Raw genomic sequence first — 72,089 nt, forward strand, 5'->3', positions numbered from 1 at the left:
TCTGGCATCAAACATGTCCTCAAAAAAGCACTGGCAGTGGCAGCCCCTGCAGCATAAAAAATGCTTGGCTGGTGAGAAGCCATATTCCAGTTCCGAAGCAATTCAGAGAAATGATCATTTCTCTATAGCGGTCACCCTGCTATGGAGGGGTTTTGTCACCCTTCCATAGCAGTCACTGTCAGTTAACCCTACACTACATTACGGTCACCCTGACACTTCATACTTTCCCTACAGAAACTAAATTTTTGAAGCTAACTTAAGTGTAAAGGAGCACTCTAACTACACTAGATATCCCTTTCCTCACACTAATAAATGCTAAATGACACTTTTAAAGTAAAATTAACAGAACTGCTTCCACTCTCTTCCATGTCCAGTATAACAATGCTAGGAATATGGCGGGGGCGATCTTATATACTGGGGGGCGTATTCACTAATGATTGGTCTAGGGACCCCCTAGTCACTCCAATCACATTCCTAGCATTCTCCTACCCCCTCAATTGGCTTTTGCTAATGGTTCTGGTCCAATCACGGGCTTTTAAAGCCCATTTCCTGAAGCATTGCATTTTGGGCGGTTCTGGTTGCCGAATTCCGAACTTTTTGGGCAAAAAGTTCTAAATTCGGCCGAACCTCGAACACCCAATGTTCGGGCCGAACCGATGGTGGACCCGAACAGTTCGATCATCCCTACTAGCAAACTGGGTTTATTAGAAGGAGACATCAACAATTGTGGCCTACATATTTCTCACAGCAAACACTTCTTAAGTTTTCGCTTCCTAATATACTGCATTTGTAGTGGTATACGGTATAATCCTGCTAAACCTTAAATACTAATTTCCAGATGCAAAATTACAAACCTCTGCTTTGCTAACCAGATTCTGCATGCATGAAGATAATAGCAGTTTAAAAATACTGTGCATTAATTTGCTATACCTCTTATTTTATTTGACTCATATTGCATAAACAGATATTTCCTATAGTTTACTGCTCAGTGGCCTCTATAATAGCAAAGTGAAATTCTAAAATACTGATTAACAGCAAATATGGAAAAGTAGATTCATTGTCTTAAATTGAATGTATAGGGTGTTTATATATTTTCCTAAAAGAGAAGTATGGGGTCAATAAAAAAAAGTAAAAGCTTATACTCACCTACAGTGAGGAAAAAAGTATTTGATCCCCTGCTGATTTTGTACGTTTACCCACTGACAAAGAAACGATCAGTCTATAATTTTAATCGTAGGTTTATTTTAACAGTGAGAGACAGAATTACAACAAAAATATCCATAAAAAAACATTTCAAAAAAGGTATACATTTATTTGCATTTTATTGAGTGAAATAAGTATTTCATCCCCTATCAATCAGCAAGATTTCTGGCTCACAGGATTCTTTCTGACTCTCTTTCTTTCTGACTCTCTTGAAGGGAGTGCTCCTAATCTCAGCTTGTTACCTGTATAAAAGATACCTGTCCAAAGAAGCAATCAAACAATCAGATTCCAATCTCTCCACCATGGCCAAGACCAAAGAACTGTCCAAGGATGCCAGGAACAAGATTGTAGACCTACACAAGGCTGGAATGGGCTTCAAGACCATCACCAAGCAGCTTGGTGAGAGCGTGACAACAGTTGGTGTGATTATTTGCAAATGGAAGAAACACAAAGTAACTGCCAATCTCCCTCGGTCTGTGGCTCCATGTGAGATCTCACCTCGTGGAGTTTCAATGATTATGAGAACAGTGAGGAAACAGCTCAGAACTACAAGAACTAATCTTGTCAATGACCTCAATGCAGCTGGGACCGTAGTAACCAAGAAAACAATTGGTAACACACTACATCATGAAGGGCTGAAATCCTGCAGTGCCCACAAGGTCCCCATGCTCAAGAAAGCACATGTACAGGCCCATCTAAAGTTTGCTAATGAACATCTAAATAATTCAGAGGAGAACTGGGTGAAAGTGTTGTGGTCAGATAAGACCAAAATTGATCTCTTTGGCATCAACTCATCTTGCCGCATTTAGAGGAGGAGGAATGCTAACTATGACTCCAAGAACACCATCCCCACGCCAAACATGGAGGTGGAAACAATATGCTTGGGGGGGGGGGGGGGTTCTAATAAAGGAACAGGACAACTTCCCTGCATCAAAGGGATGATGGACGGGGCCATGTACCGTTAAATATTGGGCGAGAACCTCCTTCCCTTAGCCAGGGCATTGAAAATGGGTCATGCATGGGTATTCCAGCTTGACAATGACCCAAAACACACGGCCAAAGCAATCATGGAGCTCAAGAAGAAGCACATTAAGGTCCTGGAGTGGCTTAGCCAGTCTCCAGACCTTAATCCCATAGAAAATATGTGGAGAGAGTTGAAGGTTCGGGTTACCAAACGTTAGCCTCAAATCCTTAATGACTTGGAGAAAATCTGTAAAGAAAAGTGGGACAAAATCCCTCCTGTGATGTGTGCAAACCTGGTGGTCAACTACAAGAAATGTTTGACCTCTGTGATTGCCAACAAGGGTTTTGCCACCAAGTACTAAGTCATGTTTTGCGAAGGGGTCAGAAACGTATTTCACTCATTAAAATGCAAACCAATTCATAACTTTTTTGAAATACGTTTTTCTACATATTTTTGTTGTTTTTCTGTGTCTCACTGTTAAAATGAACCTACCATTAAAATTATAGACTGCTCATTTCTTTGTCAGTTGCAAATGTACAAAATCAGCAGGGGATTAAATACTTTTTTCCTCACTGTAGGTGGATGCAGCATTGATTTGATGCTGCATCTGTCCCGGCCGCCTCTGCACTGAGACCTGAGTGATCAAACACTGCTGATCACTCAGTTCTCACCTTTGCTCTGCCCATCCATTGCTCACTGGTGCAATGGGGAACCGAAGGATTGGCTGGCTCAGTCTCCCAGCAGCACAGCTGAGAGGCTGAGCCAGCTGCTGGTCCAAGGAGCTGGGTGGATCCCAACTGTAAAGTCTGGATCTTTCCCCCGCCTGGACTGGCGTGACATCAGCCGATAGTGGGCTCTAGTCAGCTGTCATCTGAAAATGTGTTAAAGGAGTGCAGAATGAACTGCACTCCTGTAACCCATAAGGCAAGTATGGCCAAAAAATAAACTTTTTCTTTCATTTATTTTAGTCAGAACTAAAAAAACAAACAAAAAACAAAAAAAAAATATTTTCTCTCCTTCTTAGTTTTGGGAATTTGGAAACTGTTGTCATATATTTAAAATATTGTTTACATACAGTAAAAAAATAAAAAATGTATATGCTTAAAATGCACCAACAATTGATACAAAACCATTATAGTTTCCCACTACAAGGGTACTACATTTGCATTCTGACCTTAGCATGGTTGAATACTTCTGGGTAGGCATGCACACATCTTTATAAGAAAATTAAAGATGAAAAAAAAAAACAGAGATCTCTATGCTCCACAATAAAACCAAGTGACAAAAACCCAGTTGCATTTCTTACCCATTATCCTTGCTTTGGAAAAACTGACAGTTCCATAAAGGAACCCCTGGAGTCTTGATTTCCAACACATTTTATTTCTCATATTATTTTATTCCTTGGCTTCTTTTAGATTCACTATTTTATTTTTGTTGTTCAAATGGAGACAGTACATTTTGCACTAATTCCCATTGGACCATGGAAGCCCCCCCATTTGTTTTTATTTTTTACACAGCTTAACCAAAAACTGAAATGCAATGTAGTCAAGACGAGAGCGAGATAATATGGACTTTACTGGCACATAATCTCAGATAACCCATTAGAGTAAAACCAAATATTTATTTAAGTATTCATTTTTAAAAATAAATATGTATAGTTCATTTATATAAATCACAAATATGAAAAGATTTTTTACAAAATGTGGACACACAGATGTATATATACATATGTACAACACTAAGCATATGGATCCCAAAAACCACTTGAGATTCCAAAGAAGATAAAGCCGTAACTTCCCTTTACAAATACCACTGGCAATATTCAGTGGTTTTTCAGGAAAAGGAGTTCAAGAGTAGTAGGAGCTGGTGGTAAGGCAGTTCCAATGCTTGACATCTGTTTTTTAGTTCAGGCTCAACATGTTTCACGCTTTCGGGCTTCCTCAGGGGCCTATCAATGAGCACTGAAAAAACAGCATAGAGAAATAAGACAATAATTGACAAACAATTTACAGTAAAAAATATGTGAAACAAATCAGATCAATCAATGTTGATGACATAATTAATCATATTTAAATATATATCCCCATAAAGACATGTACAAATTACCAAACACAATTAGTGTACAAAAAAGTAAGAACACGGCTATATTCACCAAAAGGAAGGCCGTCCCATGGAACGATCCAAGAATATTGAAGGTGGGGACGCATCCATGGACAGTAATCATTAAAGAGGAGATATTCAAGAACAAAATAAGCTGCGGTAGACTATTCTAGCTGCACCATTACTGATGTCATAATTATAGGTAACAGTAAAAGTAGAAGTTATCTTTCAAAACAATACATATATAGTCCTTGTCAACTAAGGAGATACATAGGTATACTTACCTCTCGAGACTAGGAACGGGTTAAAATATAAAATAGAGATAGGTATGAGTTCCAACTGCTGCTTATATACATCATATCAATCTAGCAAATTCTAAACCGCTAGACATCTTTGTGTTAGACAGAAAAAAAAATATATAGATATATATCTATATATTTTTTTTTCTCACAAATCCACTCCATTAACAAAAAATATATATGGATACTAAGGTTGGCTATATACAATAATATAGCAATATACACAGTACCGATGCAACCATGGGAGCAAGACTAGGGAGGTGGGGATTATTTAAAATCCAATCTGAATGGACATAATAATAGTATAATAGTAACTAGTGCGCCTGCATGGCATGGATAGCGGGCACAGCGCAGCGACTATTCGTGATGCAGGGCCGGGCAGGAACTACCCACCCCCTATACCACAAAAGCGCCACCCTCTTATCAAGGCAGTGGCCCAAAAAGGATAACGGTGCTACCAATGAAATACAATGTATACTTCTGGCAAAGAAATCCTTAGATTGGAATTTTATTTATAAATGTAAAGGTTCCATAGACATGATCAGTTTTACATTTTTTTAGTCATTAATTACATTTGAATTCTGGCATATGGACTTCATTTTTCATATTATAAAAATGCAGATAGGAAGTTGTATTATGAATTCAGTGTATAAAAGCAAAATGTAAAAGTATACTTGGAGAGTGCCTGAGATAAATTTTAATTCAGTCTTCTGCACCATAAATCTTAGAAACTCAAGAGGAAACCTACTTGAAGGCTCTGTGAGATGATTTACATCTGCGAGACTTCCATTCATACACAACAAGCTAAAGCAAATGAACTGCATTCTCCTCTTCATGCACCCAGTGGTGTTTTATCAACATTCTGTGATTTTTAAACTACATCCAAAAAAGGACTTTATTCCAGTCAGCTGACTGAGTTATTAGTTAATGATCTGCTATTTCTTCAGCTTGCATACAGTAAACACCTGGGAAACCAGGAAAAAAAGTGTTTGTGCTATATTTGTACAGATATTCTTTCTTAGAAAATTGTTTACTGTATTGAGTCTTAAAACTACTCATTTTTTAAATTTGCTAACTTGTCCCAATGTCAATTGACTATTTATATTAGACTGAAAATATAACCATTAGGAAAATAATCAGATAATTATAACAGAATAATATAAAGTTGACTTTGCAAATCTTGCAATGAATAACTTTTCCATATCATGTCACAGCCTAGGTAATGAAGAAGATGGCTGCTGGCTTCTCAACATTTTATAGGTGTTTGACATTATTATTATAATTATCATTATAAACTGTTTTCAATTAAATAGACCACAAGAGGATTATCAAGAAACAAAGTCTTATAAATATGATTGCCCCCAAGTACATATATTTTTACACAATAAAAATGAATGCAACATTTTTGAATCATCAGCATCTAAAATAATTAAAGGTTGCATGTCTTGTGTAAAGGGATGTTCTAATTTCACGTAAAATTAGAATATCTGTCTAGCTTATTAGCAGAGCCAATTTACTCTGTTGCACAAGTCATTAATGCTTTTAATTTGTAGTTTGTTAGGTAGGTTTAAAAACTAAGTGAATGACATTTAGTTTGCTTAAAAAAAAACTGTTTACCAGAAAAAAAATTAAAATAACATTTATTTTCATTTCTTTTTCATCATTTGTTGTATTGTAGCGCTACAGGTCTCCTGTTGCCTCTTTGCAGCCATTTATTGTCTGCATGCATGTTTTCTAGCTAAGGGTACATGTATAGCCATAGAAGATCATGTAACAGCTATGAGGCCAAGCAGCAGAGAGGAACCAGCCCTGCACAGCTGTATACAATAAAGAAAGAGAGGGGAAAAAAGGGAATAAGGGAAAGAAGGGTTTCCCCCCCCCCCACCCCATAGATCCCCTAAAATAAATGGGCCTTTGAATGGTAACCCCCAAATGGTATATAAGACCAGAAAAAACATAAGAGGGAAAAACATACAGCTGCAAAGTACAGGCTATAAAAAGTAGGCTTTCAATAGATCAGGCAGCGTAAAGTAAAAAAATATTTTAATAAACTTCCATAAAAATACAGAATATAATCTGTGTAAACTTCACACCTTCCAAAAGGACAAAACAAGATACGTAACTCAAAACATAATTAAAAACAGTCCCGGATGGCGGTATCATGTGTTGGAGCCTATTTTATTTACTAACTCTGCCATATTGTGGCTTTAGCCAATATCCAGTGACTTTCAGCATGCAGCACCAAAATGGTGGTGTAAACCTCCAATGGGATAATGCAAAACATTGAATATTAGGCTAACTTCATACCGTGAAACATGTTGGCTTGTTCTACCCGCTAAATTATCTATTTTTTTAAGTCATTATATGTATCAATGTTTAAGGGATCCTCTTACTGGGACTCTGTTTTGGATTAGGTCATGTATATAATGTTATATGTTCATTAAAATATATTTTTGTATTTTTTTATCTATATTGTTGTACTGGTCTTTTATACCATTTGGAGGTTACCATTCAAAGGCCCATTTTTTGAGGGGATTTATGGGGGAAAGCGAGATATAGACAACCCTTATATAGGGGGAAATGGTATATAGGGGACCAGCAGACCGTGAACCCAGTGGCGACCTATAGGGCAACAGAGGTATATACATTTTCGCTGCCCATAACGGCACACCAACATATTATATCCATAGCATACATATTTAATGTTGTACCTTCAGTCAAACACTCTCAAACGCTCATCTATGAGCACTGAAGCCAATGATACATTAAAGTAGATACCACAGTGGAAGTGAGATATGCAGCCATTTGGGTGTATACATCCTCAGTTGAAATGCCCTGTATTAGAAATATGCTTTTGAAATGACAATAACATGTTATGTTATGTTATGTTATGTTATGTTATGTCATGGTATGTTATGTTAAGTCCTGGTATATTATGAGATTTTAGTAACTAGGTTTACATATGGCTAAATGTTCCAAAACCAACCTAAATATCAACATTTCCAACAAGAATACAAGTCTCCCCATCTGGTTAAAATATACAATATTATACGTTAATAAGCCCCATTTGTTGTACATTCATTTTGTGTAGACGTTTTTCAGCATTGTTTTCTTTTGTGCCCCTTGCTCATATCTAGATGGGTATTGTGCTGCCACGCAGCTTTAACTGACTAGCAGTTGTTATTACATGTCATGTTATTGGTATCATCCTTGCACCCCTGCTGTTTCCGGCTAGTTGGTTGCTCCCACCTCCATTTCCTGCTGTAACTCCCATTTTGTTTAGTTGTTATGAGGAGACTGCAGAGTGTGGAAGCTGTGTAACTTCATTGGAAATTTACCTATGGAAAAGTCTCTATGTTTATGCCTTTGCTAACTTGAAGCATAAAGAAGCATTGGAGAACACCTCTGGAGTGTTTATTCATTGAGTAAACTATCTGTTAAAGTCATCATTCAACCTGCTGCACACACTTTCAGACTGGGTCTACAAGAAGGTCACAGGTACAATTGATGCTGAGACAGAACAGTAAATTTCCAATAATCCATCACATGGTTATCTCTGCAGCTTCAGAAAGTAAATTTCCAAGAATCCATCACATGGTTATATCTGCAGCTTCAGAAACGTAAGTAAACACTTGCCTGTGTGTCACCAGAAGCATTACTCTGCATATGAAACCAGCCACCTACTGAATGCTTCATTACTGTTACAGCCTTCTGAGATGAGCTATCCAGTCTGAACCAGTTGCAGCACTAGCTAGCTATTGTAACAACACATACCCAGCTCCTCAGCTCAGCCTGCTTACTAACAGAAGTTACTACTTACAGAACTGAGCTCTGGCAGTTTTCTAACAAGACACCAAAAATACAGTACTTATTATGTCTGACAGAGATCTCACAGAGTTACCTGCATTTAGTCAAGATAAAGCAGACTCCTTACTTCATTCTGCTCGTCCTGTCAGAGCCCCTCATCCATCCTTGAAGGCAAGGGAGGTTTATGAAGCAAGTAAGGAAGAAACATCTAGTAACCTGACTGCATTATGGGAAAAGACTTTAAGTTGTATAACAGCCACTAATTAAACTAGCAACAATTCTGAGCAATTGAACACTGCTCTCTCAAGGGTTAAGAAGGCATTTGAGAATTATAAAAGACTTTCTGAGAAGTACTATTCCCTATTGTCACATTCCAACATAGAGGAAGCTGCATTGGAATTAAAGGACTTTAATTCTACTGACCAGCAGAGGCATAGCACATATCTTGAAGCAAAGGCACAGATAGAAGGTAGATTGGCACAGCTACATGAAACTACATCTTGCAAATCTGCTTCTTCCAGACACTCAGGAAAATCATCAAGGCCTGCCCGCTCATATCATAAATCTTCTTCTAAGTCATTACGGTCCTGCTCTATAAGGTCAATACTGAGCGACCAAATACTCAAAGCTCGCCAAAAGGTTGCAGTAGCCCAGGTTCAAGCCGCCTGCTCTGAAAAAGAAGCAGCCTTCAAGGCAGAAGCTAAATGCAAGGAAGCAGAAGCTAAGCACATTCAAGCAAGAATACAAGCAGAAACAGAGGCTCATCTAGAAATTCTTCAGAAGAATAGAGAAAAGGAAGTAGCTTTAGCAGAGTTATCTGTCTTGGAACAAGCCCTATTGGAAGAAGAAGGAGCAGCTTGTACCAGCTTGGCTGCTTGTCAAGACCCTGTTGAAAGTAAGGATGATCGAACTTTTGAAAAGTTCGGTTCGGCCAGAACATCCGAACTTCCCGAAAGTTCGGCCCGGATTTCAGAACCCCATTGAAATCAATGGGACCCGAACTTTGGTAATAAAAAAACACCATTTTGAAGCCCCAAAACCCAATAAATGCCCCTAAAAAGTGCCTAGGGTTCTGGGTCATGCCCCATTAACTATTAATCACACAAAAAAAAGTTCTTAAAAATTTTCATTTTTGATAAAAAAGCCAATTATTGAAAAAATTTAAAAAAAAAAAGAGAGATTTTTTGATTTTGACTTTGGATTTAGTATCTGGGGGTCTAAAAGGTGTGCATGTGAAGTTTCAGCTCTGTAGCATGTCCAGAACCATGAAAAAAAAAAAAAGATAAGTTTTCAGTAGAACAGGGATGTGGTTCGGGAGCCTCCTTTAACTTTAACACCTATATGATCTTTTTTTCTGGTTCTGGACATGCTACAGAGATGAAACTTCACAGGTACACATTTTAGACCCCCCAGACACAAAATCACACAAAAAAAGTTCTTAAAAATTGTCATTTTTGATAAAAAAAGCCAATTATTGAAAAAATTAAAAAAAAGAGATTTTTTGATTTTTACTTTGGATTTCAGATCTGGGGGGTCTAAAAGGTGTAAATGTGAAGTTTCAGCTCTGTAGCATGTCCAGAACCAGAAAAAAAAAAAAGATTGTTTGTATTAGAAAACTTTAAGCACAGGAATATGGCTTCGCTGCTGTAACACCTTGCCGGTTTAATAGAAGGCATTTTTTTGGGTTCTTTGCAGTCAGGAAAAACATCTGAACTTGTGTATAGTGTTACTGTGCACAAGTTCTGATGTTTTGCCTGCCTCCAAAACCCCCCAAAAAATGCCAGCAAAAACACACCAGGGCATTTTTTTTTTTACGCTAGCGTTTTTTTGGCATTTTTTGGGATTCTTTTGAGGCAGGAAAAACATCTGAACTTGTGTATAGTGGTACTGTGTACAGATATACAGATGTAGAATTAGCCAGTGGAAAGCAAGTTTCAGAGGGCAGAAATGGGGGCATTAGCGGTAGGGTGTTCGGAGCTCCTATACCCAGGGTGGGTACGGGGAAAAATCAAGAGAGCAGCCTAAAAACATCAAATGAGGATATATGTAGCCGCTCAAAATTACGAGGTTTGTATACCAATGCCAGAAGCCTGGCCAACAAGATGGGAGAGCTGGAGCTGCTGATGTTTGAGGAGGACTTAGATTTTGTGGGGATAACTGAGACTTGGTTTGACAGCTCTCATGACTGGATGGCGACCATTCAGGGGTATTCCCTTTATCGAAGAGATAGAGAATGTAAAAAAGGGGGAGGGGTATGTTTGTATATTAAGAACAGTATACAGGTAAATATGAGGGATGATATTAATAACGGAGCTATGGACGAGGCAGAATCCCTATGGGTAGAGCTTCAAAGGGAAGGCACTGTGGGGAAGGTAATATTGGGCGTATGCTATAGGCCCCCCAACCAGAGGGAGGAGGGTGAGGCAGACCTCATGTCACAGATAGGATTGGCAGCAAGGATGGCAAATGTCATTATAATGGGGGACTTTAATTATCCAGATATAGACTGGGCAGAAGGAACCGCACACTCAGCCAAGGCTCGGCAGTTCCTAAGTGTTTTGCAGGACAATTTCATGGGTCAGATGGTGAATGCACCGACAAGAAGCAATGCGGTACTTGACCTACTGATTACCAACAATACAGACCTGCTCACGGATATAGAAATACGGGACAACTTAGGGAACAGTGACCATAGGTCAATTGGTTTCAGTATTAATTACAGTAATAGGAAACACAAGGGTAATATAAGGACACTGAATTTCAAAAGAGCCAATTTCCCTAAACTGCGCTCGCTGCTAGAAAATATCAAATGGGATAGAACCCTGGGAACAAAGAACACGGAGGAAAAATGGGAGTGCTTCAAGAGCATACTTAACAAGGGAGTGGGCCAGTGCATTCCACAGGGAAATAAATTTAAAAGAGCAAAACTAAACCCTGGGTGGCTAAACTCCAACATAAAAATGTATATTAGTGCTAAAGAAAAGGCCTTCAAAAAATACAAGACTGAGGGGTCATTGGCAGCATTTAAGCATTACAAAGAGTGTAATAAGAAATGTAAAGACGAAATCAGGGCGGCTAAAATAGAACACGAGAGACATATAGCGGAGGAGAGTAAAAAGAACCCCAAGAAGTTCTTTAAGTATATAAACAGTAAGAAAGCGAGGCCAGAGCACATTGGCCCCATAAAAGATGATAAAGGAAAAATGGCCACAGAGGACAGAGAAAAGGCGGAAGTGTTAAATAATTTCTTTTCTTCAGTCTTCACAAAGGAATCGGGGGGCTACACGAACCCCGCTTGTAAAGCCGAACTAAATAATACACCTCAGGAAGTGCCGCCATGGCTAACAGAGGATAGACTTAGAGCTAAACTAGAGAAACTTAACATAAATAAATCCCCGGGACCGGATGGCTTGCACCCAAGGGTTCTTAATGAGCTCAGCCAGGTGATTGCCAGACCATTATTCTTGATCTTTAAGGATAGTTTACAGACAGGTATGGTGCCAGCTGATTGGAAAAAAGCCAACGTGGTACCAATATTTAAAAAGGGGCCGAGATATATCCCGGGTAACTATAGGCCGGTCAGCCTAACATTTGTAGTCTGCAAAATTTTGGAGGGGATGATAAGGGACCACATACAAGACTTTAGTAATGAAAACTGTATTATTAGTAGTAATCAGCATGGATTCATGAAAAATCGTTCGTGCCAAACCAATCTGTTAACCTTCTACGATGAAGTGAGCTGCCACCTAGATAAAGGTAAGCCTGTGGATGTGGTGTATCTGGACTTTGCAAAGGCCTTTGACACCGTTCCCCACAAACGCTTACTGTACAAACTAAGGAAGGTAGGTATGGACCATAGGGTGAGTACCTGGATAGAGAACTGTCTCCAGGGGAGAGTCCAGAGGGTGGTGATTAATGGGGAGTACTCGGATTGGGCGGGTGTGGAAAGTGGGGTCCCCCAGGGTTCTGTCCTGGGACCAATCCTGTTTAATTTATTCATAAATGATCTAGAGGAGGGGATATCTAGTACAATCTCAGTATTTGCAGATGATACTAAATTAGGCATGCCAATATCTTCTATGCAGGATGTGGAAATCTTGCAAGCAGACCTGAACAAAATAACGGGGTGGGCAACCACATGGACTGGTGTCTTTTTTCAACCTCACTAACTATGTAACTATGTAACACCTGGGCATTTTTTTTTGGACGCTAGCGTTTTTTTTGGCATTTTTTGGGGTTCTTTTGAGGCAGGCAAAACATCAGAACTTGTGCACAGTACCACCATACACAAGTTCAGATGTTTTTCCTGACTTCAAAGAACCCAAAAAAATGCCTTCTATTAAACCGGCAAGGTGTTACAGCAGAGAAGCCATATTCCTGTGCTTAAAGTTTTCTAATACAAACTATCTTTTTTTTCTGGTTCTGGACATGCTACAGAGCTGAAACTTCACATGTACACTTTTTAGACCCACCAGATCTGAAATCTCTTTTTTTTTTTTAATTTTTTTTTATTAATTTTTCAATAATTGTTTTTTTTTATCAAAAATGACAATTTTTAAGAACTTTTTTTGTGTGATTTTGTGTCTGGGGGGTCTAAAAGGTGTACCTGTGAAGTTTCAGCTCTGTAGCATGTCCAGAACCCCAAAAAAAAGATCATATAAGTGTAAAAGAGGGGTCCAACCATCCCTGCTCTACTGAAAAATTATCTTTTTTCTGGTTCTGGACATGCTACAGAGCTGAAACTTCACATGTACACTTTTTAGACCCCCCAGACACTAAATCCAAAAAAAGTCATGCCTGCCTCCAAAAATGCCCGATAAATGCAAGAAAAAACGCCGTAGAGAAGCCGTATTCCTGTTCTAATAAAAATTATAAGAAAATGCTAATTTTTGGGGGGTTCAGGACATGCTACAGAGCTGAAACTTCACATGTACACTTTTTAGACCCCCCAGATACTAAATCAAAAAATCTCTTTTTTTTTTTTTTTTTTTCAATAATTGGCTTTTTTTTATCAAAAATGACAATTTTTAAGAACGTTTTTTGTGTGATTTTGTGTCTGGGGGGGTCTAAAAGGTGTACCTGTGAAGTTTCAGCTCTGTAGCATGTCCAGAACCAGAAAACAAAAAGGATTGTTTGTATTAGAAAACTTTGAGCACAGGAATATGGCTTCGCTGCTGTAACACCTTGCCGGTTTCAAAGCAGGCATTTTTTTGGGTTCTTTGCAGTCAGGAAAAACATCTGAACTTGTGTATAGTGGTACTGTGCACAAGTTCAGATGTTTTGCCTGCCTCCAAAACCCCCCAAAAAATGCCAGCAAAAACACACCTGGGCATTTTTTTTTTTGACGCTAGCGTTTTTTTGGGCATTTTTTGGGGTTCTTTTGAGGCAGGCAAAACATCTGAACATGTGTATAGGGGGTATATATAGACATATATGTCTGAATATATACCCCTAGACATATATAGGTGTGATAGTAGCAGAAATATATTCCTGTAAATGATTTCATTAGCGCAAGCATTTATTTCTGCTACTATCACACCTATATATGTCTAGGGGTATATATTCAGACATATAGGTCTATATATACCCCCTATACACATGTTCAGATGTTTTGCCTGCCTCCAAAACCCCCCAAAAAATGCCAGCAAAAACACACCTGGGCATTTTTTTTTTTGATGCTAGCGTTTTTTTGGCATTTTTTGGGGTTCTTTTGAGGCAGGCAAAACATCTGAACATGTGTATAGGGGGTATATATAGACATATATGTCTGAATATATACCCCTAGACATATATAGGTGTGATAGTAGCAGAAATATATTCCTGTAAATGATTTCATTAGCGCAAGCATTTATTTCTGCTACTATCACACCTATATATGTCTAGGGGTATATATTCAGACATATATGTCTACATATACCCCCTATACACATGTTAAGATGTCATGTCTGACATCAAACATGTCCTCAAAAAAGCACTGGCAGTGGCAGCCCCTGCAGCATAAAAAATGCTTGGCTGGTGAGAAGCCATATTCCAGTTACGAAGCTATTCAGAGAAATGATCATTTCTCTATAGCGGTCACCCTGCCATGGAAGGGTTTTGTCACCCTGCCATAGCAGTCACTGCCAGTTAACCCTACACTACACTACGGTCCCCTTACACTTCCCTACAGAAACTCAATTTTTGAAGCTAACTTAAGTGTAAAGGAGCACTCTAACTACACTAGATATCCCTTTCCTCACACTAAAAATAGCTAAATGACACTTTTAAAGTAAAATTAACAGAACTGCTTCCATTCTCTTCCATGTCCAGTATAACAATGCTAGGAATATGGCGGGGGCGATCTTATATACTGGGGGGCGTATTCAATAATGATTGGTCTAGGGACCCCCTAGTCACTCCAATCACATTCCTAGCATTCTCCTGCCCCCTCAATTGGCTTTTGCTAATGGTTCTGGTCCAATCACGGGCTTTTAAAGCCCATTTCCTGAAGCATTGCATTTTGGGCGGTTCTGGTTGCCGAATTCCGAACTTTTTGGGCAAAAAGTTCTAAATTCGGCCGAACCTCGAACACCCAATGTTCGGGCCGAACCGATGGTGGACCCGAACCGTTCGATCATCCCTAGTTGAAAGGACCCTACAGTTTGTCTTAACTCAGAACCACGACAATACAGTCCCACCTACAGTTGGAGATTCTTCTCATAATCCTCCAGCAAGTGGATCAGAAGGCAATGTGTCGCCAAAGCAAGCTGGTCAACTAGACACACCTACTAACAGAGACCCTCTACAACTACTGCACGTCACAAAATCAAGTGAATCAACCTACGCAGCTCATGTGCCACCACAACCCTATGTGCATAGAGATTACAAGGGCACAGCAGAAGACTACAGAATGAACTCTATACCCCCTTTGATACAGCTCTCTTTAACTTCAAATGCTCAGAGACCTTCAGACGACAGACCCTTGCCTAGATTAAACCCATCTGCAACACCTTTCTCTCTACCTACCAGCCAACATCATATACCAACCATGGTCCAAGACGGCGCACCATCAGTACCCCCTGTGGCTATAAAAACTGAAAGCACTGACATTGCAGAGTTCAGCAAGTATATGATTTGACGAGAGTTGATTACAACTGGACTGTCTAGATTTGATGACTGCCCAGAGAACTACAGGAGTTGGAGATCTACATTTAAGGCGGTAACCAAGAACTTGGACATTGAACCTCAAGCAGAACTTGACTTACTAATAAAGTGGTTGGGGCGTCAATCTTCAGAACAAGTAAAGAGAGTTAAATCTGTCTACATTTATAACTTTAAAGCAGGCCTTGATGCTGCCTGGGAACGTCTAGAACAAGACTATGGAAGCCCCGAAGTCATTAAATCTGCCTTATTCCAGAGACTACACGACTTTCCTAAGATCTCTGTTAAGGACAATCATAAGCTTAGAGAGTTAGGTGACCTCCTTCATGAACTTGAAATTGCTAAGTTAGATCCTAGTTTACTAGGTCTTAGCTATTTAGACACTGCTCAGGGCGTAAATCCTATTGTAGCAAAGTTGCCTAGTTATCTACAGGGAAAGTGGACTAGTGTAGGATCAAAGTATAAGTATGAACATCATGTTTCCTTCCCTCCCTTTTCTTATTTAGCAGAGTTTGTGCGGAAGGTTGCAAGATCCAAGAATGACCCAAGCTTCTTCTATCCAGATACAACCACCATTCCTTTAAGTACTTCAAGGGATATTGCCACCAACAGTAAATTCAAGGATTTAAGGCATCCTATTGCCGTGAGGAAGACCGCGATAACATCCAACGTCTTAGCTACAGACATCAAAGCAAGCAATCTTAATCAACAGTGTCCTATTCATAATGCGCCACACTCTCTCTCCAAATGTCATGCATTTAAGGACAAGCCTATTGAAGAACGCAAGTCTTATTTTATCAAAGAGCATAATATCTGTTTTAAGTGTTGTGCATCCTCCGATCATTTAGCTAAAGACTGTAAGATCGCCATCAGATGTTCTCTCTGCAACAGTGCCAAACATGTGGACGCTCTTCATTCAGACCTGTTCAAAAGGAAACCTTCACCCGGCAGCAACCCCAAGACTACATCAGATGATGGCGGGGAGAGAACTGAGCAATATGCCAACCCCGTAACCACAAGGTGTACAGAGGTATGTGGAGAAGGGCTTCATAGCAAGTCTTGTAGCAAGATATGTCTTGTAAGGGTTTTTCCTGAAGGATGTCCACAAAATTCCATAAAAATGTATGCCATACTCGATGATCAGAGCAATCGCTCATTGGCCAGTACAGAATTCTTTGCCCTACTCAACATTCAAGGAGAGACCTGGTCTTATACCTTGCAGACATGTGCAGGAAAGATCAATACTTCTGGAAGAAGAGCCCATGGCTTCATAGTTGTATCAGAATATGAGGACACAGAGTTTCCTCTTCCAACTCTAATCGAATGTGATCAGCTACCGAACAACAGAGAAGAAATCCCCACACCAGAGGTTGCACGTCATCACCCTCATTTGAAGGATGTTAAGATTTTGATTCTACTAGGGAGAGACATTCCTAGAGTTCATAAAATAAGAGAGTTATGTAACGGTCCAGATGTTGCTCCTCAGGCCCAGAAACTTGATCTTGGATGGGTGATAATAGGAGAAGTCTGTTTAGATCAATCTCACAAGCTCTTGGATGTAGCTTCCTACAAAACTAATGTTACCTATCGATTGATGAAATGTCCATTGCACTATTATGTGAAGGAAAGACTTGATTTTAAAAACAAAGTTCCATATCAAGCACTCCAAAGCATTAACTGCAAGCTCACTTCTCAAAAGGACTTTGGTGATTAAGTGTACCAGACTACTTGTGATGACAACAAGATTGCCCCTTCAGTCGAAGACAAGGCGTTCATCAAGATTATGGATGAAGAGTTCTTCAAGGACAATTCCAACAGTTGGGTAGCTCCATTACCCTTCCGAGTACCAAGGCTTACTCTCCCTAACAATCGAGAACAAGCTTTAACCAGATTTGCTGCACTTAAGAAAACTCTCCGTAACAAACCTGATATGCAAGAGCACTTTCTAGCATTCATGCAGAAAATTTTAGATAACCATCACGCTGAGCCAGCACCAGACCTTAAGAAAGGTGAAGAATGCTGGTACCTTCCATCCTTTGGAGTCTACCATCCTCGTAAACTGGGGCAAATCAGAATAGTCTTTGACTCAAGCGCTCAGTTCCAGGGAACCTCTTTAAATAACATTCTTCTAACTGGTCCAAATATAACGAACAACCTTATAGGAGTGTTGATGCGGTTCAGGAAGGAACCAATTGCCGTGACAGCTGACGTCCAACAGATGTTCCACTGTTTTATAGTCAAAGAGGAACACAGAAATTATCTCAGGTTCTTGTGGCATCGCAACAATGACATTAATGATCAGGTGATAGATTATCGCATGAGAGTCCATGTCTTTGGAAATAGCCCATCTCCTGCCGTGGCAACTTATGGACTGAGAAAAACAGCGCAGGAAGGTGAAAGGGAATTCGGATCTGACACCAGGCAATTCGTTGAGAGAGATTTTTATGTAGACGATGGCCTGAAATCCTTCTCAACACCTGAAGAAGCCGTCAATTTGATAAAAAGGACCCAACAGCTCCTGTTGACTGCTAACTTGAGGCTTCATAAGATCGCATCTAATAGCAGCGAAGTAATGAGGGCTTTCAATCCAGAAGATCACGCTAAGGATTTGAAGAATTTGGACTTGGGAGTAGATTCCCTGCCCATGCAAAGAAGTCTCGGTCTTCTCTGGAATGTAACTTCAGACACATTCACCTTTCAGGTCTCTGACACTAAGAAGCCATTCACCAGACGTGCAGTCTTGTCAACTGTTGACAGCCTTTACGATCCCCTAGGCTTTGTGACTCCAGTTACCGTCCAAGGGAGATCCATACTTCGTCAGCTTACTGAGAGAGTGACAGATTGGGATGCCCCTCTGCCAGTAGACCTACTGCCCAAATGGGAGAACTGGAGAAGCTCCTTGAAGGTACTGGAAGAACTTAATATCCCACGCTGCTATTCACCTACTTCAGTTTCAAGAAGTCTGAGGAAAGAGATTCACATCTTTTGTGATGCATCTACCGAAGCCATAGCGGCTGTGGCTTATCTCAAGATCATAGATCCGTCCGGGAGACCCCATGTCGGGTTTCTACTAGGAAGAGCCAAGTTAGCTCCAAAATCTGCTCACACTATCCCAAGATTAGAATTGTGTGGTGCGACTCTAGCTGTTGAAGTCGCAGAATTCCTGCAAAATGAAATGGACATTGAAATCGATCAGATTAAGTACTACACTGACAGCAAGGTAGTGCTTGGTTATATATGCAACAGTGTGAGAAGGTTCTATCTGTATGTGGCCAACAGAGTAGAACGAATAAGGAAAAACAGTAGACCTGAACAATGGAACTCTGTCCCGACTGGTTTGAATCCCGCAGACATTGCTACTAAGTCAGTGCCAGCAGTTGTCCTCACACAAACCATCTGGTTTTCAGGACCCAAGTTTTTAATGGACCAGTCTTCTACAAACTCAGAAGAAGATATCGATTTCCACCTGGAGGATCCAGATACTGACCCGGAAATCCGGCCTGAAGTTGTAGCATTGAGTTCCAACATCTGCTCAAGAAGAAATTTGGAGGTAAGACGTTTTGAACGTTTCTCCTCTTGGAAAAGGTTGCTGAAGACTATAGCAAGATTCATATTGCACAGATTTTCCGCAAATCGAATCAGACATCGTCTTGCCATGGATTGCACACCTGTAAGGAGTCACCCAATGCATTAGAGTATGAGAGGGCTGAGCTGTTCATCATACGTCGTGTGCAAGAAGAAGTCTTTGTGGAAGAGATTAAGTGCTTAAGAGGCAATGGACCAGTCCCAAAATGTAGCCCACTATTCACACTGAACCCAGTGATTGACAACGAGGGCATGCTTCGAGTCGGTGGACAACTGAAAAGGTCAAACCTGTTAGGGAAAGAACAGAACCCCTTGATAATACCAAAAAAGTGGCAAACCTAGAAGCCTAACTTAAAGGAAGGGGACCTGGTTCTTCTAAAAGACAAGCAAACTCATCGGATCCAGTGGCCAGTTGGAGTTATTACAAAGGCCATTGCTAGTGATGATGGAACGGTCCGAAGTGTGGAAGTCAGGATTGTAAAGGAGGGGAGCCCAAAAACCTTCCTGAGACCAGTCACTGAGACAGTCCTAATTATGCCTGTTTCCAAAAATTCCGATTCAGTGTTATGTGAAGGAGTCACTTAGACCTCTAGTATAGTTAGCTTAGACTAGATGGCTACATAGCATTCTACTGTATGCAATGTTAATTGTATGTTTATGGAAAATAATTGTGTAGTGGTATCTCACGATACCAGGCGGGGAGTGTGCTGCCACGCAGCTTTAACTGTCTAGCAGTTGTTATTACATGTTATGTTATTGGTATCATCCTTGCACCCCTGCTGTTTCCGGCTAGTTGGTTGCTCCCACCTCCATTTCCTGCTGTAACTCCCATTTTGTTTAGTTGTTATGAGGAGACTGCAGAGTGTGGAAGCTGTGTAACTTCATTGGAAATTTACCTATGGAAAAGTCTCTATGTTTATGCCTTTGCTAACTTGAAGCATAAAGAAGCATTGGAGAACACCTCTGGAGTCTTTATTCATTGAGTAAACTATCTGTTAAAGCCATCATTCAACCTGCTGCACACACTTTCAGAATGGGTCTACAAGAAGATCACAGGTACAATCGATGCTGAGACAGAACAGGTATAGCTACTGTGCACTTACTACTGTTTATAAATTAAAGGATAATGTAATCAGTTTTTGTTAGTTATATTGTTTTTTTTTTGTGTGTGTTTTTTATTGTATGTTTTACTGTATATTATTATTTTTTTTTTGTCATATAGAGCTGCACCTTTTTATCTATGTGCAATTTGTGTTTCAGCTATTCATGTGCTTATATACAATATATGGTTTGAATGGAAAAGTATATTGACTGTAAATGTAAATATACCTTTTCATTGTTTGTAATTTCACTTTCTTGTTCAATGCATGTCAACTCAGGCTCTTGCTTAAGGTTTTAATGAAAAATAAAGAAATACGTTGGCTTAAAAAGCAGAAAATATACAAATGATTTGCAAGGCACAATTTGAACAAGTAATTATGTAAGCTTTATATCAAAGCTGAGTTTTAAAAAAAACATTAGGGGAAAACTTGACTTGAAAGCAAGGATAAAGTTGCCCCCCAGGACATTGCAATAATACCTTGGGCTGAGTGTAGATACTTCTCCATTCAGGCCTTGATCGGAGTGGGTTTGCAGTCAGTGACTGCTTCTGGGCATTGTATAGCTACAGTACTTGCTTCTTATACAGACCTCAGATCTTCCAGTATCTACTTTCTTTGTGTCTGAGAGCTTCAAAGGGCGTCAATGCTGCAGTGTGAAAGTATGATATCCTTGTGAAGCAGCATATTCAGTTAAATAATGCTGAATGAAACGGTATATTTGTGAGGATGAGATGGAATTGTATGTAGCATTTTATTTAGTTGAGTCCATATCACGACAGCACCGCCCTTTTATCATGGCTACTAATCACTGCAGGACCGCATTATACTTTCTGTATTATACATTCTTTGTCCTACAGGAAACTGTGCCTACCATAAAAGGGTCATATAGATGTGTTTTCCTTCCAGGCCAAAAATTTCCAGTCCTTTCCTGTAACACATCTTCAGCAAAATTTTGATATTTAACACTCTTTCCTTTTTTTAAATAATTTACTTGCTCCATTAATCAGGTGTATGAATGGGATTAAATTTCACAGAGACATAGGACTTGCTATGAACTCTGACTGTTTAGCATTCAGTGAATAGCCTGTTAGTCTGTCAAAGTGAGCCCACAGTTGATGCTGGAAGTAGTTATACTTTTATTGATGGTAATACTTCCACAAATAAAGGTAAGCTTCCCAATCAGGAGGCTGCTAGATTGTTAGTGGCCATCTGCTTTCTAGCAACCAAGGACACTGTGTGGACCAGTCGCATGTATACCAGCAACTGATGATGCCATTGGTTGCTAGGAAGCAGGTGGCAGCACAGTCATTGGTTGTTATGATGCACTATAACAACCAATGACACTGGAAAAAAAAAAAAAAGACAGGGAATTAACCTTAAAAACCACACTAGGCCCTTATCCAAGATGGGAATCCAGTATGGGTTTTTAAGAGGTTTCATTCAGTGTTCAAACTATGGCCCTCCAGCTGTTCAGGAAATGTAATTCCTATTATGCCTAGTTATTTCTGTGAATGTCAGAGATTTACAATGCCTCATGGGAATTGTAGTTCCTGAACAGGTGGAGGGCCATAGTTTGGACACCCCTGGTTTACATCAAGCAAAAAAACAAAGCAAGGCAGGCCCCTTGCTTTAAAAAGGGCTTCAATATTGAGATAAGTCCCCCCTCACAGACCCCTTCATCCACCTGCTCAGGGATGTGGAGTAGAAAACTTGACCATCATCAACATGGGGCAAGGTGCTTTGTTTGAGGGACCTGGCAAGGCACCCTCCATGTTCATGACCATAGATGGCCTTGCGGTTCGCCCGGCGGTCGGTTCGCGGCGAACTTTGCTTGTTCGCAGTCCGCCGATATTGCGAACATATGGTGTTGTTCATGGCGGCCATATTAGTTTACATTGGGGAGAACTTTGACCCATGACACATCCATCAGGTGGAACAGGACAGCCAATTGAGACATTTAAGCACATGGACATACCCCCTACCTTATAAACAGACCTGAGCTGGCTGCCATTTTACATTCTGCTTTTTGTCCGTGTAGGGAGAGGTTTGCTGTGTGCAGCAGGGACAGACTGTCATTGACACAGATTGCTCTGTTATAGGTCCACAAAAGTTCTTTAAAGGACTGGTATTTGGTATAGGTGTACTTTATCTATATTGTCTCTTTTGTCAGTGTAGGGAGAGGTTTGCTGTGGGGAGCAGGGACAGATTGTCAGTAACACAGATCGCTCTGTTATAGGACCACAAAAGTCATTTCAAGGACTGGTATTTGGTATGGTGTACTATTCTTTGGTGTGCAGTGCACTATATAGGGGTGTAATACACTTATAATATACTTTCTAATATAGAAAGCACATTATAGTGGATTTGTATTGTTCACTGTGCAGCATTGTGACTGATGTGGTGAGCGTTTCTGCAGCGATACTACAACTACAAAGAGTGACAAAAGCACTTTTAAAAAGTATTATAACTGGTGTAATAGACCAGTGCCCCCCCCCCTAAACGACAGATTGAAGCGGGGTGTTATCTAACAATATACTATTATAACAGTGTATTTGGGTACTGCAAAAATGTTGCCTCTTTTGCTGCATTAACTGTGCTACACACAGTGCCCAACTTACTGGCCAATTTTTTGTATAACTGGTGTGATAAACCAGTGGCCCCCAATACCACATATTGAAATGGGGTGTTATCTAACAGTATACTTTTATAAGTGTTACAACGTTGTTAGCTGTCAGGTAAACGCATGTGGGCTAATTTTTTGGGCCTGGAATGGGTGACACTTACTTATTTATCCTGTGAATGCCTAATGTACCTTCAGCCACAGAATACAACGTTCTTAGCTGTCAGGTAAACGCATATGGACAAATTTTTAAGGCCTGTAATGGCCAGGCGACACTTACTTATTTATCCTGTGAATGCCTGATGTACCTTCAGCCACAGAATACAACATTCTTAGCTGTCAGGTAAACGCATGTGGGCTAATTTTTGGGGCCTGTAATGGCCAGGCGACACTTACTTATTTATCCTGTAAATGCCTGATGTACCTTCAGCCACAGAATACAAGGTTCTTAGCTGTCAGGTAAACGCATGTGGGCTAATTTTTGGGGCCTGGAATGGGTGACACTTACTTATTTATCCTGTGAATGCCTAATGTACCTTCAGCCACAGAATACAATGTTCTTAGCTGTCAGGTAAACGCATGTGGGCTAATTTTTGGGGCCTGTAATGGCCAGGCGACGCTTACTTATTTATCCTGCGAATGCCTGATGTACCTTCAGCCACACAATACAACGTTCTTAGCTGTCAGGTAAACATATGTTGGCTAATTTTTGGGGCCTGGAATGGGCGACACTTACTTATGTATCCTGTGAATGCCTAATGTACCTTCAGTCACCGAATACAACGTTCTTAGCTGTCAGGTAAACGCATGTGGGCAAATTTTTGGGGCTTGTAATGGGCGACACTTACTTCTGTATCCTGTGAATTTGTTTTACAGTCACTTGCTTATTAGCCTTAAAAGGCTAATAAGAAACATTTATTTGATTAGACAAATATATGCCTCCCATTGTCTTCAATGGGGTTTATAATAAAATTTGCAATATGCATATTTTTGGCCATGTTCACTGAACTCACCCAAGAATTAAACCCAAAATACTACAAAGAAGGTCAGTTAGTTAGATAAGTTAGATGTCTGTGTGTATGACATTTCTCTAAATATCTTTCTGGTTTTAATGCCGACATGTCCGTTAGCATATTAGGTCTTATATATGTCCTTATTTTATCCCCCTCTTTACAAGCCTGGGCTTTATATTTTGAATTTAGTTTTTTGGTATTTTCCATTTATTTTTAAATTCTCCTTTAGACATTCTGTTTTGTGTTGCTTACCTATTTATACAGTAGGTGTCATTGTTATTTCCCTGTAGGATACCTGCTGAATATTTGTTTTGAAGATTCAATGTGACTATAGTGTGAACTTTTAATTTTTTTTACAATTTTTAATCAGGAAGTCCTGAAAATACACATAGCAAAGTAACTAGGAAGCTGACTTTCTTCATCGCCTTTATATTTCTCTCACTACAGGTTTTCTTTAAAGAATAAATTCCATTGACTACACTAGCATTTCTTACACATCCTAAGATACAGACATGGCATGGTGGTTAATGCAATTCCTTTAAAAGCTGGCTACAAATTAGGTAAAATCTGTAAAATACAAAGTTTGTGGTATTATAGTAACTACTGTGAACTATTGGAAAGCCCTAAATAGAAATGTATTAAGCCAAAAGATGCACATTTCTAGAAAAGAATAAAGCACATACATTACTAAATGCACAAAATATAACTGGATATTACAATTTTTAGGTAATAACACCTGGGATTATTTATCTAGGGTAGGGATTCCTAAACTACAGCCCTCCAGCTGTTGCGAAACTACACGTCCCATGAGGCATTTTAAAACTCTGACATTCACAGACATGACTAGGTATGATGGCAGTTGTAGTTCCTGAAAAACTGGAGGGCCATCGTTTGGAGACCCCTGATCTAGAAAATATGTGATTGCCTACTAAGGGATCAGGAAGGAAGTTACGTTTCCCCCACTGGAGATAATTGGACCATGTATTTGTTTTGCCTTCCTCTGGGTCAACTGTGGGTATAGGGTTCTGTTAATGGTGGTTTCCTATTTATTGTAATTTTTTTTTCTATTGGTTGCACATGATGGACTTTTTCCAACCTATGTAACATTGTAACAATGTAAACTTGCAGGTATAAACAAAAAAGAAGTAATAGGGAATTCAAATAAATAGTGTATGTACAAGACAATTTCAAAGTCCCTGAAAATTGCAAATACTAGTTATCTATTATGATTTATCTTGAAAATAGCCACTAAAACAGGTAAACTCTCCCCAAAACACACTTTTAATTGTTGCTCTTTCCTGCTGCAGTTTTTTCAAACGTACCTTTAATTCAGGAAACTGTTTAATTACATTTTTACAGAGCAATGGATCGACAACAAAAGAAAACCTGAGTCCACAGAACAGATGGGAAACATGCAGTCTTACAGAACAGACCGAGACCTGTCATGGTGCAATGCAGTAAACCAAAAGTAAGCAACAGTCCAGTCAGTATAATGAACTGAAAACAGTGCTCTATAAACAGGCCCTCCCCTGGTATTTTATTCATTTTCCTGACTTTCTCAGAATTCTTCCATTCATATATTTAATTCTTCTACCTTAGCTTGTGGAAGGAGATCAGAAGTAACACAGCAGTGCACTGTAAATCACACACAGCCGTTCATATACTGAATAAGAGGTTCCTTAAATATTATGATGTTGGCCCCTCCCAGTTAGGTTGTTAGGTACATTTAGTTTTTGGCTTTCACTGAAATCAGAGGAGCAGTGATTGTTTGCTCTAGTCTGTTCAGGGTTTCACAGGCTGAGAGTTTGATTGCTTTCCCCTGCCTTTATAAAAAGTTTTTAGAGCTTAGGGAGGGACAATTCTGATAACAGGCCTGAATATTTATTAGATCCTGGCCAATCCCTGGGGAGATGTGCCCAGATGGTAGCTGGGCTGCTGGTAAATATTCTGGAGCCTTAAGGAGATTGTCTCTCACCCTAAGGGATGATCTCCAGCTGTGGATGCTTGAACTGTTCCAGTCTGCCACTATTTGGACTCATACTGTTCTGCATGGTCTTCAGTTGTGCACTCATAGACTGTCCAAGAATGCAACTTCTCATGCTATATGTTCCTGCATGGTCTTTAGCTGTGCACCTACAGACTGTTCTAGTCAAATTGTACTTGTGCCACTGCCACTGAAGTGTCCTCTGCAAGTTGTGCTGGGCATTTTAGAGTATTCCACACCCCTCTACCCTCTCCTGTTACATGTTTCTTCAGCAATAAATTACAAAAAGACATCCTGTGCCTGGCTGCCTTTGCACTGTTTTGGGAAAGAACCTGTTACACTTCTATGGGGGTAGTGCTACACTAGGGTAGTCTAACCATTATTGTCTAGATCAGGGGTGGTCTACTTAATAGGAGGCCTCAAGTGCAATCCCTGACTTCACCAAAAAGTAGGTCTCTCCCATAGTGTGCCTCCTAGGGGTCTTTCACCCATAGTTAATTGTGTTAATTAAGTCATCTATTGTTTCTTTCTGTCTGATCATCTCTTGCAGAGTGACCCCTATACCTTGTTATCAAACCATTGTGGGATGTTCATGCTTATGATAATGTGTATTGTACTTTAAATTTAGGGTGGTGCGCTTAGCTGGTGCTGAATAGTCTGAGTGGGTACTGAGTCACTTAGGTGGCTAGTTGTTTAAGCAAAAAAGATTATAAGGTATACCCACGCTATGGTTGTGCGTTACAGATACCTGTTAAATGTGTGACTACGTGAACCAAGATATATTATAGAAAAATCGAAAACATGTTTCGCCCCTCCCAATTGGCGTCTTCAGAAGCTTCTGAAGATGCCCAGTGGGAAGGGTGAAACACATCAAGCGGGAAAGATAGAGTGATGACATATCCTGTAATTGGAACACACGCCATGGAGTTGATCCTAATCCACACACATGCTTGGAATTGTTTTATTTTTGTAAGTGTATTTTCTTTTAAATTTCCAATAAATCATACAGTATTATGCTATGGAAATCTTTCTCTTCTTGGATTTTATACCACAACCTTGTTGAGAGCCCTACAATTGAAGGAGAGGAAAGGAGCCATAGCTACATACTTTGCCTAAGGATATATTCCATGCCTGTTTGAATATTATTGTTGGTGAGTGGGGATTTCAGGGGAGCATGGAGAGGGGAGCATGGAGTCGCACCTTGGATCTCACTATAAGAATTCATCAGCACTGGGACTTTGTTTGCACTGATAGACTATATTTAATGCATTGACACATTTTATATAAAACTTTTTATATATAACTAATTATATGTGATTTATATGTGGAAGCAGCGCTAAATTTAAATGTTTGTTGTTAGTTGTTTAAGTCGCTTTATGTTTATAGTTTATGTTGGCTGTTCCTTAGTTATATTCATTATTTTCCTAATTTCTTTTGCATACAATGTGATTAGGCTCATCTGACCTGGTGTACTATAAATTTGGTGTGAGTTTTCAATAAACAGTTCCAGTTCTAGAGTACCTAAGCTAGTGTAGGCAAGATTTTTGGGTGCTATGCAATATTCAGCTGTAATACCTGGTTCTTGGGTCCACACTGGAGGAAGCTATATATCTTGATGGAAGCACTCAAGCGGGGTGCTGAACCAGTGGTGGAACTTCCAGGGTTGCTGGTTGTTTGAGCTGTCTTCTGGTAAGGAGATATGATTGAAACACTGCAGTGTGATGTGCTATAATTTCACACTGAAGTTGGTGCAGGGGTCTCATCTCTTCCTTTCAGCACAAGTTTGGACTGTATACATTTATGCGTTTTTAGCACTGCATGTGGACTTTTTATGGTATTTTTATTTTGTCATCAACAAAATGTATGCTGGCTGCTAATATATAATCCATATTTATATATATATATATAATTTTTCAGTTCAATATATTAGTTTGATTTTGTCAGAGAGAACAAAAAGGTAACAGTGTGTGTGATACTATGGGACATAGTAAAGAAGAACATTTGAATGGGTATACATAACATAATACATGTGGCACACATAAGAGATCTATAGGAGCAATACCAAGTGCATACTATGGTGTGGAGGATTTGTCCGGCCTCCAGATACCCCATTTGGGAACAAACTGTGTCTTGAGGAAGGGCAGCTCATCCAACTATTATTTTGTTTTAAATTTTCTCTTAATCATAAGAAGCTTAACATTGTGTTTTGCACAAACTTAAGGAGGGAATACAATACAAGTGATGCCATGGGTGAGTGAGAATACAAGTGAAATGTCTTGTTAACTACAGATATGCTGTCAGTTAGCATAATTAATCAATTAATTTTTACTATCGAGCAAAGGTGGAAAGAAAGTCCATATATGGGAGAGAAGTGGTTAACCACAGTCAAAAATTTTTGAGTACCAATTATTCCATGGTAGCCATTGATGGGATTTTTAGTTTGTCCCCCCAAGGGAAGAGACCATCATTTGTTCGTAGGAATAGTGTAAGTGAATAAGGTCTAACACGTCTGTCAGGGTGGGAGGAGATGGATTTTTCCACTTTCTAGTGATGCTTAATCTTGCTGCAAGAAGAATGTGGGTAACTATGTGATGTGTTTTTTATGGAAGCATATCAGTGTCAAGAGATAGTAGTGCTAGTTGGCTTGGGAGGGACGTGAGTCTGAGCTATTTCCGAGAGAATGTTGAATATGCATGTCCAGTATACTGTTGGGAGGCATCCCCATAGGATATGAAAGATATCCCCTTTTTTAGTTTTCAATGGTTTTCAATGGTTTTTATTGAAAATTTTCAGTTGAAAAATTAGGTACAGGTACATAAACTAAACATAGGGTACATTAGTTGTGCATCAAAATACAAAAAAAGCTGTTAACATAAAAAAAAATAAAAAGGAACATTGTATGGTCAATATGAATTATGCTATGCACAGAACTCACAAAGGTCCGGCCTAGGACACAACGGAGGTGTACCCTCTCCTGCACAATCATTATAAAGCTTTCCCCCAACAGATTACCACAGCGGGGGGGGGGGGGGAGGAGTGGCGGTGCTGTAGTGTACTAACCAAAAAATCGGCCCCCCAATTAGGGCCTTATGAATGGGGAACCAATGGGAGCGAACAGCGTCCCCGTCAACCCCATCTTGCAGCATATCCCATCTTGCAGTGTACAGAAATGAGCACATAGTGTACCGTAAATTACTTCACACGGCCAAGTGGCCTCAGAAAGAAGAGAAGAAGAAAAAGAGAGTAAGAAAAAAGGAGAGAGAGAGAAAAAAAAGGGGGAGTTGGGGGGAAGGGAAAGGAGGTGAGCCAGAAAGGGACAGGTGTGCACCTATCAAGATATTTTTCAAAAAAGGGCAATTTTATCATTTAAGACCCCCGAAAGGCATTCATTTACCATGATCCAGGACAGTTTAGATTTAACTAGACTGAACTGGATCGAAGGAGGCCTCCACGATTTGGCAACTGCAATTCTAGCTGCCATAAAGGTAAATGTCACAAGCCAACTCATGTATCTCGGAGTCCCCTCCACCGGTCACCCCAGAAGTGCCTGAATCGGTGACTTGACAAGGTTCATCTGTGTACGCGAATACGTAAAGTTATAGGTATGGATCCAAAATTTCCTTACGTTTGGGCATGTCCACAAAATGTGAAACATCGTGCCCTCCATACCACAGCCTCTAAAGTACAGCGGAGAGGCCCCCGGGACACACAATGCCACTCTCACTGGCAGCATATACCATCCTAAAAATACTTTGTAATTTGCTTCAATCGGTGAAGTGTTGATAAGCGATTTAGATGCACATTGTGCCAACTTACACCAGTTCCCCACTTCCCAATTCTCATTTATATCACTTTCCCATTTATTCATATAGAACTGCTTAGTGGAGGCCGAATGCAGCATAGTATATATTTTAGAAATGTGACCAGTGTGTTTGTCAAATATTCCATAGCCGTAGAGGTGGTTAAATCAGAAGTTCTATGTAATACAGCCAGAAAGTGCGCTATCTGGCTATAGCGATAGGACTCTAAATTAGAAAGCTGATATTTTTCTTGCAGGAATGATTTTGACAGGACACCCCTGTGGTCACATAGATCTGCAATAAGTAATATATCAACACAAAGAGAATTGGCCCGCGGGACTCGAAAGAGAATAGATCTGCAATAAGTAATAAACCCTTATTAGTCCACAAGGTAAAGCCTTGAGGATGGAAACCCAGGGTGAATGCAGGATTGCCTAATAACAGGGCCATGGGGCATAAGGAGACTTGAAACCATATGTTGTCATCAGTCTATCCCATAGATTTAATAGATTTAATGAGAACGACAGAGTGGGGTACAATATGCAGTAGTTTGTCTGTCTTTAACTCTCAGCCACATCATATGGCTTATGTCCCTATTTGGACAATGAGATGATTCAAGAACCATCCATAGTGAACGGGGGTGCCGCGTGTGAAAACTGATCAGCTGGGACAGTTGAGCAGCTTGATATAACTTATGCAAATCTGGTACTCCCAGCCCCCTCCTTATTTTAGGAGTAGATATCCCCTTTTTGACCACATTCCCTCCAGCATTGGTTGGTTAGTTGAGGGCTAAATCTAGAAATTTTTTCTGGAGTCATGTACCACCTTTGGAGGATTTTGGTGGAGAATTCCTATAGAGTGGAGCAGCCTGTTAACCTTCCTAGCAGTATTCCAGAGTGTGGCTCGGGGTTAAATTTCAGTGCCAAAAGCGGTAACCCCGAGCCACACTCGGGGTACCGCCAGAAGCATCGCTGGATCCTGAAAGAGGGGTTACTTACCTTTTCCCCAGGATCCAGCGATGTATCCGGGCAGTGTGTTGCAGCAGATTTTCCTCCTGATGCTCTGTGTGCCCCGGCTTCTGTCTCCTGCAACGTGACGTTCGCAGGGGGGTGGAACCAGCGGCAAATTCAAAAAGTAAAAAGCACAAACACACTGATACACTGTAATCCTATTGGATTACATTACTAAAATAAAATAAATTGACCTTAGATTGCCCCCCAGTGCTTTCTCCATTGCCCTTCCTGCATTTTTCCTGTTTCTTGTGTCTGGATACTGCAGAGCGACCATGGCATCAAAAAAGCGCGCCGCCACCTCAAAAGCGGTATATGACCTGCTGGAGAACAGCGACAGCAATACAGAATCGCTTGCAGAATGGAGTGATAGCGATTCTTGGGGAAGTTCGTCATCGGATGCAGAAAGCGATTTCAGCGATGATCCTGCGACTGTGCCCAGTGATGTAAGGACTTGGTGCTCGAACGACTGCGGTGCGGAGGACGTAGCCGCCAAGGTTCCTGTTTACTGGAGCACCTGTTGTCAAAGTGGATGTTGAGGATGACAACCCCTTGGCATACCTGCAACTCTTTTTGACTGATGAGGTTATTGAAAAGATTGTTGTGGAAACTAATCGGTACCAGGAGCAACAAGCTGCAGTGCATTGGCGGTTTTCAAGGAGCAGGATGTGGGAACCCGTGACCAAAGCAGACATCTGAAAGTTTCTGGGCCTAATTATTCTGCAGGGAGTGGTGGGGAAACCCCTGCAGAAGTGGTATTGGACCACCAAAAAATTACTAGCCACTCCTTTTTTTGGCACGGTTATGTCGAAATACAAATTTTCGCTCATTATGAAGTATTTGCACTTTACAAATAATGACGAATTTGACGAGACTTCTCATCCAGCTCCAAAACTCAAAAAGATTTGGGACGTTTATCAAGTCATTTTGAAAAATTTCCAGCAGTCCTATGTGCCAGAAAGAGACATTTGTATAGACGAAAGTCTAGTGGCCTACAAAGGAAGACTCAGCTGGATACAGTATATTGCGTCCAAGAGAGCACGCTTTGGCATAAAGTAATTTATGCTATGTGAATCCAGCTCTGGATACATTTGGAATTTAGTCCTATACACCAGGAAAGGAACCAAATTCAATAAAAGGTTCAGCAGCTATGGAATGGCAACCGCTTCAGTTCTTACGCTGATTGAGCCATTGCTGAATCAGGGGTACTGAGTTACCACAGACAATTTTTATACATCCCCAAAACTGTATGAGTTCCTTCTACACAACAAGATGGATGCGTATGGGACCGTTAGAGCTAACCGGCATGACATGCCCCCAACCTTTGCCAACAAAAAGCTTAAGCCCGGAGAAATATTTGCCTGGCAGAAAGGAAAAATGATGGCACTGAGATGACGCGACAAAAAAAATGTACACACAAAAGGTGGAAAAGATGTAATGAAACCACAACTGGTGATGGATTACAACAACACCATGACAAGGCCATGACTTTTTATCCGGCAATGCGGAAACAACAAAAAAAAAATTATAAAAAAATATTCAGGCATCTTCTTGAACAATGTTTGTTGAACGTATTTATTCTCCTAAAAAAGAAGAGTGACAGGCTTGGGGTTCATGCGGACTTTGTTTGTAAAATTGCCAAACTGATATTTCTCAGGCACCAAACACCAACGGCTGTAAGTAGATCCGGACGCTGTGCTGCTGGTGTTGTGAACCCCGAATGCCTGACCAGTCGTCACTTTATGAACTACATTCCACCAATGGAAAAAAAGCCTGCACCCACAAGGATGTGTGTGGTTTGCTGTTCCAAACGTAATGACACTGGAAGGAAAATCCGAAAAGAAACGCATTACTATTGTCCTGACTGTGACGTTGGACTTTGTGTTATAACCTGTTTTAAAACTTTCCATACCCGGGACGTTTGCTGAAGCAATATGACCACTAATATTGCATCCTTGTTTGACCAAAAAAAATGTCAGTGTTTTTGATTACGTTATTTACTATAATTTATTGAATAAAAAGATTTATTGTTATTATATTATTATTTTATAGTTATTTATTATATTATAATTTAGGATTTTGTGTTTCAAACTTTATTATACCCGGGATGTTATGGGATGTTATAAAGAAGAACGCACAGTAAAAAAAATCATATATAAATACTGTAGTTGGTTTGGGCTGCTCATCCTTAACCACTTCCATACCGAGTCATAGTAATATGACGTCGGCATGGTGGTTGTACGGATCCGGGCTGCCGCCATATGACGTCCGCCCGCTCTAGCTGCTACTGCGCGCCCCCGGGGGCGCGCAGCGCAGCGATCAGGGATGAGGCTCATCCCTCGGACATAGCCCATCCCTGATCAAGGTAAACAGCCAATAGAAATTGGCTGTTTACCATGTGATCGGCTGTGTCAATCACAGCCGATCACATGAGCGGCTCCAGCACGAGCCGCTCGTTCTCTCTGCAATGCGCGCCCCCGGGGGCGTGCAGAGCAGCGATCGGGGACGAGGCTCATCCCTCGGACAGAGTCGATCCCCGATCTAGGTAAAGAGCCAATGAAATTGGCTCTTTACCACGTGACCGGCTGTGTCCAATCACACCCGGTCACAAATGTCAACAGAGAACACGGTAACTAGCTGTCACCGTGTTCTCCTCCTCACACACTGATCCTGTGTGAGGAAGAGAGTGTGGTAACAGCTAGTTACCGATTACAGTGCACGCTAAACACACTGATTGCCCCCCCCCCCAATAAAGAGCACCTGTCACTAGCCCATCAAAGTACCCGAGTACCTGTCACCAGCCCATCAGGTACTCTGATGACAGGTATTCGGGTACTCTGATGGGCTGGTGACAGGTATTCAGGTACTCTGATGACGGGTACTCTGATGACAGGTACTCGGGTACTCTGATGACAGGTACTCGGGTACTCTGATGACAGGTACGCAGGTACTCTGATGACGGGTACGCAGGTACTCTGATGACGGGTACGCAGGTACTCTGATGACAGGTACTCGGGTACTCTGATGACGGGTACTCGGGTACTCTGATGACGGGTACTCGGGTACTCTGATGACGGATACTCGGGTACTCTGATGACAGGTACTCGGGTACTCTGATGACAGGTACTCGGGTACTCGGATGACGGATACTCGGGTACTCTGATGACAGGTACTCGGGTACTCTGATGACAGGTACTCGGGTACTTTGAGTACCTGTCAACGGAGTACCCGTCATCAGAGTACCTGAGTACCTGTCACCTACCCGTCAGAGTACCCGAGTACCTGTCACCTACCCATCAGAGTACCCGAGTACCTTCCACCTGCTCATCAGTGTACCTGACGCCTGAAGTACCCGAGTACTTGCCGCCTGCTCATCAGTACCCATCACTACTCATCAGTACTCATCAGTACCTATCACGTATCAGTACTGATCATCAGTACCCATCAGTACAGTATCACCTATCACCTATCAGTCAGTGAGTACTACTCATCAGTACCTATCACCTGCCTGTCACCTGCCCATCAGAGTACCCGAGTACCTGTCACCTGCCTATCGGAGTACCCGAGTACCTGCCACCTGCTCATCAGTACCAGAGTACCTGTCACCTGCCTGTCACCTGCCCAACAAAGTACCCGAGTACCTGTCACCCTTCATACAGCCACCATGTCCAAGTCCAAAAAGGTTTATATACGTCCTCCATTTAAACCTAAATACCGGTGTTATGGCAGCAGATAGCTGCCATAACCCTGGTATTTTTTTAAACGGTGGACGGTTGGCTTTCCGATAAAGATGGTCCCAGCGGCGGATTCGCCGTGGAATCACCCTTCCGGGATGGCGGAAGAGGTGCCCCCCCCTCCCGTCGCGTCCGGTCCTTTTTCCCGCTTACCGGACCCGCCGGCAGCGGGGAAAACGATCCGGTCCCGGATCCTCACAGACAGGATGTCGAGTGAGGCAAGCTTGCCAATACCAATGTATATTGGGTGTTTTCTATTGTGGAAAGAATAATTATATATCGACCTCTGAATCGATGGTACATCGCTGAATCTGAAAAGAGACAGTTTGGTATCCCAGAAACCCTGGGATCATGATACCTGTTACGTGTTATACCTTCAGATGACCAACAGAATGCCAGCATTGGGATTCGTGCTAACTTGTGGAACTGCAAATTCCAAGTATTGCACTTTTTAAAGGATCTGACTTGCGGGGCACCCATCCAGTTTCAAGATGCCAGTAGCGGGGCACCCAGACAGTTTTCAGATCCTGGCGATTGGGCAACTAGCCAATTGTCAGACCCAGGTTTTGGAGTATGCTGTGGGTTTAAGGACTATAGGTTAATGAAAGTTTTCAGACATTCAGATGGGGGATATTCTCCTTTTTGGACTTACCCAGTGCAAGAGTCACTTACATGGACAATTATGTTCAGGGCCAAGTGGAGCATCTGTAGGCTGCTCCTTAAGAGGGGGAACAGTAACAATGTGATTCCCAGAGCTAAAGGGAGCAGTTCTGGTGGCCACTAGCGGGTGTCTCCCAAAAGGTATACAACACCTTACTTTATTTTTAACAGTGCTTCAGTGTTTTGCCTGTTAGCCATATACAGAACCTGCTTGCTGATTATCTTGATCCCTGCCTTATCTTGTATTTTGATCAGCAATGTCAGCATGCAATAGCTCAGCGGGGAGGATTCCCCCATCCACCTTGAATGTGTGGATGGGGAATTGAGGCAGTTTTTTTTTTTAATTTATCGAATTGATAGAATGAGAAAAACTGATTCATGTATGGACTGTGTTAATTTGAATCTTACTAAGTCTGATTCAAGATTCCTAAGTACAGCTAAACTGAACTAGCCAACCCTGCTGCCACTTACCTGCTCTTGGTATAACTTACAATCAGGTTGTGACTAAAGCTGACCATACACTAGTAGAATTCCATTCTACTTTTTTTATTTCAATAGTATTTGTTCAATTTTCTTATTGGTAATGGGGTCTAGTGATGGGCCAAAACTGCCCTAAGTTCGGTTCCAGCAGGGTTTGAAGAACTTTTAAAACGTTGGGGTGCCAAGCTCAAACCTCATTAAAATCAATGGGAGCCGAATCCATTGAATTAAAAAAGTCATTTTTTAGGCTATTAGTCTAGGGGTGGTAAAAATTGCAAAAGGGGTGGGAACTGCCTGATTAAAAATGAAAAAAAAAATAACAATTTCAAATTGTTGGCAAATGACATCTCCCCCCCCCCTTTTTTTTTTTAATAATTACAGTAAACAGACCCTAAAGGTTCCCCAAAATACATAACAGATCCCTAAGGGTTACATTCACTCAATATGGGGGAGAAGTGGGCTCTGCAAAACTCTTTGTCCCCATGTTGATAAGGACAAGAGCCTCATCCCCACAAACCTTGCTTCAGACCACAAGCCTTGTGTTAACCGCTTGCCAACTGCTCACAGTATATTTACTGCGGCAGTCGGCCCCTCACAGGCAGAGTGACGTAGGTCTACGTCGCTCGCCTGTGAGGCTCTGGGGAGCGAGCGCGCGCCCGCGGAGGCGCGCTCCCGCTCCCGCGCGGTCACAGACCCCCCCGCGCGTGTGACCAGCGGACCCGATGTCCGCCGGTCACTCGGCGATCGGCGGGGGAGAAGGAGAATGTCAGGCAGCTTGTGTAAACAAGCCACCTGTCATTCTCCTCGCTGTAAAAACACTGATCACTCGGATCTAGTATGTAGATCCGTTGATCAGTGTCCTTACAGCTAGAGCCACAGCCAATCACAGTAAGAATCACGCCCCTAGGGACACACACAGCCCCTCCCTCCCAAATAAAGTTAACCCCTTCACTACCAGTGCATTTTTACAGTAACAGTGCATATATATAGCACTGATTACTGTAGAAATGTCACTGGTAACCCCAAAAGTGTCAAAAATGTCAGTCAAGGGTCCGATCTGTCCGCCCCAATGTCGCAGTACCGCAAAAAAAATCGCAGATCGCCGCCATTACACGTTAAAAAAAAAACACCAAAAATGACAGAAATCTTTCCCTTTGTTAGTAAACGCGATAACTTTTGCGCAAACCAATCAAAATACGCTTTTTGCGATTTTTTTTACCAAACATAGGTAGCATAAAACAAATTGGCCGAAAATTTAAAAAAATTTTGATTTTTACATTTTTTTTTTGGGGAATTTCATATAAAAAAATGTGAAAAATATTGTTATTTTTGCAAAATGTACGCTCTTTTTTTGTTTATAGCGCAAAAAGTAAAAATCGCACGGGTGATCAAATACCACCAAAAGAAAGCTCTGTTTGTGGGAAAAAAAGGACGCCAAATTTGTTTAGATACAGCGTCGCATGACCGCGCAATTGTCTATTAAAGTCACGCAGTGCCGAATCGCAAAATACCCTCTGGTCGTTTAGCAGGAAAATCCTCCGGGGCTTAAGTGGTTAAAATCAAACACTGAGCTCATCCCTAGCGGGATCAAATCAACATTTGCTCTTGACCCCAGTAATGAGAATTTTCAAAGGATCAGAAATTGAATTTTTTTTCTCAAACACAATACACAAAACAAATTTCTAACAGTCAATGTTGTTTTCATTCAGGAAAGCCCAATAAATCCTAAATCAAATGTTAAAAACAAATTCAAATGACAGCGATTGTACTGAGAGTTTTCATACAAATTTTTGTACAAATGTTCAAATGAACATTCATTTGAAAACTACTAGTGTATGACCTGCTTTAATCCTAAACTCTGGAAAACTGGAAGACACACAATGGTGGACACTGGAGTTACACCATTTTAGTCAGAGGACCACAGTGCCACCAGCAGGTGTTCTAGCTATTTTGCATCCTTCTAGCATTTACATACAGAGAGCAGAGTTTAGGTTGTTGCATTTTAAATAAGTAGGAATGTATTTAGCCATATTGAACTTTTCTGTTATTACTTTTTAAAATGTATTACAATGGCCTTATTTCATGAAGACTGTAAAGTCTGCAAAGTTAATTATCCTAAAGCAAATAATCAGGTGTTCAATATTATAATAAACGAACGATGAAAGAAGATTGCTGCTTTGTTGCTACAGGTTACCACAATTTACATGTTACCCTCTAACTTTTGAAATACCTGCATATGCGTGGAGTATGTGAACACTTTTTTTAAATCATATTACATATGCATAATGAGCATTCCTGTAAATATCTGCAAAGAAGCATCTTACAATGAAACAACAGATGTTTTTTGTGTTTCTGTGAATTACAATAATGAATCATACTTCCTAGGCAATTAATTATCAGCCTACCTAAAACAGAAAAGCATTTGAGGACAGAAATGCACATTCCTCTTTTGCCCTTCCATTTTATAACTTACAATCTGACCTATATGATAGAAAATGAAATCCTACTAAAATGTCATATTATGCAGTGACCTTTTTAAATAAGGCTGAACTGCCAACTAATTAATCACCTTAAGCTTTTTAATGCAAGGTTACTGGCAAAAATCTGTTAAAATACCCCCTTCATGTCCTATAATATTTTACAGTCGGATTTGCATAATGTTAAACCATTAGATCCATAAGTCATTAATTTTCAATTAGCCTATGTGTACATGTAGTTCTTTTGAGACATGGACAGAGAATAAAAAAGAAAAACACCCTTTCTGGAACATTGCAGAAAGTAAGGACTATTTTAAAGCGTAGGTGTAGAATGCCATTGTAGATAAAACTTATGATCCTTATAAGTTATTAAAACTGTTTTTGTTAAAGCTCAACTATGGCAATTGCAGAAAAACTGTCCTTGCAGTAAGGCACTCCCGATGCAAGTGTTAAATGTTCCTCAATACTAAGGAATAAGGAACAAGATGTAATACTTACAGTACTTTAATCCTCACTCTGGAAGATTCCCTCCATCAATGTGACTGTTGCCCCAAAGTCTTTTCTATAAGATGTTCTGGGCCACAGTTGCAAGAAGACATCATGAAGTACAGTGCAGTGTTGATATCCTTGCATTGTATGTGAGGACAGTGAGAGGCCGTCTACAAACAGGAGCAGAGGGGAGCAACAGAGTCGTGAAGAGTGAGGAGTAACTATATAATACACTTTATTCCTCATCCCCTTGAGTTAAAGCTGAAGTTTAGTGCTTTAATTATTTTTTAACAGCACCAACAACATTACATATAAAAATAATAAAAGTCCCATGTGCTGGTAGCTGCCCTGTTCTTTAAAATCTTCTGTCCTCTACCTCCCAGATACCCTTGCAGCTGTGATCTCCACGTGCTGTGGGAGTTAATACAAGTAGCTTCACCTGTCACAGGCACTTGGCAAAAATGCTGACTATGCCTGCGTTTCCTCCACCCTGTTCCATTCATAGAAGCTGTACTATCAGTTCCCAAAATGAAAAGGCTTTATGGAAGACATTGGCCTTTTATTCGTCACACCTCTTATGACGTTGTATTGCGACAAAACTCATAGGGAGGAGCCAACAACGTATGACGCTCTTATAGACAGGGGACTTGTTGTCTATCTTGTCAGTTTGAAACGACCACTCGAGGATCAACCGTGATCACTTTGGATATGTTGGGTATGCCCGAAAGCTTTTACTTTAATGTAAGTTACTATTGCTTGAAATAAATAGTTTTATGATATATAGATTATGAGAGGTGTCCTGCTTATCTCCACATGACCCTATTGGATTATGGAGACCAAGGGAGAGGAGTACTGAGGTGGAACGCTGAGAGGATTTCACTGCCATTTGCACCTTACACCCTGTTCTAAATTATTATGTAAATTCTATTTAAGTGTCACAAAGATTAAATATTTTGTTTTTCAGTTTAACTCATGGATGGCATTGTTTCTCAGGGCTCTTTTGATCACTGAAAACAATCTCGGACACCTGTGATAATTAGACATCAGTAATTTATTCACTGTACCTGAGCAGTGCATTGTGGGACGGCTTGTGACGTCAGATCCCTATAAAATAGCTGTCACAATCAAAGCAGCTCAAAACGTTTGAAGCAGGAGCTTTTTCTTCTTTTATTTTTTTCTATTTTGCAGGCGAGCGGGCAACTGATCATGGGGGGACACTATTTTTTTATTTTTTAAATAAAGGACTTGTCTAAAACTGTCTTTTGTCTTTATTTTTTTACACTTTTTTGGTGAATGGGTAGGGGTATGATGTACCTGATATCCAATTAAATAAGGGGGGCAGGATCTGGGGGCCCCCTTGTTAAAGGGGGATTCTAGATTCTGATAAACGTCCCCCCCACAGACCCCCACAACCACAGCCCACGGTTGTCAGGAAGAGACCCCTGTCCCCATCAACATGGGAGCAAGGTAGTTTGGAGTGGGGGGGCAGAGCCCCTCCTGCCCCAAAGCACCCACCCCCATGTTGAGGGCATGTGGCCTGGTATGGTTCTGGAAGGGGGGGCACTCGCCCCATCCCCATCCTGGTCAGTCAGGCTGTGTGCTCAGATAAGGGTCTGGTATAGATTTTAGGGGGGAACCCCACACCATTTTTTTCAGCAATACTGACATAAACTGAAGTGCCTATATATATATATATATATATACACAGTATCTCACAAAAGTGAGTACACCCCTCACATTTTTGTAAATGTTTTATGTTTTATTGTATCTTTTCATGTGACAACACTAAAGAAATTATACTTTGCTACAAAGTAGTGAGTGTACAGCTTGTATAAGAGTGTAAATTTGCTGTCCCCTCAAAATAACTCAACACACAGTCATTAATGTCTAAACTTCTGGCAACAAAAGTGAGTACATCCCTAAGTGAAAATGTCCAAATTGGGCCCAATTAGCCATTTTTCCTCCCTGATGTCATGTGACTCATTAGTGTTACAAGGTCTCAGGTGTGAATGGGGAGCAGGTGTTTTAAATTTGGTGTTATTGCGCTCACTCTCTCATACTGAACCATGTCCTGTGATCTGATGAGACCAAGATAAACTTATTTGGTTCAGATGGTGTCAAGCGTGTGTTGTTGCAGCCAAGTTGCCTACAGTCAAGCATGCTGGTGGAAGTGTCATTGTTTGGGGCTGCATGAGTGCTGCCGGCACTGGGGAGCTACAGTTCATTGAGGGAACCATGAATGGCAACATGTACTGTGACACACTGAAGCAGAGCATGATCCCCTCCCTTCAGAGACTGGGCCACAGGGCAGTATTCCAGCATGATAACGACCCCAAACATACCTCCAAGACAACCACTGCCTTGCTAAAGAAGCTGAGGGTAAAGGTGATGGACTAGCCAAGCATGTCTCCAGACCAAACCCTATTGAGCATCTGTGGGGCAACCTCAAATGCAAGGTGGAGGCGCAAGGTCTCTAACATCCCCTAGCCCTGTGATGTCGTCATGGAAGAGTGGAAAAAGACTCCAGTGGCAACCTGTGAAGTCTCTGGTAAACTCCATGCCCAAGAGGGTTAAGGCAGTGCTGGAAAATCATGGTGGCCGCACAAAATATTGACATTTTGGTCCCAATTTGGACATTTCCACTCAGGGGTGTACTCGCTTTTGTTGCCAGCAGTTTACACATCAATGGCTGTGTGTTGAGTTATTTTGAGGGGACAGCAAATTTACACTGTTATACAAGCTGTACACTCACTACCTTACATTGTAGCAAAGTATAATTTTTTCAGTGTTGTCACATGAAAAGATATAATAAAATATTTACAAAAATGTAAGGGGTGTATTCACTTTTGTGAGATACTGTGTGTATATATATATCTTTGTGGTATACACTGCACTATCTGATCTAAACAAACTGTAAAAAGCAAAAATCTCTCTCCCTTCCAGCAATGTATTTATTAACTATAGAATTCCACTTAAAAATCACCTGCTGGCCAAGGGAATCGAACCCTGCAATTACTAAGGCTGGTGTTTTATCAGCTACACCACTGTCAAGCACGCTTTCCCTGCCTAACTAACTAACTAACTAACTCCTATCTCATCATACACACAGTGGATGAGATAACATTTAGGGAGAGTGTTTTCAGCTTAAGCAGGCATAGCGGTGGCATAGATGGTAGAATACCAGGCTTGCAAAGACATGGCTGTGGGATTCAAATCCTCTGACCAACAGGTGATCTATTGAGGTCAGAGACCATGATAATGCAGGAACTCAAAGTTCCCACAAAGAAGCCCATTTATGCATCATTCGACAAACAAGCAAACAGCCAATGTTCAACTCGAACTCAAAGTTCATCCCTACTCACTACCACTGCTGGTAGTTTATTCCAAGCATCAACTACCCTTTCAGTAAAATAATACTTTCTAATATTAGTTTTTACCTTTCCTCCAGTTAGTTTGAGGTCCTGTCCCTGTGTTTTTGATTTTGGTCTTATATCAAAACTACTGCCCTCCTGAACCTTTTTTACCCCCTTGAAGTACAGTATGTAAGGGTTTCAATCCTGTCTCCCCTTTCCCTTCTTTCTTTCAGACTGTACATATTAAGTTCCTGAAGTCACTCTTGATATGTTTTATCACCCAAACCTTTTCACTATTTTTGTTACCTGTCTCTGGACTCATCCTATTTTATCAATATCTTTCTGTAAGTGAGGTCTCCAGAACTGGACACAGTATTCTAAATGAGGTCTCACTAAAGAACCATATAGGGGAATCAGAACCCTCAAGTGATGCATCGTAGAATTATATTTGCTTTTCCCATTGCCTGGTCACACTGTTTGCTCATTTTGCAATCATCTGAAATAAGTACCCTTTTCAATGAGTGGGGGTACAGGTACCCTTTATTTTTTCAAATGGGGGAGCAGTATTCGCGGGCCATGTTATCTTCCAAATTCCAATAATCCCACCTCCACAAATGCCTGAAGCTACTGGGCCAGGGTTGTTGAGGATAGGGTGTTGTCCCCCATCAACCTGAGGTCAAGGTTCTTTGCCAGGGGCGTCTCCATGTTGAAGGCATGTTGCCTGGTATGTGTATTTCCTTTTACACTACATTGCCAAATGCATGTGGATAGCCCTGCAAATGACCAGCTTTAGGTTTTTCCAGTGAGAGGGACTGTTTCTGCTAGTACCCAAAGAACTTCTACCCAAAGGCATTGTAGACATTTGGGCACATCATATCTTGTAGCAACAGTTTAGGGAAGGCCCTTTTCCATTCCAGCCTGACTTTGCTATGGTCCATAAAGACCATGTGCATGAACTTAAGAGCCTTGTGATGTGGAGGAAATTGAGAGCTTGTACAGAGCCCAAACCTCAAAACTATTGAACAAGCCTTTCCTTTTTAACATCAGCACTTGATTTCACAAATGTTTTTTTGGCAGATAGACTATCAACCTCACAAATGTTTTTTTGACAGATAGATTTTTAACTTCACTTTTAACCACTTAAGCTCCAGAAGGATTTACCCCCTTAATGACCAGGCCATTTTTTGTGATACGGCACTGTGTTCATTTAAATGACAATTGCGCAGGTGTGCGACACTGTACCCAAACAAAATACATTTCCTTTTTGTTTCCCAAAAGAGAGCTTTCTTTTGGTGATATTTGATCACCTCTGCAGTTTTTATTTTTTGCGCTATAAACAAAAACTGGCAATTTCGAAAAAATATATATATATTTTTTACTTTCTGCTATAAAACATATTCAATAAAAAAATGTAAAAAAATCAAATTTCCTCATCAATTTAGGCCAATATGTTTTCTGCTACAAATTTTTGGTAAGAAAAAAATCCCAATAAGGGTATATTCATTCGTTTGCCCAAAAGTTATCGCATCTCCAACTATGGGATATATTTAGGGCATTTTTATTTTTACTAGTATTTGCAGCGATTAGCAATTTTTAGCTGGACTGCTACATTGCGGTGGACAAATCAGACACCTTAATGACACTTTTGACACTTTTTTTGGGGACCAGTGACACTAATACAGTGACCAGTGCTAAGAATATGCACTGTTACTGTACTAATGACACTGGCAGGGAAGGTGTTAACATTGGGGGTGATCAAAAGGTTAAATGTGTCCCTAGGGGGTGCTTGCTAACTGTGTGTGGGGTTGCATTGACTGGGGGAATACAGAGAACTTTGTTCCTGCTTAGCAGGAACACAAAATCTCGATCTTCTCCCCTGTCAGAAAGGCGATCTGCCTTGTTTACATAGGCAGGCCGCCGTTCTGTCTCTCTTGGGAAAAATCGCTGGTGGACGGCGAACCCGGTGATTTGCTCTACCTCTGTCCAATGAGCACACAATCACGCCATGCGCATGCACCCTAGTGGCTATTGTACGAAATGACGTACAGGTACATGATTTTGTGCAAGAGAGCCGACCTGCCACAATAATTGTATGTTAGGCGGTTGGCAAGTGAATAGGCACACACTATCTAGAAAGATGGAGGTTCCTATGGCTTTAATAAAATTGGGAGGGGCAATTTTTTTATATTAATGTAATGGGATGTCCAGCAAAGTCATAAACATACTGTGGATGGTATACAGGAATGAGTTCAGGTTTGAGTTCAGACTGAATTTAGGAGGTAGTATTTACTTCAGCCCACTGCCCCATTGCTGTATGTACAAGGACAGGAATGCTCATAAGATCAATGACCCAATCTCATCTCTAGTGGGATGTCTAGCTCTCCACAAACATTTGAATATACAAAATACCTCTGTTGAGTGATATATGACATTCATATCTTCATTAACCTTTTTAGTTCTGAGACCACAAAGACAATGGAGTATGTGAATATATTGCGAAGCCAGAATACATCCAAATAAATATATCACTTGGTTTATAAAATTGGTTCATTCGCTTTGCAAGATTTTAGTAAGTATTTGCATAGAATGTATGCAACATAATGCAAAGAAAAAGGAAGTCATTTAAAAATCCAACAACGAAAAATGTTTACAATGACTTTATCTTTTAAATTGAATTTTTAATTACAACTAATAACTTGTAAATTAGCATTGTATACAAAGTAATTTCAGCAGCAGTTCTTGATTTTTTTAAATTGACACAGTCTAATGAGCTCAGATAAACATAAACCTGATATTCCAGAACTGTGAACAGTTTTTTTCAGATGTGACAATGTACATGAAAGAAATGGAAATAATAATGGGGAAAACATACTCTGAGTTACTTATTTACATGGAAACCATTTGGCAACTCCATGCATAAATTGAAAACCAATTAGAAAATGATTGGTTTGTTGAAAGAATGTTAATTATTAGGCATCACAGGAGAGTTAATGAAATGTGCCTGTTTATGCCAATTATGGCTTTGTAATGTCTTCGCTAATTATCTGTCATTGGGGGTTTGGCTAAGGATTGTACTGCCAGTGCAATATTATATTCAAGAACCACAAGCAAAATATTAAGATGGACAATTAGGAATGTGAAATCAAAAAAAGATTTTGTTAAAAATTGAATCTTTGCCTACATAGCAATATTACATTATTAAATGATGACAGGACTCAAGCTTTCTGCTTTGTGATACTGTCAGAACAGCATTAATAAATGAAGCACATTAGCTGCACATCGGCACACTTCCTTACAGGTGTAAAGGTTTTAATAAAGCACATCATAAGAGACATGCCTCACTATTAAATTTTCCCTGCAGAAATATTAATGTGATTTACTAAACAGTCTACCACTATAGCCTTAGTTCTCACCTAAAATGCAGACATTATAAGTAATTATAATTGTTATTTTCACCCATGTTACTTGTATTTCAGCTCTTACTGGTCCTCATTGATGAAATCATGATTTATAAATTGCTTTTACTTATACTAACCAAACAGAAATGGAATGTAATTGTGTAGGCAACACATGAAAGCAAAAATATGATAAACTTGAAGCTAATCTTTAAAGTGATACTTGGCAGGATATCTTGCCTCATAGAAGAGTGTAACACAAACATTGGAAGGGTCAAATATTAATTAAATAAATTACACTATTGATCAATCAAGACAATAAGGAGGGAAGGATTCAGAAAACCAATCTCTGCTTTTAGGTTCTCTGTTATATGCAACATCTCTTCCGATCAATGTGATACAATGTGTGCTAGGAAAATCTTGTGGTGTTGGTGCACTTGAGAAACACTTCTTCAATAAATTATAAGGTAATAAGTCTATAGAAAACATATTACATCCTATGTTGTAAATCATAGTGCAGGTGGTATGCAGGCTTGCCATAGCTTGGGAAATACTTCTCTATGCGCTTAAATGTTTTTCCAGTTTGGACTCCTATATTTAACTAATAATCATTTATGTCAACCTGGGGTATGTATGTACACTGCAGAAATAAAACTCTATTTGATTTTAATACCACAAAAAAAAAAATACAAATGCACAGAAATACAAGATATGCAAATCAGTATAAATGGTGAAATTAGTATGCCATCAGTGGATTAAAGATTTTATAAAAATAGTGAAAGGACAGCAATTCAGAATGCTACTATGTGTCCTTTTAAAATGAAAATAAACAGTATGTATTAAAGCCTTCATAAGTTATAAAAATTAGACATTTTAATCTTTGGCATTGAGTAGTATTATCTCATTTTACAGTAAAAACCATATGAAAGAAAAAGTAGGACTTTAAATGGGCCAAATATAGAAGGGATGTCTACAAATAGGACACAAAATTCCATAAAAAAATACATATTTATTAAAATTGGACAAATACATAATAAAACTTGATCAAGAACTCCAATTAGGAGTAATCATACAGAATACCACATTGGTGATTATGGGCATAATAGAAATGCAGTCTAGCGGTCCCCATTAAGATGAAATGTTTAGCAATAGAGCTTCCTCAGAGCACAAAAGACCAAGAAGACCAGCATTCTACAAAAATGTATACAACAAAGAACAGGTTATAACAATTGTACACAATTTTACAAATACAGTTTTTTTTCAAAGATCGTATATATACAGAACAAAAGTAAATGTAATTACTAACCCAGTGGGGTCACAGGCACAGCAGAAACATGTATCCCTGGGCAGGCGTCAGGGTCACTAGGTAGTAGAGGTTACTATACCAGGTAAATAGCAGATGTATGTCACTAGTACAATGCACTAAGGTGTTAAAGTATCCCCCACAAAACTGGAAGGTGATGTAAAATACCAGAACACCTATTGGGGCCGTATAGTATTCACTCCAACTCTTCAGGTATAGGTATTCTTTGTTGGAAATATAGTTTGGTATTGTAGATCTAGAGGGTATAAATGGATATAATAAAGTGTATAGTTATTGGGAGGTAATAAGGAGCCAAAGCAGGTAGTTGGTATGTATTTCCCTGATTCTCGGGCACCTGCATCCAACAGCATAATTCAGTAGAAACCCCTAAAAAGTAATTGAATAGTATCAAGTATCACCCTTTTTTATCATAGAAAAGGTTCCATAATCCCTCTCAAAGTATTACCCCCTCCTTATAACATACCTCTTGGTAATTGTTGCCTCAGGAGAGCCTGCTCACCTCTACTCCGGACCATCGTTTTACAGTACTTGTAAAAATAAGGAAAGCATTGACACCATATACCAGATTGAATGAGCATGCTAACAAAGGTAAAGGGGTAAACCCTAATTTTTATTCACTAATCTGGGATATCAGATATACAGTAGGTCATTCTGCAAGAGATTAACAATTAATCCAACATTCTGATAACAGTTTATTACCTAGTATTGAAACTTCAAAAGTGTTTCTGTTTTTATTGTGGTTTTCTGCTCTAGTGCATGAATACCACAATGGTTAAAGCATATTTTCATATGTAATAGATACGCCTATTCTAGTTTCTGCCATCCTAAAATGCTTTTTACTTTACAGTATGTATAATGTTTTCAGACAGAGAGTCTTCTTTTTTTCTAGGGTGTATAAGGCCAGCCATGCACAGTTTGAATCTAGCTGTTAATGGGCAGGCTGAATGTACCAAGTTGATTGATTCATTAACCAGTTCTTCATCGGAAGGATTTGCTCCCTTAATGACCAGGCCATTTTTTGCGATTCGGCACTGCATTACTTTAATGAAAAATTGCGCGGTCGTGTGATGCTGTACCCAAATAAAATTGATGTCCTTTTTTTCCCACAAATAGAGCTTTCTTTTGGTGGTATTTGATCACCTCTGCGATTTTCATTTTTTGCGCTATAAACAAAAAATTGCAATAATTCTAAAAAAAATAAACAATATTTTTCACATTCTGCTATATAACATTCCCAAAAAAATTTACAAATCAAATTTTTTTAACATTTTAGGCCAATTTGTATTCTGCTACATATTTTTGGTAAAAAAAAATTGCAATATTTATGTCATTTTTATTTATTTTTTTTTTTTTACTAGTAATGGCGGCGGACTGCGACATTGCGGTGGACAGATCGGACCCCTAACTGACATTTTTTACACTTTTGGGGTGGCGCCATGGACATTACTACAGTAATCAGTACAAAAAATCTGCACTGTTACTGTAATAATGCCATTGGCAGGGAAGGGGTTAACACAGTGGGTGATCAAGAGGTTAAATGTAAGCCTAGGGGGTGTTTCTAACTTTGGGGGGATGGTCTTTTGAAATGATCAAAGACCTGTGATCCTATATCGAAGGATCACAGGTGCTCTGTGATCATTCCAGAGAGAAGAACGGTCAGCTGTGTTTACAACAGCTGACCATTCTTCTCTCTAAGCGGGGAGTGGTCCCGGGTGGCCAACGGTAATCGGAGCTGCCGGCCCAGTGCATCGGAGTCCCTGCTGCGGAGTGGGGGTGGCAGCGCGGCGCCGGGGACACGCGATTGCCCCCTAGCAGCAGGCGTGTGACCTGACTAAACCGTAGGGCAACGTTGGTTCACGCAGGAGGGTGGTCCTTAAGTGGTTGGTTAACATGGGTATAACCTGCCTGCCAGATTCACTTGCATTTATCTGCTAGCGATAATCACTGTCTTCACCCCCCCCCCCCCCCTCAAGGTTGCAGGAAAGAAATTCACACCGTGTATGGACTGTCTAAGAATTGTGAAAGAGAGCAAGGCAAATAATGGGAAAGTAAGAAAAAGAACATTGTGGATGGATGATATCCAGGAAATGACAATCAGTTTTGATGTAAAGCAGAACATTAACCACTTGACCTCTGGAAAATTTTACCTTCTTCATGACCAGAGCATTTTTTGCTATTCAGCACTATTTTAACTGGCAATTGTGCAGCCATGCAAAACAGTATGTTTTTTTTTTTTTTCCTACTCTATACTCACCTGGTGATCTGGCTAGTAATCCACTTTAAGTCCTAGGGTGGCTCCTCTATCTTTGGAGGAGCAATAGAGTCATACACATAAAACGGCACTATCTGAAAAGGTAGTTTTAAGTGACACTAGTAGATTTAAATGGACTTTACTTAAGTGACTAACAAATTAAAGCTTAATTCCAGCTAATAATTTTTTTTTTTTGATTATAAACGTTTATTGAAGGTATTCATATAAACAGGAACAAAAATTGAAGATCTCATTGTGAACATTGAAAGTACAATATAAGTACAATGTGAGAATTATACATCTTTAACAGTAGAATATTTAGCTAATGATTACCAGAGTTAATAGTTTCTATCATTTGTTTTTATCATCTTGAGAAAGAGATTTTCATTGGTCTGGAGAACATTAATGGATTATTGCCTTACATATCAACATTGTACATATCAGAAATAAACCTAGAATAACAAAAACGATAAAAAGAAACCAACAACAGTGTGATGAATCGTTATGCTGGGCGCCCACTCTTTCTCTTGAGGGGGCGACCATTGCATCCATCTCTTGAGATGAGTATAGCAATTTTCTACCGCAGCAATTTTCTACCACATAGGGTTGTGTCGAGAATGCTAGGTTAGAGAGATTTAATTAAACGTCATAGCTTAAGTAATTAAAGAGCATTTATAGAGGAACCAGGGGGTCCATTTTTCATCATATATTTTTTTAGAGTTCGTGACAGTATGATGATAAAATTCCATTGATCTGATATCCTCGATTCTGTGAAAAACCAGTGAATATGGAACATGTGGTTCCTTCCAGTGTCTAGCTATTGACCATAACATTGCTCACAGATCGTGTGCGTTAGGCGGGTAAGTTGTATGGATAGATCTGGGATACCTCTAAATAGAAGACATTGTGTGGGTGAAAGGGTGAGATTTTTGCCTATAACCCTCTCAATCAGTTGGAAAATCTCCATCCAGGTATTTTGGATCTTGGGCCAGTCCCAGAAGATGTGCTTTAGAGATCCTGGGCCATTGCAGTCCCTAAAACAGTTAGGGGGGACTTTGGATAAAACGTATTAAATTTTTCTGGTGTGTAGTAGCACCGTGTGAATAACTTAATAGCTGTTTCTCTCACTCCAAGCGATCTGGTAGAGCCACATAAGTTGAGCCACATTGTCTGCCATTCTCCCGCAGGCAAGGATAGCTGCAGTTCTGTCTCCCATTTGGTCATGTAGCTCAATTTAGTCTCAGAGTCTCGTGTGTTTAGAGTGGTATATAGAGTGGAAATATGACCTCTGCCTAAAGGATTTCTCAGACATATGTGTTCTAACGTACTGAGAGTGGATCCAGATGGCCGAGAGTGGTGAGAAGTAAAATAACTTTTAATCAGTTCATAGTTCGGTTTTTCAGATATAGGTATATGTTTTGAGTTTATTAATGTTTCAAATGAGCAAATAACACCATCATCGAATAGGTCACCGATTGTGGTTAATTTATTGTCAGACAACCATGTGAACTGCTCCGGGGTGCTAAAAGCTTCTCTGAATCTGGGATCTCCTAGGAAGGAAGTGCCCATGGGAGGTTCAGACTTCAAGGGCCATTTCTTGTTAATAAACCTCCATATTTTAAGAGAGTCCGATACGACTGTATAACGGGATGATATTTGGCGCATAGGGATTGATGAGCCCCATAATAGACCTGCCAAGTTAAATGGAGCAATCGAGCTTCTTTCGAAACTCACCCAAGGCGTGTTTGTTGTATATTCATGCCAACGACCCAACTGAGTCAATCTGCTACATACATAGTATGTCCAAATCTGAGGAAGACCTAGGCCTCCTGAACGTTGGTGCTGGTATAAGATGTTGGCAGCATATCTGGGTCGTTTGTTACCCCAGATAAATTTGTTAATTGTAGATCGGAGTTTCGAGGTGAAGGTTTTGGTAAGGTATATGGGTAAGGCCCGGAAAAGGTAAACCAGTTTGGGGAGGATGGTCATTTTGACTGCCGTTATTTTACCTAGAAAGGATAATCGGTAAGTGGACCAAATTTGGAGCATGTTACATATTTTGGTCACTAATGTCGGGAAATTCGATTGGAAAAGGGATTTATATTCTTTACATAATTGGATGCCAAGATAGGAGATTCTCTGAAGCCCACACCAGGGGAAATTTGGATTTTAAAGCGAACGTGTCTTGCGTTGAGAGGTTAATTGGTAAGGCTACTGATGTTGACATATTTATTCTGAGACCGGAAACCGCTGCAAATTTTTCCAATATCATTAGCAAATTGGGTATTGAATGTATTGGGTCTGGAATGAATAATAATGCGTCATCAGCATAAAGGCTTAATTTGTAAGATTCTGTGCCCTTGATGTATCCCTTAACTCCCTCATGTCTTTTAATCACTATTGATAGAGGCTCGATCGCTAGGGCAAATAGTAGCGGAGATAGGGGACAACCCTGCCTAGTAAACAGGCAAAAAATTTGGGGGAGCATACCCATGTATTTCTAAAGCTGCTGCAGCTATGAACCAAAAGACATATATATTAAAAAAGAATAGCGCGCAAATGCAAAAGAAATTACTACCAAATCTGAAGAGAGTCCATAAATAAAAATGGGGGTTTGGTCCCACCATATGGCCATATCGTGCTCAAGCCCACTACTGCGTCAAAGTACCCCATTATTAGTGGGTCCTACACTATCCATGAAAAAGAGATGAATCCAGCCCTTCTAACCCTTGGAGACAACACTCCTTGCTGGGAGAGATGTGCAAATGCACTACAGGGGACTCCTCCTATATCCACTTGATGGTGAACACTGATTGAGTACAAGTGTGTGTGGGGGGTGGGGAGGGCTGCTCAACCTCGATAGTCTGGTCAGACCGAATACATAATAAACAGGCAAAAAATTTTTTGCCTGTTTATTATGTATTCGGTCTGACCAGACTATCGAGGTTGAGCAGCCCTCCCCACCCCCCACACACACTTGTACTCAATCAGTGTCCACCATCAAGTGGATATAGGAGGAGTCCCCTGTAGTGCATTTGCACATCTCTCCCAGCAAGGAGTGTTGTCTCCAAGGGTTAGAAGGGCTGGATTCATCTCTTTTTCATGGATAGTGTAGGACCCACTGATAATGGGGTACTTTGACGCAGTAGTGGGCTTGAGCACGATATGGCCATATGGTGGGACCAAACCCCCATTTTTATTTATGGACTCTCTTCAGATTTGGTAGTAATTTCTTTTGCATTTGCGCGCTATTCTTTTTTAATATATATGTCTTTTGGTTCATAGCTGCAGCAGCTTTAGAAATACATGGGTATGCTCCCCCAAATTTTTTGCCTGTTTTTTATGTATTCGGTCTGACCAGACTATCGAGGTTGAGCAGCCCTCCCCACCCCCCACACACACTTGTACTCAATCAGTGTCCACCATCAAGTGGATATAGGAGGAGTCCCCTGTAGTGCATTTGCACATCTCTCCCAGCAAGGAGTGTTGTCTCCAAGGGTTAGAAGGGCTGGATTCATCTCTTTTTCATGGATAGTGTAGGACCCACTGATAATGGGGTACTTTGACGCAGTAGTGGGCTTGAGCACGATATGGCCATATGGTGGGACCAAACCCCCATTTTTATTTATGGACTCTCTTCAGATTTGGTAGTAATTTCTTTTGCATTTGCGCGCTATTCTTTTTTAATATATATGTCTTTTGGTTCATAGCTGCAGCAGCTTTAGAAATACATGGGTATGCTCCCCCAAATTTTTTGCCTGTTTATTATGTATTCGGTCTGACCAGACTATCGAGGTTGAGCAGCCCTCCCCACCCCCCACACACACTTGTACTCAATCAGTGTCCACCATCAAGTGGATATAGGAGGAGTCCCCTGTAGTGCATTTGCACATCTCTCCCAGCAAGGAGTGTTGTCTCCAAGGGTTAGAAGGGCTGGATTCATCTCTTTTTCATGGATAGTGTAGGACCCACTGATAATGGGGTACTTTGACGCAGTAGTGGGCTTGAACCCTGCCTAGTGCCCCTACCCAGTGGGAAAAAGGAGGAATTGCAACTTGTGATTCTTATTCTAGTTTTGGTGTTCTTATAAAGAGCCTTAAAGCCATTTAAGAATTTGCCATTAAGACCAAATCTGGGAAGAATTTGTCCAAGGTAATCACATGAGACACTGTCGAAGGCCTTATGGATGTCTAGTCCTAATAGCAACAGTTGTCTTTTGAAAATGTTCGCATCTTGTATAATATTACACGCTAAACGGATATTATCTGTAATTTTACGGTTTGGGATGAAGCCTGATTGGGATGTGGAAAGGAGTTTAGGGATTAGAGTGGAAAGTCTGGTGGCTAGAATTTTGCTGAATAGTTTAAGATTGTTATTAATAATTGATATTGGCCTGAAATTTTGTGGGTTGGAAAGATCTTTGTTTGGTTTGGGGAGGAGAATCATATTTGCTAGGGACATTTCTTCAGGGAATGTGTTGCCTTTAAGAATATAGTTAAAAAGCCGTGAAAGTCTGGCGGCAAGAATATGTGCGAAAGTCTAATTGTATATGGCAGTATATCCGTCAGGGCCAGGAGCAGAAGAATTACGGAGACTTTTAATAGCTTGTGTAACCTCTGTGTCTGAGATGGGTGCATTCAATAGGTCAGTGTCCGTTGATAAGGATGGAAGTGGAATTTCTTCCAGCCATTTCTGGGAATCAATCGGGACTACTATGGAGGGGGGTGATAGAAGGGATGAGTAGAATTTTTCAAAAATACTCAAGACCTCTTTGGGGTGAGAGGTGGTCATTCCCGAAGATGTATTTAATTTATAAACATGTGATAGTTTGATTGTTTGATTAAGTTTTCTGGCAAACATTGAGGAGGCGAAGTTTCCGTAAAGGAGAAATTTAGATCTTGTACAGTATATCTGAGAGATTTTTCAGCGTTTTCAGAGAGAATACTATTTAATTCCGTTCTTTTTTGGTCTATTTGATGTCTTATATTTTGATCATGTAGGGTATTATAGTTTTTGTATAGCTTTTGCAATTCTATGGTTAGGTAGTGTATTTTGTTGGTGCGTTTGCGGCTTCTTTTAACTGCTATAGCTATAAGTTTGCCTCTGCCAAAGGCCTTGTGTGTAACCCATGTATTTTGGATCGAGGTGTCTTCAGTGGGATTAAGCCTGAAAAATTCCGTGAGAGCTTCTGAGATTTTCTGAGAATCCAGGTTTTTTTTTGCCAGAAGGGAATCGTTTAGTCTCCATGAGAAAGGAGTGGGTGTGAGACCAATACCTTTTGTGTCATATGTTACCATGTGATGGTCAGACCATACACATGGAAATATTTCTGCAGCAATTGAGTTTGCTAATATTACTTGTGAGGTGAATATGTAGTCAATTCTACCTGACGAATTATGAGGGTTGGAATAAAATGTAAACTCTTTAGATCCTATATTTAAGCACCTCCAAGTGTCTACCAGTTGCAAATTGCTGAGTTTACGTTCAAGAGTTTTAGGAAATGTTTTTGATGTGGAGGAGGGATTGCTTCTATCCATGGTTGGGTGCGCCACCATGTTAAAATCTCCTCCTAGAATTATGTGGGAAGAATGATGTTTCTCTAGCTCTATGAAAAAGTCTAAAAAGAATTGTACCGTAGCTCCATTCGGGGCGTATAAGTTAGCTATAGTTAGCTCCTTTCCCATGATGCGACCTCTGATGATAATAAATCGGCTCTCTGGGTCTTTGTATACCTCCTGTATTTCAAAGGGGAAAGAATTGTGGATGAAAATTGCCACCCCTCTGCTTTTAGAGGAGTACGTGGTGTAAAAGGATTGATTATAGGATTTATGGAAAAATTTGGGGTGGTTGTTTTCCGCAAAATGGGTCTCTTGAAGCAGTAAAATCTTGGCATTCAACCGCTTATATTGGTGAAATGCTTTGTTGCGTTTATTTGGCGAATTAAACCCTGCACATTGTGCGATATTGTTCTAATCGCCATATTTATGAGGGAATTGGATTTCTGTTGGCAAAGCGAAAAGAGTGGTGGAAGAATTCATTCCTTCTAAAGGGTTGAGAATGTTATAATAAGGCAACGGTGAGGAATTAAGTGCATCATAGGAGCAGAGGTGTATAGCACTCAGCGTAATCAGTGCCCGTGTCCAGGTGAGGCTAGCCCGAGCACGGGAGTGATACAAGATTATGACGATCATGTGTTTGTTGAGGCAAAAAAGTACATCTTTTGAGGGATTTACCAAGATAAAAAAACTTTGAAAATATAAAACAACTTAATAATAAAAATAAGAAGCGGAACCATGGATCAGTATACCGTTAAGGTACTGAAAACTATGTAACAGAACTGGAGGACAAATACCTCCTAAACAGGCGATCAAGAGCTAGTAGCCCCAAAGAGCCAATGTGGGTCCCCAATGTGAAAGCCGCAAAGAAGAGATCCCTACGTGAGGGCTGCTGTCTGTTAATCGACTGAGTGGGTGCAACATGTACAAGCTTAGAACCATAGCGATGGCCAATTGAACGATATAACTTGAAAGTGAGAGGAAGCCTCCCGAGTGATAGCTGAAGGCGAGATAACCTGAGAAAGCTTAAGTATGGGTAAAAGGTTAAAAAGAGTTCAAAATTTTCCCCTTTTCTTTTTTCTTCCTTCCCCCCCAAAAAAATGAAGGAAAAAAAAAAGGGGGAATATGCATTTTCTTCCTCTCGCACCCCATCATCCTAAATGCAAGCACATGGATTTAGAGGAAGTATATCCCTGTGGTAAAGTGATAAATTCTGTGAACGACACTTCCAGAGAACAGTATAGTTATGTGGTGAGTGTTACTTGCACGTTGGATGGAGGCCACCGGGTGTCAGTAGAGAGTTCAAAATATGTATAGTGAGGTAGAGAAGGAATTTACTTGAGAGAGTATCTTGAAATTTTATGGCTGGCCAGTAGGTGTCTCCATCCATCCATAAAGATGGGAGTTGATTGTTCTGCTGTAGAAATAAGAAATTATCATAGGGGAATAAAAAGCAGATGGAAAAATGGAGAAAAGATTGAGAGAATGGATACTCGATGCTAATGAGATATGCGCTTGCCAGGAAGATCTTGCATATCTTCTAGATATAAGGGATTCCAGGTAGTATATCAAAAATATGTGCTTTCCAGGAAGATCTTGCATATCTTCTAGATATAAGGGATTCCAGGTAGTATATCAAAAAATTGGAAAAAAAAAATTATTTTTGCTGCCATGTAGGAATTGGATCTGGGCTTCTGAGTCCTCTTCTTGAGGCCAGTGGTGAAGGACGGGGGGCCGGACCAGGTGAAGGAACCGAGGCTGGATCAATCAGGCCTAATTTAACCAGCGTTTCGTGGCCCTCTTGAATGGTAGTTACCACATAGGTGGATCCGTTGTGGGGTATAATCAGCTTAAAAGGAAAGCCCCATCTATAGTGCAAACGGGCCGATTGTAACAGTGGTTATTTCTTTCAAGCCGCGTCTCCTCTCCAATGTGGCCTGTGAGATGTCTGGATAGATTTGAAGTTTGTGGCCATCTATAAGGATGTTAGGGGTGTTCCTTGCTGCCCTTAATATCTCCTCCTTAGTGATGAAGTCTTTCATGCACAGGATCACATCTCTTGGGGGCTTATCAGAGGGGGGTTTAGGGTGTAAGGCTCGGTGGATCCTGTCACAAGTGAATTGGGAGTCATTCGCATCTGGCAATAAAGACCTAAACAGCCTGTTAACAGTGGGGACGAGATCCGTGTAGAATTCTGGGATCCCACGCAGCCTCAAATTGTTTCTTCGATTGCGATTGTCCAAGTCTTCAATGTGTGCTTGTAGTTGGTCAAAGGCAGTGTTAAGTGTTTCATGATCTCTACTTAATTCCTTGTAGGCAAGGCAGAGTTCATCATGCTTCGTCTCTAATCTATCTGTTCTCCCACCAAGTGCAGAAATCTCCTGTGTGAGTGTGTTGGCTGTTTTATGCAGCTCTAATTTGAATTTTGCTATACATAGCCTCAAGGCTATTGTCCAGGTCTGTTTTAGTGAGAGGTGTAGGGTACTCACTGTTTGCTGTGGTGGTAGAAGAAGATGCAGAGTCTGAGACAGGAGGATTACTTCCTACATGTGCAGGGGAGAGGGCGGCGCCATCTTTCTCCATATTCAGCTTTTCCCTGGCCCTGAGGAGGTAGTGTGTTAGGGACTTTTGAGGCGTCTTGCGGTGTTTCCTGCGGCTTGAAGACATGCACGGAGGCTTCGGCGATCAGGGGGCGATCAGGTCGGTACTTTCTCTAGGTGTTAACTGGCCCCTGTCGCCTGGATTGCGGCCGTGATGAGCGAAGCTCTTTCTCTAAGCCGCCATCGGTCCCGCGCCGCGCATGCGCACCCAATTCCAGCTAATAATTTTAAGCAGTTATCAAAATATTTTTTGGGGCATATTCAATTGTTTTATTTTAGGTTAAGGCTAGTGACAACATGCTTCATATATCGTTTTTATGTTGCGTTTAGTATCACTTTAACCTGGCAAAAGACAAGGCTAAATAGAAAATGGGATGATTTAGGCAAGGTTCAAGGTTTAAAGCTCACCAAAGACAGAAAATGGTAATGGTAATAGTGTAGAACAACAATTCATGACTTTACTTCAAAGTGTCCAATTCTTCACTACTCTCTTTCTCGATTTTGAATTCCTTCAGTGGGCTGAACAAGAAACAAACAACAGATTCCTCCATCCACACAAATTAGGTGGATGGGAGAATCATTGCCTGTCCCCAAATACAATTCCCCTGAGGTCAGTCTGTCACCCAGTATAATATTCCTCAAGGTCAGTCTCTCCCCAGTACAATGACATAAATATAGGCGCATACGTCATACCATGAGCCCGAGTCCATGTAGATTAACAGTCACTGGATGGGGTTCCGGATGGAAGGAACAGTCCACTGGTTAGGGCAGCCTTCAAGGAACCAAAGCCAAAGGTTCCACAAACTGCAGACAAAAGACAAAAATAGAGGCGCCTCTAAGTGTAGACTGTAAGCAATTTTTATTGAACAGAAAAGAATGCACTTACATCTGTATGCATGTTTATGCAATAAAAACCCATTCCGGGAGTCGAGATGAGTAGAATGATGGACGTTATCCCCGGTCTGTGTAGCTGTTCCGCTAGCGTGCAAACCTCTTAGATGTAAACCGACAATGCAGCGAAGCCATGCTGTGCTGACACTTGGAAGGAAGAGGCTCACCGTACGTCAGTGAGAACGAGGCTTCCAGTAGACTATATCCAGTAGTAACCTATGGCGCATTTTGACACCCATGGATACATAGCTGTAGTTCTAGTTTGAGAATTCTGCAGGTCTCCATAATGCTGTGGCGTATACAAATAAAAGATAGATACAAATAGAAGATAGAGGGCCAGGCTACACTATAACGGCTTGGTATGGGACTAGGGTTGCCACCTCATCCATTTAAACCAGGACAATATCCCTCCAAGTCAGTTTGTCCCTCAGTACAGTTCCCCCCAGATCAATCTGTCCACCAGTACAATATTCCCCCCTAGATCAGTCTGTCAACCATTACAATATCCCATCCAGATCAGTCTGTTCACCAGTACAATTCCCCCTCAGGTCAGTTTGACACATCCACATTCAGTACAATCCCTTTCCCCAGGTCGGTCTGTGCCCAGTTCAATCCCAGCCCCCTGGGTCAATCTGTGCCCAGTACAATAACCCTCCCAGGTACGTCTTTTGTGCCCTGTACAATCCACTCCAGGTTAGTCCGTGCCCAGTACTACCCCCGTCCTCCCCCACCCCTGGGCAGTCTGCATACAGTACAATCCCTCCAGATTAACTTGTGCCAAGTACAATCCCCCCAGGTTTGTGCACAGTACAATCCTCCCCACCAGGTTAGTCTGTACCCAGTCCAACTCCCCCCCCCCTGCCATATAAGTCTGTGGTGAGTAAAATCCCTCCAGGTTAGTCTGTGCCAGGTGCAAACCCCCTAGGTTAGTCTGTGCCCAGTAAAAACTTCCCAGGTGAGGGGGGGGGGTGGATTAGCGGACAGACTAAAGCAAGCCATGGATTAGACGATTTCCTTCCCTGCAACCACTTGGAATTTCTCCTGCGAACTTACTGTATTCTCCTGGCGGGGGGGGGGGGGGGCAGGAAGTCCTCTCTGCCAGGAGAACACAATGATTATTGCTAGAGACTATAGCCACTGGCAAAAATCACATTATAGAAATCCGACATGCGGATTGTACCCAAGTCGACCGATCGCTTCACTTTGATACAAATCAGCCTGCCCATAGATGGTTTGAATCTCAGCTGGCCCCTAATGAACCTACCAACATTCAAACCATCTATAACCAGCTTAAATCTGTCACAGTCTTGTCTGCATAATCCTAAATCCCCTTATATTCACAGATCTCACGTCAGACAGACTGGCATGGGAGATTTATTTTCTGCAGGCTCCAGTAGTTAGGATTAAATCAGAGTCCACCCCCTCCTGAGATGCCAAACCCACCCCTATAGACGCCCACAGTTCCAGCATAGGATCTGTGTGTGACTGCAAGTCAAGTCACACAGGATCTTCTGCGACAGAAGCCACACAACAGGCAGAACCCCAGACTTGTCTCCTCCATGGGTGCAATGTGGGTCACAGCACAGTGGGCCCCATCCCCCTTTGAACCTGTGGACACAGCACGTATTGCACCCGTGAATAATACACCACTGTGCTAGACTGTAAATGTAGTTGTAAATTATCTATTCTAAAACGTATAAAGATATTCACTAGCCAGCCAAAGCAGCAGTATATTTATTGTGTAAGCTATAAAGCAATGTGCTTAATCTTTAGAAAAATCAAGTTATTGCACTATTTATGGCAATCATGAACAATTAATAGGACAAATGACTATTTCTGCAGACTGTATAGTAAATGACACACGTCCTCCTAAGGGTAAATCATTATTAATGGGACTAATCAACAGTTCTGCACTGTTTATGTCACTAGCAAACCAGCAGACAAATAGCGCAATAAGTTGTCTAATTTCCCATTAAAGGATCTAAACTGCAACCGTTATTTACTATGTAAAATATAAACAATAGCCCTTATTCTAATAAATATATTTTTAAATAATATATCCAAAGGCTCCTGTTGATCAGTAGAGCAACCCTTGCTTTAGAGGTTATTATTAAATAATCATAAGAATATGCTCATTGTTTACAATGAAGATAATAGTCCAGTTGCAAACTTGGAAGCAAAAATTTTTTTCAAAGGTTTTTAAGGTGTACTAAAAGGATCTTTGCCTAAGGTCTAGTTATACAGTATCTATTTCTTTTGTTTAAATTAGCTCTGAAAATTGAGATCTATTTATCTAGAATCTCTCAGGATCATTTTGTTGCACACATGCCTTCTCACATGTGGAACACATTTATGCCTCATTTCTGTATGTTCACACCAGTATTTGGCTTTACAGTTCTGCAGTCTTCTCTACTTGTTGCACACGTGGCTCATGCTTCTTTGCACAAAAAGGCCCTTTGTAAATGTTCAGTCTTTCTTCCTCATTTGTTTGGAATTGTGAAACATGCCCCAACATGTTTGCTGTGCAGTTGTTTAATATTGCTTTGGTTGGCCTAGAATAGGCAAACTAGAAAAGTACAAACTACATTTATTCTTACAAATATATATATATTTTTTTCCAGCTCCAATAATCCAACTTTGAGGCAGAGTTTGCATCAATAGCAGAGGTAGATATTTACACGCTATTACATTTATTTTTTGTTTACTTTACTGTGAAAGTATATTGCAATTTTACAATTTAAAAATGTTTTTTTTTTATATATATATTTTTAAAGGAGTTGTAGATGCATTAAGATAAAAGGTCTTCTGTGTGTAGCAGCCCCCCCAGCACCCCCTAATATTTACCTGAACCCCCTCTCTATCCAGCGATGTCCACTAGTCTCTCAGTCACCTGGGACTCTCCCTCCTGATTGGCTGAGACACAGCATCAGTGCCATTGTCTCCCACTGCTGTCAATAAAATCCAGTTGGCCAATCAGGAGATAGAGGGGGTGGGGCCGAATGGCAGCTCCATGGCTTAATTGACACAAAGATGCCGCAGCTCGGCTCAGGTGCCTCCATAGCAAGCTGCTTGCTGTGGGGGCACTCAAAAGGAGGGAGGGGCCAGAAGAAGCAAAGAGGGACCCGGGAAGAGAAGGATCTGGGCTGCTCTGTACAAAACCACTGCACAGAGCAGGTAAGTATAACATGTTTGTTTTTTTTTAAAAACACAAGACTTTACATTTACTTTAAGTGCCGGTTCCCACTACTCCGACTTGTCAGGCTACTTGGTTGCCTGACAAGTAGCTCCCAATGCTGTGCAATGGAACCATTCTAATCAGAGTGACTCAAGTCGCTCCGACTGAGAAAAAGGTTCCTGCACTATTTTTTGGTGAAGTCGGAGCGACTTGCATTGACTTCTACTAAGAGAAGTCGTTTGCAAGCCGCGATGAAGTCGCGCTGCACAGGCGACTTCAAAGTCACCTAAAGTCGTGGCGACTTTGAGTCGGATTAGTTTGACACGGCTCTAAGGGTGCTTGAAATTGTTTGTCTGCTCCTTGTAAGCATTTTATTATTTCATTTTAACCACTTGCTGACAGTATTATAGCTGAACGGCAGCTACAGCATGGCCTGGCCAGTTCTAGGAAGGCGTCATATGACATCCTCCCATGATCATGCCCTTTGGGACACAGCTGATCACAAATTGAGGTAAAGAGCCAATCAGCGGCTCTTTACCACATGATCAGCTGTGTCCAATCACAGCTGATCACAATGTAAACACAAGCCAGTTATCAGCATTCCTTTCCTCACGCTGATAGCATGAGGAGAGCCATCAACCAGCTTGTGTAAAAGGGACATCTACACTGATAATCAGGGCACTGATTACAGCGCCCGCCAGTGCTGCCAATCAGTGCTCACCAGTGCTGCCAATTAGTGCATCCTCATCGGTGTTACCTATCAGTGCTGTCTGTCAGTGCCCATCAATGCTGCCTATCTGTGCCCTTTAGGGCTGCCTATCAGTGCTGCCTATCAGTGCAGCCTCATCAGGGCCCATCAGTGACCATCAGTGCAGCCTATCAGTGACCATCAGTGCAGCCTCAGCAGCCTGATTACAAAACTTATTAACAAACTTTTAAATTTTTTTTTTTTCAAAATGTTTCTCTTTTTTTCTTTATTTAGCAAAAAAAAAAAAAAAGAAAAAAAAACAGCAGTGATTGAATACCACCAAAAGAAAGGTAAATTTGTATGAAAAAAAAAAAAAAAAAAATCATATGGGTACAGTGTTGCATACCTCCACAATTGTCATTCAAAGTGCGACATTGCTAAAAGCTGAAAATTGGCCTGGGCAGGAAGGGGGTAAAAGTGGCTAGGATGAAAATATGGAACATAAGTAACCTGCTGCGATCTAAAAATATCCATGGTAAAATGTGAGTAAGTATTTCTAATCATATCTACATATGCATATGTTCATATTTTGTTACTAACATGTTTATATAGTGTTTAGTAGATGATATATCCTATGCTTCACAGGAGCAAGAAAGGGGAACAAGAAAGAATTTTATGGAAGTAAGTCATGATAGCTTCCTTCAAATCCCTAACCACATAACTTTAAAGGCTCTCTCGGTACAATGATGATAGTTTTCTTTAAAAATGTGTATTTTTGAAGGATTATAATGTTAAAATAATCATGTACACTTTCTTCTATTCATAGGCACCCAAACTATGCATTCCAGAAAAGGCCAAGGAGAAAAATACCACAGAGCAGGAAGTGCTATAATTTATTATTGTGAAGATATTTACTCCTGTAAAAATAAACATACCTCACATTTGTCTACCTAACTATGCACAACTTTGTAAAACTATTGTAGTTGAAGGATGCATTCAAAAAACTCTTGTAGGAAAGATGGGTTTGATAAAACCAGCCAATTTTATAGTAAACATTAGATGGAATGTTGACATCTCAAACGTAAAGTGAAATCCTTACAAGTATCTCTGTGTTTTTAACGTATCCCTAAGACTATGCAGTCAGAAAAGAAGCCAGTCCTGGAATCAGCAGGTCCATCTGGAAGAAACATAAGCAAGGTTAGTATCAGTCTCTAAGAATCATAAAGTCAAACAAGTAAACATGTTAGTAATGTCATGTAAAAGTCTCAGCAGATATGTCTTTCATAAACTTCCACCATCTTGGAGAGTGACAAAGGACCAATACACAAAGGACCAATAATGAAGATGAAGAAAACAGCATTCAACTTCTACTCAAGTTAAATACATTGATAGCAGTACTGAAAATTGATGATGAGTCTACAGTCCTAACTTACATGCCCTGTGGTGATGAACAGTTAAGTGACAGCAGAAACGGTTACACAAAGACACCTTCATCACGACCCACGAAAAGCAGACAGAAGGAAACTTTAAGTGACAGAAGTGTGAAGCAAATAACAACAAGAAGAGGAAATGCTCAGATGGTCAGCAACACAATATGAAAATGTATCTTTCCCATGAAATCAAATCAATGTTAATAAATTCCAGATGACGCTAGAACAATGCTATGTGTGGTGTAAATTTTCACCAAATATATCTCCAAAGTAGGGATGGGTAAACGGTTCAGGCCGAGCATATTTTCGACCCTAACATCGCCCATTCCGGTGTTCACCAAACACATGAATTTTCTGTGCGGTCGGCGGGATGTCCACCTGCCAAGCGCACAGTCAATCAGTTGCTAAGGAAGCTTCCCCGCTGACAGCTGAATAAAAAAAAAAAGTCATTGTCGAAATTGCTGGCAATGTAACTTTTTTTTTCTTAAAAAGACGTGGGGTTCCCCCTGATTTATACAAGGTTCTTTGGGTCTGGTATGGATTTTAAGGGGAACCACACACCAAAATTTAAAAAAAAATGGCGTGGGGTTCACCCAAAATCCATACTGGACCTTTATTCGAGCCTGCAGCCTGGAAGGCTAGGAAAGGAGGGGGAGTGAACCCCCCTCCTGAGCCATACCAGGTCACATGCACTCAACATGGGCGGTGCTTTGGGGCCCCACCCCAAAGCACCTTGTCCCCATGTTGATGGATACAAGGGCCTCTTCCCCACAACCCTGGGCGGTGGTTGTTGGGATGTGCAGGCAAGGGGCTTATCGGAATCTGGAATCAGAATCTGGCCCTCAGATCCTAGCCCCCCCCCCTATGTGAATGAGTATGGGGTATATTGTACCCCTACTCATTCACCAAAAAATTGTCAAATGTCGAAAAATAAATTAAGACAGGAGGCAGTTTTTGACAATTTATTTAAAAAAAAAAAAAATAAAGAAAAAACAATCTCCACCGACGTAGATCCATCATCAATTACGATGCCTGCCACACCACTAAATCAAAAAAAAAAAAAAACGCTCCACCCATGACAAGGCTAATGCCTGCTCCTTCATCTGACAGTTAAAAGATCTTTGTTTAAAATTATAGTATTGCCACTACATATGACATATGTTCAACCAAGGGCTCAGAGCTTCAGCAGGTTTTCAACAATCAGCTTGTGTTGAAGTAAAAGGGTTACACACAGCTTGAAATGTGGCCTCTTCCTGTGTTCCTTTGATGCATACACTACCTTGCAAAATAGCATTGTTTAAAGTGATTACGGACTTCATGGGAATGATTATTATGATGGGCTTCTGGGATTGGTGGCATATTGTCCTGATCAGTGTCTTTAAACTCAAAATCAAGAAGCAATCCAGCACGATGGGCTAAGTTATGAAGGACACACCAGTCCAAACACATGTCAGCAGTTAGCAAGATACAGCGAAACCTGCCTATAAGGGCCTCAAATATACATAGCTTGTCTTAGTATTAACTGCATTGTACTGAGATTCAGCAGGTGTGGAGCATCTCAAGAATGATGTTAGAAGCCATGGCAGGTAAGGATAGCCAGAATCACAATAATACAGAAATTTACATTTTTAGAACACCAATAGTATATCATGATGAGTGGGTAAAAACAGCAACATTTCTTACATACATTTTGTTTTTAGTGGTTAGTAGGGATGAGCTTTGAGTTTGAGTGAAAGCTAAGTTCGACTCGAACATCGGTCCCTCAATCATTTATCGAATGACGAACAAATGTGCTTCTTCGTGGGAAATTCAAGATCTCATAATGCACTGTGTGCACGCCGCGCGTGCAGCACATTATGTGATTTGCCAAAACATGCACCTCATGCTTTGGCCAATCAAATGATCTCTGCCAGGTTGCCTTTAGCCAATCATGGCTCAGGGGCCAAGTACACGCCCCACACTACACAAAGGCTGCCGTGCAGCTGCAGCGTGGTGTAGTGTGATTGTGCGGGCAAAGAGACAAGGAGAGGAACGTGTGTGAGGCAGGGCGAGATTAGCTTTTTTTGGAGTTTGTCAGACAGTGCAGAGAGATATTGCTAGCAGTGTAGGGAGGGACAGGAAAGTGTTTGAGGCAGGGAGAGAATAATTTATTTGAAGTTTGTCAGACAGTGCAGTGAGACATTCCTAGCAGTGTAGGGAGGGCCTGGAATGTGTTTGAGGCAGGGAGAGAATTGTTTATTTGCAGTTTGTCAGGCACTTCCGTGCCAGTGAGACATTCCTAGCAGGAAGGGAGAGAGATTTGTGTTTTTTACAAGTTCAGAGATCAGATAATGAGAAGTATATTGAGTAGTGCATACCATAGACCATACATACATCTCTATATATAGGGCTATCAATTACATCATATCAGGTCATTGCGTATACTATATACCCATTACATCTTTCCAATCTATAGGGCTATTGATTACATCATATCAGTGAGAGTATTGGTACTCGGTCACTTGCATACATCCTGTAACCAGCACATCTCATCTATAGGGCTATTGATTACATCATATCAGTGAGAGTATAGTTAATCGGTCACTTGCGTGCATCCTATAACCAGCACATCTCATCTATAGGGCTATTGATTACATCATATCAGTGAGAGTATTGTTAATCGGTCACTTGCGTACATCCCATAACCAGCACATCTCATCTATAGGGATATTGATTACATCATATCAGTGAGAGTATTGTTAATCGGTCACTTGCGTACATCCTATAACCAGCACATCTCATCTATAGGGCTATTGATTACATCATATCAGTGAGAGTATTGTTAATCGGTCACTTGCGTACATCCTATAACCAGCACATCTCATCTATAGGGCTAGTGATTACATCATATCAGGGAGAGTATTGTTAATCAGTCACTTGTGTACATCCTATAACCAGCACATCTCATCTATAGGGCTATTGATTACATCATATCAGTGAGAGTATTGTTAATCGATCACTTGCATACATCCTATAAGCAGCACATCTCATCTATAGAGCTATTGATTACTAGGGATGATCGAACTTTTGAAAAGTTTGGTTCGACCAGAACACCCGAACTTCCCGAAAGTTCGGCCAAGATTTCAGAACCCCATTGAAATCAATGGGACCCGAACTTCGGTAATCAAAAAACACCATTTTGAAGCCCTAAAACCCAATAAATGCCCCTAAAAAGTGCCTAGGGTTCTGGGTCATGCCCCAGGGACTATTAATCACACAAAAAAGTTCTTAAAAATTGTCATTTTTGATAGAAAGCCAATCATTGAAAAAATTATTGAAAAAAAAAAAGATTTCTTTGGATTTAGTGTCTGGGGGGTCTAAAAAGTATACCTGTAAAGTTTCAGCTCTGTAGCATGTCCAGAACCAGAAAAAAAGATAGTTTGTATTAGAATTGCAGTAGAGCAGGATAGTGGCTCCGCTATTTTCACACCCGACCGTTTTTGTTGCAGGCGTTTATTGGGCTTTTTTGTGGACGTCTTTGGAGGCAGGCATGACATTTGAACTTCTGTGTAGGGGTATATATATACACACACATGTATGTATATATACACATACACATATATAGGTGTGAAAGTAGCAGAACCCTATGACTGCGCTAATGATATTATTTGCAGGCATAGGGCTTCGCTCCTATCACACCTATATGTGTGTATGTGTATAAATACATATAAGTGTGTGTGTGTGTGTATATACCCCTACACAGAAGTTCAGATGTTATGCCTGCCTCCAAAGATGCCCAAAATATGCCTAAAAAAAACACCTGCAACAACACACCTGGGCGTCTTTGTTGCAGGCATTTTTTTTGGCCATTTTTTGGGCGTCTTTGGAGGCAGGCAGGATTTTCAAGTCATTATTGATGAGTGAGATAGGTCTGTAATTACCCACCTCACCCGGGTCCTTATCCCGTTTTGGAATGACCGAGATAAAGGCCTGGTTGCTTTGATTGTCTATGGGATCCCCGCCTTTGAGAGCATTAAAGAATCTTGCCAGACACGGGGAGAGCAGCTCCGAGAAAGTTTTATAATAGATGTTGGAGAAGCTGTCCGAGCCGGGGGCAGAGCCCACTTTAAGGTCCTTAATTACCATTTTGATTTCCGCTTCAGTAAATTTTGCTTCCAGGATATCCCTGTGTTTTGTGGAAACGCTTGGTATGGGTAAGTCCCGTAAGAAATCCTGCCTATTGGGATCATTCCCGGAAAAGTCAGACTTGTAAAGCTGTTCAAAGTAAGTCGTGAAATCCTCCATGATACGTTGCGGATTTTGGGTTCTGCGACCCCCCCGGACGGACATCTTAGGAAGGGCCTGGGATCTCGGTCTAGGTCTAAGATTATGGGCTAGCATAGAGCCCACCTTGTCCCTGAGGTTATAAAACCTGGTGCTCTGCCAGCGGAGGTGCTTTTCCGCCGAGTTGGTCAGAGCCAGATTAAGTTTGGCCCTGGCATCATCCAGAGCTCTTGCGGACACCGCGGTTGGGTTCCATTTATGGCAGGAACTGGGAGTGGCAAACTCCTTTTCAAGACGTTTAATATGAGCCCGCCTGTCTCGTTTAATGTTGGATGCGATTTGGAGCAGCTTCCCCCTGATTGTCGTTATATGAGCCGCCCAAAGTATTGTGGGAGATATCTCATCTACATCGTTCAGGGAAAAGTATTCCCGAGATTGCACATTTGAGCTCGGTTACTCTTCATGGTTCGCTAAGTAACGATTCATTCAGTCTCCATTGGAAGGGACCCCTGGGGGCATGGGAGCGAGTCAGCCTAATGGTCACTATAGAGTGGTCAGACCAGACCATATCGTTGATAGCTGCCGAGGTCAGGGACTGGAGTAACGCCTGTAAAACTAATAAATGATCAATGCGAGCGAAAGTCTGGTGTGGGTGAGAAAAGTGGGTATAATCCTTTGAGGTCGGGTTCATTTCCCTCCAGCTATCCACCAATCCCATTTGATTAATCAATTTGGCAATTTGTGAGCTACATTTTGGCGGTTTAACCCCTCGGGAGCCCGGTAGTTTAGACTTATCCAAACCATAATCAAAGGCAGTGTTAGAGCCCCCGCCGAATACAATATGGCCCTCTAGGTGTGGCAGTAGCTTTTTAAACATGTTATGGAAGAAAGTGGTTTGGGTTTTGATTAGGCGCATAGTATGAGATGAAGGAATATAATTGCTCGTCTATGGTGCCCTTAACCAAGATGAATCTGCCCCTGGGATCCCCCAGCTCAGAGTGGAGGGAGAACTGGCAGGATTTAGCGAAAAGGATAGCCACTCCGTGTTTTTTATCGTCCGCATTGGCCAAATAGATCGTAGGATATTTATCGTGTATGAACGGAGGTTTGTAAGATTTCGGAAAGTGAGTTTCTTGGAGCATTAAGACCTCCACCCTCCTGTGATGAAAGTCCTGAAGTGCTTTCCTTCGCTTTATAGAGAGTTGAGACCCTGCACATTATGAGTTGCTGTCCTGAGGTATGGTGCCAAACCTTTAGAACTAGCCATAGGGCAGAAAATGTGAGTGCATCTGGAAAACCATGTCACTTACCTGAACCCGGGACAAGAAATCCTGCGAGTGAGACATGGCGTTGCTGAAGAACCGGCGTGCAGAGAACATTCTGGGGAACTTGACCCTGGAGACCAGCTGTGGGGGTATAGTAGGGGAGGGGGTGAGTAGAAGATAGAAAAAGAAAAGTGAGAGAGCAGACCTACATCCAAAATGGATGTCAGTTGTCCGGTTGAGGTCTGCTGCAACCCGACAAGGTTTCGTACAAAGTTCCCGCCCCCCAAAGAGGAAGGCTGGAAAAGATCAGGAGAGAGAACCGAGATTTTCCCTCGTGATCAGTGGAAGCGCCATCCGGCCACTCCGGCAGGGCTCCCGCCCATATTATATGTTAATAATAGAAAACAACAATCATTTGAACAGGCTGTAGGTGGTGAGAAATTGCAATGCCTTAGGTGCAGAATGACCAAATTAACTTGATAATTTAACTCAACCGGTCTCCCAAGGAGAGAATGAAGAACATAAGACCCAGGACAGTGGGACCCCGCACATACTATATTATGCATTCCAGTGCTAGTGAAAAACATAGTCAGTGTGCGGATTTGTGGGAGACAAAACACGTCCAGTGGACCATAAAAACAAAAAAAAAAAAACAAAAGGGGGTAGTTCAGTCAACAGGCACACAATAAGGACACAGCAACTTGCCAGTCTCAGTATGTGAGGAGGAAGTCACTGAGAGGAGAAAACATTTCTCCAGGAGAAAAATTGAATGAAGGTCAGCTGAAGAAGATCAGGGAGGCTTGCTATCCTTGGAGCGTTTGAAGTTTGACTTGTGCCACGGGGGGGCAATAGGGCTAGATGGATTAGGGCATTTGGAAGATCCAGAGCTCGAAGTGGAGGGGGTCAGGGCTCGAAATGAAGGGGGTCAGGTCCGGTGCTTGAGGGAGCAAATGCAGGTGATGAAGCAGTTTTTCGCCTTCTGAGAAGCTGGAAAAGGAGTAAGTTTTGTTTTTGTATGTGAATTTGAGAGCAAAAGGAAATGCCCACCAGTATTTCAGTTCTTTCTGAGATAAAATGGATAGGAGTGGTTTTAGAGATCTCCTTCGTTGGATCGTGGACGAGTCCAGGTCCGTAAATATTTGAACTGGATGGCCTTGACAGGTAAGTTGCGGAGCACTTCTAGCTCTACTAATGATTTCTTCTTTCACTGAGTAGAAGTGAGGCTTGACCACAATATCTTTAGGGTTGCCGTCTCTCCTGGGGGGTCCCAGTGCTCTGTGGGCCCTGTCTAGCTCCAATTTATGCGTAGGGATGTCTGGGATGAGATCTTTAATAAGCCCTTGAATAGCAGTTGGAATGTACGTGACAGAGTCAGGTAGGCCCCGCAGTCTAAAGTTATATCTTTGGGACCTGTTTTCCAGATCTTCAACTTTAAGTAAAGCAGAGTCCAATTGTTCGTACAGAGACTGTATGAGCCCTGTGTGCTGATTAGTTTTAGCCACTGTCACATCTAGTTTGCTCTCTATGGCTTCCATTCTGTGTCCCAGATTTTGAAAGTCCACTTTCAAGTCAGCTGTAATTCTGTCAGCAATTTGGGTTAAGCCCCTATCTAATAGGGAAGACATTTTGATGAGTAGATCATCATATAAAAATGGCTCAGGCCTGCTTGCACCCTCCATGGCGGGCATTCTTGTGGTGATGTGAGGGGAGGCATAGTCAGGGGAGAAGGCTCCTAAAGTTCTGCCCAGAAGGGATTCCGTGGATGCTGGTGAAGGGGTCATCAGTGAGTGGTTACTCACAACACTCCGCGGGGTCACCTCCAGAAGACCCCCGACCTGATGCGCCGGCAGAGATTGTGCTTGTCCTCCCTCTTCCATACTCTCGCACTGAGGTGCCGGATCCGCCATCTTAGGGGGATCAGTATCCTCTGAGGATGCCTGGAATTGGCTCCGGAGGTCCCTTCTGACCCGGTTTGCGGTCATATACCGGGTGCCGCTGTCTTGTAGAGTGTCTGGCAGCAGTTCGTTTTGCGGTGCGAGTCCGTTCAGCTGCTAGGGGCGGGAGAGTGTTCCCGGGATGGCGCGGAGCTCCGGGCTTAAGCGGCCATCTTGGGAGCTGCCACGCATGCGCCTCCTTATTTATTTATTTTATTAACTCTTTTATTGGTTTGTATTATTTTTAACTATTTTCATCACTACAGGTTATTTTAATTTGAACTTGCGCTATCTCAGACACATTTGTTCATATTGTTTGATGATACAATTTAAATTAATAACTTTCTCTGTAAAATTGCAAATATGTTGCTAAGGTATGAAATATATGGTTAGAGGGATTTTTTATGTGACCATATCGGAGGTGAAAGGAATCCCTTTGCATTCTAATGTGTTATACTTCATGGTAGTTTGTAATCTGACCACTAGATGGTGATACCCTTTTTTTTTTTTTTTTGCTATGGGTACTAAGCATTTCATAAAATATCATTTGATTTAGATTTTTAATTGTTTCCATATACAGTAATATGATATATGTTCACATTTTTTGTCAGCCCTAATAGTCCTCTTTTATATTGGTATCACCTTGAAGTTTTTTCAGGTTTGTCATTACGTAGGCGGGATTCTTTTCCCCTGTCGCTTTGGCATAATAAACTATTTTATGAAGTTCAGATATCTGCTGCCAATCACTGCTCCCTGAGGATGTCTACGCTAAGGAAAAGGGCAGGGGCAGAGTTTTGGTACTTACATTATCGTTCATACGTGCTTGGTTGGGCAGCTTGTCAGTACTATATGCTGTAATCCTATGAATCCCTTCTGAGTAAATTCTTTAGTTAATAAAGCAAAAAATAAAGTGGTACTACACAATAGATTTTTTCTATTCTTTCTCATGATTAGAGTTGGGCGAACAGTTCAACCCGAGAATAAGTTCGAGCCAAACATTGGCTGTACAACCGTTCTAAAAACACTTGAATTATCGTCGCGTTCAACCTTTTGTTCAGCCCGCCAAATGACCACAATGCACTGCACCAACGCACAGTGCATTGGAAGCCCTGATTGGCTGAACCAATGAAAGCTTTGCAATCAGGGCACATAGCACTGTCAGAGACATGATTTGATACTGTCATGATGACTCTATCCAATCATAGCTCATTGCTTTTAGACCCACCCCACACTATGAAACTATTCTTTTAATAGCAGCCATTTGCAGTGTGATATTGGCATGGAGAGAGAAAGAGCAGGGCTCTGTTCAGTGCTGCTAGCAAGTTAGTGTGCTATTGTGATTCTATTGTCAGTGTAGAGTATCAGTTTAGTGTGAATCTAGTGATAGTTCAGTGTGAGTGTAGTGCGACAATTCATTTTTACTTAAGTGTCAGTTTAGTGTGAATCTAGTGATAGTTCAGTGTGAGTGTAGTGTGACCATTCATTTTTACATTAGTGTCT

At 41.0% G+C, this 72,089-nt stretch overlaps 1 protein-coding gene across 1 annotated transcript; it reads left to right on the forward strand.

Moving 5' to 3' along the window:
* Positions 1-17,003: 17,003 nt before the first annotated feature.
* Positions 17,004-49,249, forward strand: LOC309562205 (uncharacterized protein; the record flags this gene model as incomplete). Its single annotated transcript, XM_082266324.1, has 5 exons — positions 17,004-18,082; positions 18,560-19,063; positions 29,187-29,300; positions 45,295-45,369; positions 49,163-49,249. The coding sequence occupies exons 1-5, from the start codon at positions 17,297-17,299 to the stop codon at positions 49,247-49,249; spliced, it is 1,566 nt and encodes a 521-aa protein (XP_082122450.1). The 5' UTR covers positions 17,004-17,296.
* Between the last annotated feature and the right edge of the window lie 22,840 nt (positions 49,250-72,089).

The sequence above is a fragment of the Pelophylax lessonae genome, assembly GCF_965119305.1.
Source record: "Pelophylax lessonae genome assembly, chromosome: 8".
Lineage (NCBI taxonomy): Eukaryota > Metazoa > Chordata > Amphibia > Anura > Ranidae > Pelophylax > Pelophylax lessonae.